The sequence below is a fragment of the Sceloporus occidentalis genome, unplaced genomic scaffold, assembly GCF_023333645.1.
Source record: "Sceloporus occidentalis isolate IW3139 unplaced genomic scaffold, rSceOcc1.0.p SCAF_90, whole genome shotgun sequence".
NCBI classification, from domain to species: domain Eukaryota; kingdom Metazoa; phylum Chordata; class Lepidosauria; order Squamata; family Phrynosomatidae; genus Sceloporus; species Sceloporus occidentalis.
Genome location: NW_028317070.1, coordinates 3,432,705 through 3,493,652, shown reverse-complemented (window position 1 = coordinate 3,493,652; position 60,948 = coordinate 3,432,705). Strand labels below are relative to the sequence as shown.

Here is a 60,948-nt window from a genome sequence, read left to right as displayed (position 1 = left end):
ACAAAATCATTTGCTCCATACAGTGAGAGTGCTTGTGTGATCGACAGAGCTGTGCTTTGCAATAAGGCAGTGTGAAAAGGAATCGGGGTACATGTCTTGGAGATCGGATTAAGATAACGGAGCTAGAAGACGTACAAATGGCTAACATACAGTTGTCCTAAAGCACGTTAAATAAAAACAAACAAAAAAGCACAATATTTTTTAAACCCATGCTATTAATTAAATGTTTTGGTTGGGGGCCTACTTTAAAGAAATGCTATGCTTTGTCGTGTTCCTATTAGGGTAGATCAGGGGCCATAACAACATCCATCTGTTCGGGAATATTGGGAGGCATCTCAGTTGCTGGCAACTATTTTCATCCTTGACATCACATTGTCCCTGCGAAAATGCATGGTGTGTTTTCGTTAATGAATTACACACCAGGCAGTAAATTACTTTGTGCCTCTTGCTTAACCTCTAATACTTGTCGTTTCTCGATGCTAGTCATTTAAATGCAATTCATACCTAGCGCTCAGTCTGCTGTAGATGTGCGAGATGCTTCAGTGACTTCAAGATGGCTGCCACTTAATAAATCTTCTGCTTCTCCCCCTGGCATCTACATTATCGTTCTCGTGCGTGTCTCCCTTCCTACAATGCCTTCTATTGCTTGCATTTCTTCTTACCAAATCTTTTTGATCTCTAATGAAATATGCAACCGAGATATGTTGACCTCTTGTTAATTACTATTTTCTACAAGGGTTGCGTGCAGAAGCCACAAAGATAAGAACAATTTCTTAACAATGCTTGTCATCTAGGTTGGAACGGCAAGTTTTGTTCAGGAAAGAAAACCAAATCAAATGAGAATTCCTCATGTTTTATTCTTAATACCCCCGTGGCACGACGTCGCATACTATGGATTTAAGCAATAACCTGCCTATGTTAACAATTTTCTGTGAATTCTCAATCATAGCTGACATTTACTCTATTCTGTAATATCACCCAGTCCTATCATCTGGTACTTATTGTCATATATTAGAAATTATTGCGAGCCGTTAATCAAATGACACTTTCATAGAGAACTCTGTAAGCTTCAAGTCATTTCAGGTTACAACAGTTTGTCTTTATTTTTCATATCTACATTCAATTTATGCTAGGACTTTGTCTTCGGGGATCGCTTTGGTTACAAGAGAACAATTATCAAAACCCATGTATACAGCTTTATAAATTGTCGGTTTAGGAGTGTTATTGGTATTATCATATGGGATCGTCTTCCTAGCTTCTGTGTGTTTAGGGATTCTCCCCATAAAACCTAAACTGAATACACCTTGTTTTACTATGATAGTAACTTTCTTTCTTTATTTTCAGGTGTCTTGGGATTTTTCCAGTAATCAAGAATGCCTCTGGTCAAAAGAAACATTGAGCCTAGGCACCTATGCCACACTGTCCTGCCCAGGGCTATCAAGAATGAACTGGAATGTGTCACAAATATTTCTTTAGCAAACATAATCAGACAACTAAGTAGCCTCAGTAAGTATTGATCTCCGTGCAAGGTCTTAAGATGCTTGCCCATTTCTTTCATGGTTGTGGTAGGTTCAACCATCGTGTACAACATAACGGAAATGGTACAAAAGCTAAATGTTAAAAGTCCATGAGAGCAATTATCTAACAGATATAATAGCTTTGCTTTCAACGGAGGTTTAAAAGCCTTCAACTAATTCTTTTGTTTTATTTAAGGAGTAAACAAAAAAAAGATGTTAAAAAAAAACAAACCAGTCTGGATGTTTTTACCATTTTTTGTTTAATGGTTCAGCAGTTTTTTACCTGTAAAAACCTAAATACAGCTAATAGAATACATTTCTAAGGACATTTAATCTCTCTGAAGGGCCCCATTACAATTATAGAACCAAATAATGTGTAGAGGACAGTCAGGATTCTAATTACTTATGCGCTGGAAGAGACATTAGTGTAGAAATTAATGCATAATGAAAGCTAATAGTATGAAAGTTAGCAAAGACTCTTGATGCAGTCTTTATGCTTATCATTATGAACAAAGCAATAAAGGTAGTTGTAAAATGTGAACAAAAAGCAGACAACAGATATGTCAAGAATATAATAGACCTTACTTAAATATCGTAAATCCAACTAGTACAAAAATCAAGTTGTGTTCAATATCCTGCGAACATAAGGTCACTTCTAATAAAGTCAAACTGGCGTGTACAGAGGTCCCAAAGCAGAAACAAAAATTACCTTTACCTTAAATAAACAGCATCTGGCAGTTCATGGCCGGTCCAACTTGAAGACTGGACGGAGAACTGGTTCTTGTAGCGGTAGATGAGCCAACAGTTGAGTGGCTGAAGCCATGTCAGACCCTAGGCTATTTTATAAACTAACCTGCATTGCAAGTCTTCCAACACTACAGCCCTTGAAGGGAACTGGATGCCCAACTCGGCTCCATGTTAATTTCTCCAAATTACTGTATACACAAGCTGTCAGAGAGGAGGAGAAGCTGTTTATTTAGAATAATGTGTCCAGTGCTGGAGAACCTGGCTTCAGAAAAATAAATCATTTAGTTACGAAGGGTCGCTAAAAAGCTTCCATGGTTTTACTAACAAGGCATTCTAGAAAAGTCTAGAATGTGTCATTCCAGGGACATCATAACGGAATTCAGGGGAGCTTAGGGCGTGCATACAGCTATCCCGTAGTATTAATATTCAAAAGGGGCTGGCTAGGTGGGCCAATTAGTTATTTTGTGCCATCACTGTATGTACCCAGACACACGTGCCATATTTAACTTAAGTGGTGCTGCCGATTAAGTACTAATGTTGATTTAAAACCACAAATATTGCTTTGGGAAAGACAAAATATCCAAATCTAGTAGCTCAGCTAACTAACTGCTACGTGTTTGCAAAAAGCATCTGAAATATTACTCTAAATCGCCTCTTACCGAAGGGATCTATAAACAACTTGTTTGGGGAATGAAGGTGCTAGAATGAATAGAACAATTGTTTGCACATCAGGCATAAAAGTAGCAGGGCAATTAACGCTGCAGGAGACCCAATAACACCGTGTGGTTTCCAGAAACTAAATGTGCATTTTTTTTATTGTTTGTATATCTTTTTTTAATGTTAGTTTGTTCTGTCGAATAAAACAGCATGCCTCATTCGCTGTCTGTATTGGAAACGGCTTAAAGCAGCTGTGCTTAGAGGATGCTTCCGGTAAAAATAATGCCCAGACGCACGGCCTCTGGAGGGTGAGCTACAGCTTTACGCTGTGCAATAATCCTGCCGTGAACCATGTGTGGGTCTCTCACCTGTTTTGTGTTGCAGATAATTCTCTGCAGCTGAAGCAATGGATAACTTCACTGCACTTCTAGGCTAGGCAGATGTCAGTTGAAGGGTGGCTACCATTATTAAGCCACTCTCGTGTTACTGGACAAAAGTTTCATTAAATGAATAATTAATATTGCCCCAAACGTCATTGCCTATCTTCAAAGTTCTCAGTACTTTAATATGCTTTAAGATTTGACATTGCTTTGTTTGTTATACTAAGCATGCATGACTTATCACTTTGCAGCAGAGTCTTTAACAGCTTCAAGCGAACGAGCTTCGAGTTGACCAGGGCAGCTCTAGGCAGCGAGGTAGAAATGCGACAAACTGGTTTGTTGAAAAGGTGGCATATTGTGACAATGCAGCACAGGCCATTCTACTCCTGATGCGCTGTGTACCTGATACCATCCACCTGTCAGCGCTGGGTGCGGCTGAAATAGGAGAATCCGCTAAATAGAAGTGGTGTCCATGTAGTGCAGAAAAAGACTAGGACAAAGGCAGTTTAAAGAGCTTCATTCCAAACGAACAGGAACTGCAGACACAATTTTATAAAAATGACACCTTTTTATTTCAACATGAATTGCAGCAAACATGTTGTAGTTAAATAACTTGCTGTCTTGATAAGAAAAACACTATATTCTCCGAATAAACGCTCAGCACTCCAAATTACGTAGATAGGCTTTCGTCAAGTACCTGACGTACGGAGTGCAGTATGTGTGTATATATATATATATATATATATATATATATATATATATAATGCAAATGTATTTATCTTATCCTTTGGGCATGCACAGTACCCATTAATGGTGCATTATAGGTTGGCGTGGGACCAGAAACCAAGCAATTTTATTGGAGATTGCTACTCTACTTTTACACAGTTGCAATGTTTCTCTTTTAGGTAAATATGCAGAAGATGTATTTGGGGAATTATTTAACGAGGCACACAGTTTTTCATTCAGAGTGAATTCATTACAAGAGCGCGTGGACCGATTGTCGGTTAGCGTAACCCAGCTTGATCCAAAAGAAGAAGAACGTAAGTGCCTAATATGCTTTTTTTCTGTCCAAAATAAAATATATTTTTAGCAACCTAACTTTTAGTACAACAAAAAAAAAAATTGCTGCCTAGACAAATCTCTTGAGAAACCAACACAGCTGGAAAGTTGTTGTCTATTGTCAGCTCTTGAAGTAGGTCACCTTAGGTTCCACATTCCGTTGTACATTAATTAAACAGTGGGTATAAGTGTTGTGTCCTGAAAATCTGTTTAATATAGTGCCTCTTTTATGTTTCCCAGATCCCTCAATCTCAATTGTCAATGTTAGGTCACTTTTTGTTTGTTTTGTTTTAGTAAATTAAACTTGTTTTCAGTACAAAATTAATTCTACTATTTTGGTCAAAAATCCTCATATCAAATGTGAAGTAAAAAATTATCTTTAAGCGGAATGTTTTTTTTTTCCCCTTAAAAAGCCTACTTGTTTTGTTTTTTTCACGTATGCACTAGAAAGAGTTACGGTTCACTTTGTAAAACTCAGTGGCCACACGCTATTTGAAATGTTTTGTGTTTTGGATTTGAGTATATATAATACCGTATTTCCCCAAGTATAAGACGCACCGTAATTTTGGGGCCCAAAATGTAAAAAAAATATATTACATAAAGTTATTGTACTGGCTGCCTGAGCATAAGAGTGTGATTGATGTTAGCTGCTAGCAATTGTTAGCAATCACACTCCTATCATGCTCAGGAAGCCAGTACATGCACATCACTTTCAGCCTCCCTGTGCCCCCTACACACGGATCCATGCTAACACACACACACACACACATTAATTAATTTACTCCCCCACCCTTACCTGAACTCAGGGCCGGCCCAAGGCAAAATGCCGCCTGGGGCGAATTTTTAAATGCCGCCCCCCCCCTTATCTACCCTTCCTCTCCCTCCGTCCCTGCCGCCCCCCCCCCATTATCTACCCTTCCTCTCCCTCCGTCCCCCCCTTGTACTTACCTTTCAGCAGTCCTGCGGCGAGTCTCCCTGTTCTTCCGGTGCTCAGCATTACAAGCCGGCACCGAGACCGAACAGGGAGACTGGCCGCAGAGGAGAGAGAGAGGGGCGCCGAGCGGGTACTGACAGCTTGGTAAGCGAAAACCACTCGGCGCCCCTTTCTCTCTTTCGCTTTTAAAAAAAAAAAAAGGGCTTGGGGCGGCAAAGTTCCGCCCCTTCAAAAGTGCCGCCTGGAGCGGTTGCCCCACTTGGCTCCATTGTCGGGCCGGCCCTGCCTGAACTGCAGATCTTCCGGTGCCGCTCGCAGACTTCCGTGGGGGCCGCTGTTTCCCTCTGCGTTGCTTGAACAGGAACGGAGCGGAGTCAAGTGATGTGATGTGCATTCACGTGACTCCACTGGGTTCCTATGTCACCTCAACAGATCAAGAGACACTGCTGAGGAACACAGAGGTAAGCAGCAGGTCCCCTTTCCGGTAAAATAAAATAAAATAAAATCTACCACCACTGTATAAGATGCACCCAGTTTTTAGACCTCAAATTTTTCTAAAAAAAGGTGCGTCTTATACATGGGGAAATATGGTACTTTATACATTTCTTAGAGGATGGCCCTCATGACGGCTTAAACTGGTGTTTGAACGGTTTACTCATAAAGGGAAAGTTGGGAGTTGAGTAATAGTTACTTCACTATTTATAATGAAGGGCCAACACTGGCATGTTCCTTCAGGAAAAAGAGCTTAATGGCCCTGCATAATGTGTAATTCAATGTGTAGAGAGACTTTCTCACTGATTTAACTATACATTAGACAAGGCTAGCCAAGCTCGTTCAGCAGCTGAAGCTCACTGCGTTTGGGCCTTCATAAGGTATAGTAAAGTTGAAACCGCAACCCTCCTGTCAGTTCTCTCTTTAGTGAATAAAGCCCTGCATTTTTCTTAACCAGCATGTATTGGGGGAAATTGTGTCACACTGGTTTGTCTTCAGGTAAGATATATATGATGGCGAGATTCATATGATGATGCCCTTTGTCTGATCAGGCATATGCCCCCCCGTCATTTTCTCTTCTTATTTGGTATTATTGCAATTCGCAAGAAACTTCAATAAAATGTAACTTACCAACAAATACAAAAACAAGCAAGCCCCTGAATGATATCTTTAACTACCCAGTCTGTACATGTTTTTTAAAATGCCTCACGAAAGAAGAATGCCTGTTTAAGTACTTTGCAATGTGCATTCTTTACCTGCAATAATTAAATAAGACTTACCAGAGCTTCGGCGTACCGCCCCAAGCAGCCAATCACAGGCAAGAACCTTGAACCCCTTGAACTCTTATGCTGGAGATGGCTACTGTTCAGTATGCCCACGACTGCCCAGGAAATGCATCCGACAAACACATGAAGATAGCTTGAGGCTCAGGGGAAAAGAAACAAACTCATTATTAAAAGTGATACTCCTCATATATTTTGTCATGTATAAATATATATATATGGGATTTGTTTTTTTGATAATGCATTTATATTTTAGGCTGAATTTTAGGCACTAGGACTGCTATAGGAAGTAAAATCAGATGACACTTCGTATAACAGCTTTTATAATCCTATTAATGTGAAGGAAATTGTAGTGTGTTGAAAAAAGGAGTATCTCCAGGTTATTGAAGATGCCGTTCGGCTTATACAATCACTGTACTCTCTAGTAAACATAAGCAGATAATTTTTTATATAATTTCTTTTAAAACTTTAATACCATCAAAACGGCACCAAAAACATTTATGGTGCTTTTTAAGTTCTATGACAACTAGCTATTAGTGCCTGCTTTTGGGTAACATGGCAGTTAAGTGATCCCAACAAATATATCAGTGATTCTTGTTTTAAGCATAGTACTGCAGACTATAATACAATAGAATAATGGAAAAGAATGAAGTCCTGCTGAAGTATATTAGAACTATGCGTAGCTTTGTGTGATTGGAAGGGAATAAACAACTCTTGCTAAAACAATTACCTATCTGCTGGAGATTATCTTTCTGTTGATATTCCCAGCAGCACTTATCATGACTTTCTCTGGCTGTACTCACCATGTAGAGTCAGGCTTTTGTAGAGGAGTGCTTTTTTGTCTTAGGTATTTGGGTTTACCTCTTCAGTAGGTGCGACCCTGTTATGCTATTGTTTAGCAGCCATCCGCTCATGTTGCTCTTTCGTCTGATGTAGAAGAGCAACTTGCAGGGAGGCTTTTTATTTCAAGTGTAGCGGCTGTGGAGCTCATTACTGCCATCACTGTCTTAGAGTTGCCTCAGGAGGTCACAGAGAAAGAGACTGATTGATTTTTTTACCTTTCATGCCAAAGTCAAGGGGCTATCTCCTTTTGAGAAGTAGAAGGCCTCCATTTGGCAGTTCTTCAACCTATTTGCCATGTTAGCAAAGGCCACCAGAAAGTCCAGCATCCTAATGGAAGATGCTGCTCAATTTTCTGACCTCATGGAAACGAAAGCTGAGGGCACCGCAAGTGTGTTCAACTGTTGGGCATGCCTTCAGAAGGGAACAATTCAACCATGGATGTCTTTAGAGACAAGCCGGCACATCAGGTATTTAAAATTTGTGGCTGGCTGGAGAGTATTATTGACTTTTGCACTATATAAGAAGGATGTACTGGTTTTGTTAGAGCTTATAGAGGAGCACAAAATACTCAAGTGCTGAAAGTCTTGGTGGCCTCGATCTTTCCCTGGTGGAGGTCATCTATTAGAAGTCTACATTAAGGGCTTGTTGATTCTCCAAACTGATTACTCAAATCAGCATCAGATCAAATTGGCAAACAGCACTCTATTACCTCCAAGATCTGTTCAGATCTGCAGAGAAAGGACCAAGGACAAGTATACTGGTATACAGGCTTCTCTCTTTTCTTGCCCAACGCGCTTTCTGGGAGGCACATTTTTATAGGTTTGTTCATGCCGAATCTGGGGGCGTTCATATATCTTTGGTCAGTGGCTCTGGCAGATACACATGAAAAGAGATACACTGGCAAAATATTCTGTTCTTTACTGCATCAAACATTAGAGAAATGTCCCATGTATTATTAGAGATAGATGTTAGGCTTCTTCTTTAAACCATCACCACTTACATGGTCATTGCTTTATTGCTTTGTACAATAGATCTCTTCCTTTTTCGGTGAAAAAAATTCAAGGGATGTTTAGTTGCTGTGAAATAAAAAATCACTAATTTAATAACATTCTGGAAAACAGCAGCTGTTGTGTCTGTGGAACAACTGCTGGGAAAACTGTTAAGGAGCAGCTGTCTGAGTTAATGTCTAATCTCTCATTTGATTCCCTGGTCTTTTAAAACAATGCCAGTGTTAGCTTTACTTCATCATAGCAGATGAGGACTTCTAGATTTGGGTGTAACAATGGCTGAATTGTTTAAAGAAAGCCTTTTATGAAAGGTCACCAGTAGCTGATATGATAGTGAAATTTCTGAATCTGCCAAATTTCATTTGTTGCATGTAATACAATATCTACAGAGATATTTCCCACGTAAATATATCTGCTTTAATTTTAATTTTGTTTCAGCTGAACCTTTCCCTAGTTATCTTTTGTAATGATGAAGTATTTGGTTTGTGAAATGTATGTGTGCCTTGCTCAAAAGTCTCAGCACTATAAAGTAGATGGGCACTGCCCCACCATCCTGCTGTTGAAGGCAGCGATGGTCATGGGATAATTTGAGGATCTCTCCGGACTGCCCACTGAACTGTAAAATTGATCAAGGCCAAGCATGACTCCCATGTGGCCATCTTGCAATGAGCACCACAGTATGACATAATATATCTGCGTTCTGCTTTAATACTGCAGGGTGGCTGTACACGTGAGGTAGGTTTATGGACCTCTACTCTTAACTATATACCTCCCAACATGTCACCACATACCTCATACCCTCTCCAGACACCTGAAATGTTGGGCGGTATGGATAGGTATTGTACAAAATAGTAAAGGAAATAAAAATAAGCACCCGCGCTATATGAAAGACCATTTAAGCATTTAGGATTCAGTTCCCTTATTTAGGGTCCACTATCCTGTTTTGTATCTCCAGAATTCAACTTTGCATCAATGGGCTATTACCTAGTATAGATTTTTCTGTTTTATTATTATTTTTATTGAATTATATAGTACTACAAAAGACCTGACATTCCAAATATTGACCACACAGGTCAATTAAAGGAAATAGCTGGCATTACTGCCCTTTTAATCATCTTAATCAAATATTTCATTAGGATCAATATCCATAGGGCTGCTGAATGCCCAGGAATCACCCAGAAATAATGATAATTTAATCTTGCAGAAATCTGATGCAAAATACGAGCACTGATAGTATTGAAGTTGATGTTGCTATAGTAACAGAAAAGCTTTAAAGTTTATGTGATTAAACATTTTAAAGAATAAGAAATTACCTATTGAGGAAGCAATAAAACAAAACTAAACATGCCAGAACACTCAGTAGTTTGCTTGTATACAACAGCACCCTTTAAACTACACACACGAGCTGCGATAAGGCTCACTGTGAATGTACCGGGGTGACCGGCTGTCTACAAAGCTGTGCGAAGGCTGATATGCTTTCACACAAAGCTGGGCCTCTGCAGTAGATGTTCCGATACCGACACAAGAGAAGCCTTTTGAAATTACATCTGCTATTTTCCAGAAGGTAAATTAGCTAGTTTGTTTACTCAACCTAGTTTCTTAAGTATCAGATTATGGAAATATATGTTCATTCTTGCTGCTGTTTTTTGTATGTTCGCTTTTATTATTATTTATTTTTTTATTTGAAAAAACCCATACAATGCAACTTGGATTAGAATGTGGACCCTATGCCGTGACCCCGTTAATACGCTCATCTCCATGCATCAATAGCTCTAGCAGTGGTGCTGAGTTAATTTGACAGTTTAGAGGGCAGTTTCAAAGTGCCCAACCCCAAAACTACCTTTTTAGCTGTCACATTAATTCAGCTTCACTTCATCGCTGGTAGGTAGAAGCTTTTGGTTTTGTAATAGGAGATTATGCCTACATTGTTGTTGGTTCTGTTTAGTTCAGTCTGTTGGCAATACACTAAAGGAGCCTCCTGAATACCCCCCTGCTTTTTTGGGGGGTTTGTGGGCCTCAAGACACATCCCATAGTGTAGAATCTACAGTTTAGTACACTAAATAACCCTATGAAACGGTGTATTAGGACCAATGTTCCCTCAAATTTTTCCAGAGCCAAAATTTTGTGCGCACAATATGCTTCTGCAAATGTTAAATTTAAATTGTTATTCTATATTTTTGGTACAGCTCGCTCATGGTTAATAACACTACATTATAGTGTGATAATGTAGTATAAGTTACACAACAGTATTACTTACTGTAATGTTTTTTTAAAGGTGAAATTATCACTTATGAGCGAATCACGAGCGGAGGCTCCAGGCCGCATACAGGATAAAAAAAAAAATTGGGAAAAACTGTTGTCCGCAGGGGCGTACCTAGAGTATTTGGCACCTGGGGCGGATCCTGTACGTGGGACCCCCACACACACACTTTAAAATTGCATAGCTTCTATCATTAGGCAAACATTGACAGGGGTACAGCATAACTGTTATCATTATTTACTAAGGCAGACATTGACGGTGGTACAACATAACACCTATCACTATATACTGAGGCAGACATTGACAGTGGTACAGCATAACTGCTATCACTATATACTGAGGCAAACATTGACAGTGGTACAGCATAACTGCTATCACTATATACTGAGGCAAACATTGACGGTGGTACAGCATAACTGCTATCATTATATACTGAGGCAAACACTGACAGTGGTACAGCAGAACATCTATCACTATATACTGAGGCACGCACTGACGGTGGTACAGCATAACACCTATCACTATATACAGAGGCACACATTGACCGTGGTACAACATAACACCTATCACTATACAATGAGCCAGACATTGACAATAATGCAGCATAACCCCAATCACTATATACTAAGCCAAACATTGATGTGGTGTAGGCCTACCACTTTAGTGTCTGGCCTAGTATCTATATATATATACTATATATATATATATATATATATAAATATACACTATATCTATATAGTGGTGCACCGAAATGAAAATTCTGGACCTGAAAATTTAGCATTCACTTGACTGAAACCGAAAATGACCCCCCCTTGAAAAACAAAAACAAAAAAAACACTTTTATTAAAAGTAACACACCAAAATTAGACAAAAAAATCAATAACAATATATATATATATATATATATATATATATATATATATATATATATATATATATATATGATTAACAGCAATCACACTCCTATCATGCCCAGGTTCTAGCATGTACTGATTGCTTGGGCTTGATTAGCAATCATATATATATTAATATTGTTATCAATTTTTTCTGTCCAATTTTGGTGTGTTACTTACTTTTTAATAAATTTAACACACCAAAATTGAAAAAAAAATAAATATAATTGCTAACAGCAATCCTATCATGCTCAGGCAGCCAGTACATGCTGGAACCTGAGCATGATAGGAATATGATTACAGCCTCCCTATGCCATGCTATCCCCCCCACACACTTACACATCCATGCTATCACACACACACGCTCATTCACAAACATTCAGTTTAAACTACAGCATAACACCCATCACTCTCATACACTTACTAATTCACTCTCACAGAATGTTTTCCTCCTCTTCGTTCTTCCTCTTCTGTGTCCTCTCCTTCCTTTGCAGTGGAGGCTGTGGGCGTGACTTCAGTGCTGTGCACCGGGATATGACATCAAATCCGACGCACAGCATCAGTTGCCGCGCGCATCGAAAGTGAGCAGGATCGGAGGTCTGCATTAACAGACCTCCAGTTCCCTTGCTTTTTTTAAAGACAGTTAGAGGGAGATCCTTGATCTCCCCAACCGAGCTTGCTCCTCTAGCGGCGGACATTACTGTCCATTTCTGGAGGGGTGCCGTGCGCACAACCAGTAGTGGACCGTCCCCCTTCAGTACGCTACTGGTTGTGCGCACAATTTTTGTTCGTGTGCGCTCCCTCTGAAAGCTATGTGTGCGCGCACAAGCGCACAGCTTAGAGGGAACACTGATTAGGACCACAGTTTATGTGTATACTATGAGATCAGATATCTTAACTTCCTTTCCTCCGAAACTGTGCAAAGTTTGCTCCCCTTTTATTAAGTTACTGCTCCTCTTTGATCAAAACTTATGGTACCGTTTATAAGGGTATACATAATGCTATAGACCTACGCTTTCCTGGGATTATAGGAATCTGTGATTTTGAAGCCAAATATCTTGTAACAAGGCAAAAGCTTTAAGTATTTTTAATAAAGTAATTGCAGCATGTACAGACTGTACTCTCCGAAGTGACAAAAAAGCACAAACTCCCATAATTACATGAATCAATATGTCACCTCTCCGGGTTGCCTTATTTTTCATTGCACGGTAATTTTATAGTGTTAGGGTTTCATGTAGGAGCTTGCACGTCTAGGCCGGTGTTTGACAAATGACATGCATATGGCCACCTGCTTGATGCATGCTGCTACGCATTACATGCTTACACTTTTGCATTGCGGCTGTGTGTGTATCCAACATGTGGCTGCACACTAAGCAGCTACCGGTACTGGATCATTCTCTCCTCCTTTAATGGGGTTTGAGTGTTGGGCATGAGTGAATAGCACACGCTTTGGCCACTGTACCATGTTACCAGCCATCTCCTGCATGTGATCAGCATCAAAGAGCATAAAACATATCTACCAGCAGCAAGCTATGTCATTATAACCTCCAATCCAGACACCACATGATTAACAAATCCTATAATAAGGCAGTTCCATTCAGCAAAGATAGTTATGTTGGTTTGCACTGTGAAACCTGCAGCCTCTGTCGTATGTTTGAACGCTTAAGATCCTTCTGGGCGACTATGCCTTTACATTTTATCACTTGTAGTGTTTACTGTGGAGGAAATGAACCCTTCTGGTAACCTTATTGATATCTTATTCATTGTGAGGTATTAATAACAGGGACACTGAGTGAGATGCTGTCCCTTTGTTATCAGATCTTTCCACTTGGACACAGCATCCTTTACACTATGTGAACAATTGGCTTATTTAATGCATGCAAGAAAAGTCACATCTTAAAAGCAAGTCTATACTATCTGGAAACTCATGCACACCGTTTTATAACCAATACTGTAATACCGTTTGCTACAGAACAGTTAAGAAACAACTATTGGAATCGTCCTTCTCCAATGTGCAAGCTGTAGGATTATATCTACTTATTATCAGCGATGGTACATTTGCTCATGGGGTCATTACAAGTGGAAAGGGGCAAATACACTGAGCAGAGAAAGAATTTCTTCTTAACCAATGGAGAAAATTTAAATATTAATTTTGGAAAAAAAGAAAAAGCCTGAATAACCCTATAGGAAAAAAGTTTTACTAGTAAATATTAATTCACATGTAAACTATTTTTTCATATTTAATAAAAACTATGATTGAGCAAAATTATGTTTTTGTTTTAATTTCCTTTTATTTGCCACTCTGCCCCAGTTATACACATCTGCCCCCCAGATATGCCTTATACCCCCTATATGCCACCCTAATAAGCCACTCTGCTCCAAGATATCCCTTTTAATCCCCTATTTGCCACTCTGCCCCTAGAAATGCCTTATACACCCATATATATGCCACTCTGCCTCCCTGACATGCCTTTTAACCTCCTATTTGCCACTCTCCCCCCAGATATGCTTTATACACCCCTATATTCCACTCTGCCTCCCTGTTATGCCTTTTAACCCCTATATGCCACTCTACCTCCAGAAAACCCTTATACCCCACCCATGCCACTCCCCTCCCCTGACTTACCAGCAGTGGCGACTCTAGAAACAATATATAGGGGGGGGGCTCACAAGATACCACAGTCAAACTGGGGGGGCATTCATAATTTCCAAAAGTAATGTGCTATGGAATTATATTTTTGTTATTGGGCTAAAATAATACTTGATCATTCAACATGGGAAGCCTGAAGCCACAATTGAGTGTGACTAATCCTTGAAATAAATATTATAACACAATAAATAACTTTTCCACTAAATGATTTCAGGGCCTTGAACGTTTTGTCCCCTGAAGTCACTACAACTTCAGGAGGACATTTTATCTCTGGATAAATATAAATTAAATAATTCCTACTGTAAATTAAGTGCCAGGAAACAGATGACCAAACACACACACCAACACAGGCTCTGTCAAACCAACACCCAGACACACACACCACAGGACAGGCTCTGCCACACAGACACCCACACACATCAGGACAGGCTCTGCCACACCCACATCCAAACACACACACCCCAGGACAGGCTCTGACACCCAAACACACACCCTAGGACAGGCTCTGCCACACTGACAACTGAACACGCACACCAGGACAGGCTCTGCCACACCAACACCCAAACACACACCAGGACAGGCTCTGCCACACCAACACCTATACACACACACCCGAGGACAGGCTCTGCTACACTGATAACCAAAAACACACAAACAGCAGGACACAATCTACGTCACAGACGTCTACATCAGTATGGATTTTTCACACTGCATTGTCGTTTATACCCCCCTTAGTGTTTTTGCCCCTTGTGTATTGATGCCCCTGCTGCCCATATATATTATTAGCCCCAGTTGCCGATAGCAGGTATAGATCAACACATTAACACACAAACCAAGCTTTGCATGTATAGATCAACTGAAAATCACTTGTGATCTCAGCACTGAAGGTATATATCAAATAAACAGAATCAGACATACAAATCCTGTATTTGCAGGTATACAATAGTATATGAAATGTAGCATTGCAGGTATAGATCAAATAAATACATGGAAACAGCATTGCAGGTATTAATCAACTGAATAAGACATACAAACACTGTATTTGCAGGTATACATAAATAATGTATGGAAATATATAGATATGGATCTACAGAATAACGCAAAAACCCAGCTTTGCAGGTATAGATCAATTGGAATTCACATAAAAACACGTCATTAAAAGGTATATTTAAAAACCCCTAAATTACAGGCATAGATCACAGGTTGCACACCCCAAAGCCAGCCCTGGCGTCTACACTGCCCACACAGCAATCACACTCCTATCATACCCAGGCAACCAGTAAATGCTGGTACCTAGGCATGATGGGACTGTGATTGCTGTTAGCAATCACACTCCTATCATGCCAGGTCAGCCAGTACATGCTGGTACAGGGTGGCTGTAAGTGATGTGTAGACCCCATACTGCTGGAAGCATCAATACACAAGGGGGGGGGCAGCTAGCTAGGTTTCAGCATGTACTGGCTGACTTGGCATAATAGGAGTGTGATTGCTAACAGCAATCAAAGTCCCATCATGCCTAGGTTCCAGCACTTACACATCCAACCAGTAAATGCTGGAACCTAGGTATGATGGGACTGTGATTGCTGTTAGCAATCACACTCCTATCATGCCAAGTCAGCCAGTACATGCTGGTACAGGGTGGCTGTAAGTGATGTGCAGACCCCATACTGATGGCAGCATCAATACACAAGGGGGGCAGCTAGCTAGGTTTCAGCATGTACTGGCTGACTTGGCATGATAGGAGTGTGATTGCTAACAGCAATCACAGTCCCATCATGCCTAGGTTCCAGCACTTACACATCCATGCTATCACACACACTCATTCATTCATATACTCATTCATTCACAGATTAATTCCCTCAATCACGCATACTCATTCAAACACCCTCCCCACCCCCTTACCTGCACTGCAGCTCCTCGATGCCGCTCACAGACTTCAGCAGAGGGCGCGGCCTCTCTCTGCGTTCTCTGGTACTGCACAGAGGAAGCAGGACTGGAGCAGAGTCATGTGATGTCACGTGAACTCTGCTAGGTTCCGCTTCCTCTATGCAGTACAGAAGACCCTCCCACAGGTAAGTAGCAGGGCTCGAGGTGCGGCCTGCGTAAGATCGGTTGCCCTGGCTGCCGATCTTACGCGGGCCGCACCCTCTCTCTCCTCCGCATTAAAAAAATAAAATAATAATTTTAAAAAAAAGACGGGATTTAAAGTCGCATTGCGAAGGTCATGTGATGCCGGTGCTCCGTCATAGAAGCCCCAGAGGAAGTGCCGGCAGCAGCCGAGGTTGTCTGCGCGCATCGCACAGACGCTCACCGGCTGCCAGAGAGGAGGATCCAGGTTCCCTGCAATGCTGTGGGGGATCTGGATCTTAGTCTTGTAGTCAGACCTCTATTTGAGGTCTGATTATAAGACTACCTCGAATATAAGACGAGGGATATTTTTCATAGCATTTGCTCTGAAAAAACCTCGTCTTATAATCAAGCAAATATGGGTTAGTCATTTAACATAAATATCATAATGTTCTGATTATCCAAATGTTAACCATGTTTGAAAGTTTCTTCTGTTAGTAATTGACCTTGGGAGTTCTATGTACGAATGTGTGTCTTACTGTACGCCACATTTTTAAAAGGCAGGTGATAATGCATATTCAGGTTATTTCCTAAGTAGTTGGTAATTCTCACTTTCAGTGTTAAGTTTCAAAACCAGTTCAATGTATCCCTCAAAGCAGGAATTTTTAGTTATTCGAGCATGCACGGAGTCCCCTGAGAGTCTCAATGGAAGAAAAAGTATGAATGTTATCTGTCATTTATGTACAAAGACTGATTCAGTGCAATGACACTAGTCCTTTGAGTACAACTTCTTTCTCTCTCCAGCTTTCATTTATAGATTAGATGTTTGCTAATCATGCTTCAAATTTATGTCTTTGTCTTGCGTGGGAGTGTATTTTCATTTTAAACCTGCAAATACTTTAAGGTTTAATTATTTCATATAGAAACCGCTTTATTTCTGATTTGGTAGCAGGCTTTACATTACAAAGCAAATCATCATCTGCAGTTTATAATTTTTAATTAATAAACACTACAATCAATCTGATTTCTAAGATTAAAGCACCAGTCATGTCCTGCCTCTGTTTGCATTCCAGTGAAGCAACTGGCAAAGCCACTTGGCTCTGCCTATCTCGGAGCAAGGTTGAATTGGGAGCGCACGGGCCTGCTTGTAAAGTGAATGTGACTGATGTTTCTGAGTTGATCCGCTGGAGGGGGGGGCTATAACAGATTCCACAATGCTTTCCACCCGATTTTGGAGTTGTACTGTGGAAATCTTTGCCCATTTATCCAGTAGAGCATTTGTGAGGTCAGGCAATTCATCTCGATGGGATTGAGGTCAGGGCTCTGTGCGGGCCAGTCAAGTTCTTCCACACCATACTCATCCTACCATGTCTTTATGGACCTTGCTTTGTGCACTGGGCACAGTCATGTTGGAATAGAAGATGGCCTTCCACAAGGTTGGAAGCATAGCATTGTCCAAAATGTCTTTGTATGCTGTAGCATTCACATTACCATTCACTGGAACTAAGGGGCTGAAAAACAGCCCCAGACCATTATCCTTCTTACACTAAACTTTACAGTAGGCACGATACACTCCACTAGGTAGTGTTCTTCTGGAATCTGACAAACACACAGTTATCCATCAGGCTTGCAGATAGTGAAATGTGATTCATCATTCCAGGGAACACGTTTCAAAAAACTGTTTTTTTTTTGTTTTTTTGTTTTACACACAACGAGCTGAGTGTGAGTTTGCGTGGCCTACAGCTTAATTTGTGAGCTGTTGTTACTCCTAGATGGTTCCACTTCCCTTACAGTGGACCAGGAGAAACTGAAAAGGCAGTGAGCTCATTCTACTGCCAATGTCTACCTGTTAACAATCGGGGCAGCTGAAACACTTAAACTCAATAATTAGGAGGGATGTTAACATACTTTTGGTCATATAGTGTGTGTGTATATATATGTATATTTACACAAACACTTACTGACCTGACCACTCATTTTTTGTTCCTCCAACCCTCAGCTGGGGATCTTTTGTTGCGTGCATTTCAAATAAACTGTGTATAGAATTAATATATATTGATTTTCTTCTAGACCTTTTCAAGTCTTTTGCAAACACAAGTAATCATTGCCACTTGTTTGCATAGGGTTGGTTCCAAATCAATGCGAGTGTCTATGTAAGCAAAAGTATTTATTTGGAATAATTAACAGCAATAGAAACTATTTATTTTTGCTGTAGTTTTCGTAAGCACAAAAAACAGCATATTGGAAGTTATTTGAAATGAGCCCTTAAGTTTAGCAAGTACTCTTCTTTTGCACAGCTTGAAAAGGGAAAGGGATATAGAGAGTACAATTAAACATTTCTATTTGTGTCACAATAGAAACGGTGGAGATTTACTAAGATAAATACTCTACACTGTTTGTCTACTCTTTATATTCAGTAAATCAGCCTTAGTGGTATAACCAGAGTAGAATAATATTTAGTGCCCCCCCCCACAAGTACCACCCCCACCCATCTACCATGTATATCCGGTTGTAAGACTAATTCCACCCATGTAAAGACTATAGTATTTGTTGATTTCCTAACGCAACAGAAAAAAAGTAACTAGTGCCGAATTTATGAATGTCTTTTCTTTATAAACATTCATAGAGCCAAATAGCGTAGCTGTTCTCCTGTTTTCTTCTTTTTTCTCTACTTAACACTGAATGATGAAAATTGATCACCATTAAATGACGAAAAGGAGTGACATCCTTTAGTCAAATGAGTAACAAATATTAAGTGTTTACATTTTGCTTGTAAACACAGTTATCAAATAGTTGAAGTAGGCTGTGGCTGCCTATTTTCTTCTATTTTCTATTTTTTTAGATATTTTCTTTTAATTTTTTTTTTATACATGTGTGTGTGTCTGTGTGTATATATATATATATATATATATATATATATATATATATTCTGATATTTATTTAGATTACCATTACATTTTAGATGTTTATGTTATTATATAATTATGTTATTATATTTACCGGCTTGGCAATAGCGTTTACACACTCATGTTGATGATTATACATTCTGTTCCAGCGTCCTCGCGCTACACTCTTCCCATTCAAGTGACAATCTGTCAACTCAACACAGATCACGGGCACTAATTTAAGAAAATTGTGGCACCCCCTGCTTTCTGTGCCTGGGGCAGCCTCACCACTCGCCCCCCTATAGATAGGTTACTGATCAGCCTTGGCCTTGGCCGTTCTGATACATATCCCTGGGGTTGTGTTCCATAAACTGCCTATTTTCACAGCAAGTGTGGATATCCCCGGTTACCTGAAGCTAGATTTCTAGGTAGGGTGCTGTCACAACTTCATTAACTAAGAAATGGGGAGCTGGAACTACCAAGGCAGTTTCTCATGAAAGCCTCATTAGTGAATACATCTCCGTGTTTTTGCACGGCTGTTTTACATACTGGCAAAGTCAAAATATAGGTCTTTAAGATCAATCTGATTTTCAGGTATACTTTAACCATTATGCCCTTGGATGGTGAAAATGTGTGAAACACACTGTGAAGATATGTTAAACATAGTTGGACACTTGGCTTTTGGCTAGTCATGCATGTTGTACATGCCATCATTTACAGAATTATATATTTCACATATGGCTGAGATGGTGAAATATATTTAAGACGAGACCTCGGAATTAATAAGGTTTGAGCCTTTACAGCAGGACAGTGTGCAGACTGGATGTTCCGAATAGTTCCATTGTTTTGTGGATTTCCTGCTATGACTTAGAGCAGCATCCTGCTCAGGAACTGCGAACGAATAACAGAAAATATATATTGTGATGTTCCTTGAGTGTGCTTACAGACAAAAAGTACTGTTTTTTAAATGCTTTTGGTCATCTAGTTCTCTTCTATTGAAATAAACTTCCCTCCTGTACTTTGTTAAATCCCTTTAAGTATAAAAATGTTTCTATCGCATCTCCTCTTTCTCTTCTTTGCTCCAAGTTATATCTTGATGACTTTTGCCCAAACCATTTGAATAGACTAAAATCTTTGTCGTTACTTATACAATATGTATTTATTTATAGTTTAATTGAATCCTATATTGGTTTATGGATCTATGTATAGCTAGGGCTGAGTCAGCTTGTTGGTCATAAGGAAAATCCAATATATGGTCAGGTCAAGCTAGCCCAGCTATAAATCTTTGTACTTGCGTACTGTTTCATTTTGGCTTGCTTTCTTTTGGAATGGTCCTGTTACTAATTTCGATGCCCTTTGTGTTAATGTTTCAGTTTCGCTTCAAGACATCACTATGAGGAAAGCCTTTCGAAGCTCGACAACCCAGGATCAGCAGCTGTTTGACCGCAGATCTTTACCAATTCCTCTCCAAGAAACATATAACCTATGTGAACATCCTCCACCTCTCAATATTCTGACTCCCTACAGGTCAGTATTCATCAGTAGGCCATCTGCTTACATTAAATGAATTATGGCTTTCCATCACTTTTGTATATAGCTTCAGTTCCTAGTTCAGATGACAAACAAAGCCCTTGAAATTGTATTTGAACAAATAATATGGATAGGTAACATCAATAGTCAAGGAACTCCTAATGCGCCTGAAACTGATTTCTCAGTGATAAATTAGCTACTGAGAAGACTGTTTTATAACTACACCATAGAAATCAGGATTGCAGGGGGAACTAGCATATAATAAAAGCAACTAACAAAAGATTAGTAGTTGTAAAATATTTGAGCTGCTCCCAATTCCATTCTGTCATGTGGATCCAAAGATATTTAGTTCTGCTAGCTGTGCACCTCTCTCTCTGGTAACTTCCAAACAGAGGCACCAGCATTGCCAAAGAGAACACCTCCTGCCTGTGTCTGTAGTATTTCTATGTATGCGTTCTCTTTGTTTCCTCGCTATTCCCTCAAACCTCTCCCTGCCCACCTTATATAGCGATACCCTCTTCAGCTCTTCAAACTTTGAGTCTTCCTATTCCATACTGGCAACAAACATACCTAGTAGGCAGTGGCTTCTCAAGAGACCCAGGGTTCCTGGGTGGGCCACAGCTGGTGCTTTTAGAGGACATGGGAGCAGAAAGTTGTGAAAGCAAACACTGTTGTGTTTGCTTTCAGAAAATACAGGGTAGGTCATGGCATCATAACTCATGTTCTTACCCTATCTAGGCAGGGCCGGACTGGGACTGAAAAGCAGCCCTGGAAAAATTTGGAGACCAGCCCCATATAGTTTATCTCACGGTGAAGCTCTTATACCCACACGCACCCCTTATACATACCCGCGTCACACTATGTGCAATTCTTTTTATCTCATTATGTGTATTAAAATGCCAGAAAGCAAAAGTGTTAAAAGGCCCTAATAAATTAAATACATTACACATAATAGGATCAAAACATTTACTACTGCGAACGTTGTTAGATGAAAGAGTTCCATTTTATTTAGTGGAACAAAACACTGATCACATTATTCTTCACGATATTCTGGTAAGAAACTTTTATTTCTTTATTAATTCATGTAGACTATTTTTTTCCATATTTAATAAAAGCTATGATTGAGACATATTTGGTTTTTATTTCCTTTCATTTGACAACCTACCCCCGAGTTATGCACCTCTGCCCCCAGGCTTGCCACTCTGCCCCCCTGATATGCCTTCTAACCCCCTATATGCCACTCTGCCTCCAGAAATGCCTTATACCCCCTATATGCCACTCTGTCCCATAATATGCCTTCTAACCCCCTATATGCCACTCTGCCATATAGGGGGTTAAAAGGCATATCATGGGGCACTCTGCCTCCAGAAAAGCCTTATGCCCCACTATATGCCACTCTGCCTCCCTGATATGCTTTATACCCTCTCTTTATACCCTCACTCTGCATCCAGAAATGCCTTATACCCCTATATGCCACTCTGTCCCATGATATGCCTTCTAACCCCCTATATGCCACTCTGCCATATAGGGGGTTAAAAGGCATATCATGGGACAGAGTGGCATATAGGGGGGTATAAGGCATTTCTGGAGGCAGAGTGGCATAAAGGGGGTTAAAAGGCATATCATGGGGCACTCTGCCTACAGAAAAGCCTTATGCCCCCTATATGCCACTCTGCCTCCCCAATATGCTTTATACGCTCCTATATGCCCCTCTGCCCCATGACATCCCTTTTAACTCCCTTTATGCCACTCTGCCTCCAGATATGCCGTTGACCCCCTATATGTCACTCTGCATCCAAAAATGCCTTATACCCCTATATGCCACTCTGGCATATAGGGGGTTAAAAGGCATATCATGGGACAGAGTGGCATATAGGGGGGTATAAGGCATTTCTGGAGGCAGAGTTGCATAAAGGGGGTTAAAAGGCATATCATGGGGCACTCTGCCTCCAGAAAAGCCTTATACCCCCCTATATGCCACTCTGCCTCCCTGATATGCCTCAACCCTCCTATATGCCACTCTGTCCCATGATATGCCTTCTAACCCCCTATATGCCACTCTGCCATATAGGAGGTTAAAAGGCATATCATGGGACATTTTTGTTTACTTTATATGGCAAGCTGATCCAGCTTGCCATATTAAATAAAAAATAATATATGCCACTCTGTCCCATGATATGCCTTCTAACCCCCTATATGCCACTCTGCCATATAGGGGGTTAAAAGGCATATCATGGGACAGAGTGGCATATAGGGGGTATAAGGCCTTTCTGGAGGCAGAGTGGCATGAAGGGGGTTAAAAGGCATATCATGGGGCACTCTGCCTCCAGAAAAGCCTTATGCCCCCTATATGCCACTCTGCCTCCCCGATATGCTTTATACCCTCCTATATGCTCCTCTGCCCCATGATATACCTTTTAACCCCCTTTATCCCACTCTGCCTCCAGATATGCCTTTTGACCCCCTATATGTCACTCTGCATCCAGAAATGCCTTATACCCCTATATGCAACTCTGGCATATATGGGGTTAAAAGGCATATCATGGGACAGAGTGGCATATAGGGGGGTATAAGGCATTTCTGGAGGCAGAGTGGCATATAGGGGGACACACTTACATACACACACAAAAAACATTATACAGTACAAAAAATACATTATTTTACTCACCTTCTACTTCTCTTGACTTCCTGGTAGCTGCACACTGTTCTCCTCTATGCTGACAGGATGTCACTGACCTGACATCCGGTGCTGCAGCAGTCTGAGTGCGAGGGGGCGGAGCTTCCACCTCACGCTGCTCCCATCACTATGCGGCCATCAGACTGCTGGGAATGTAATCTAAACGGCCGGTGCGTGCTGATGCCGCCGGCCGGAGCTACTTTAACACTTTTTTTTTTATTTATATGGTAAGCTTTCACCCCTCACACTGCTCCCATCACTAGACGGCCATCGCACACGGCTGCTGGGTGCTGATGCCGGCCGGCCGCATCAGCACCCAGCGGCCGCTTTGGTTAGATTTCGGGAAGCCTGGGGGGCAATTGCCCCCCTGCCCAGCCCGCCCCTGGCACCGAGGGAGGCGTTCATTGCCATTTGCAGCCGCTCAGCAGCTGTCTTCATGGTAAGTCTGCCGGCCGCCCAGCCCACGGACCTTCCGGCCCACCGGGAAATTTCCCGGTATCCCGGTGGGCCAGTCCGGCCCTGTATCTAGGATGTTTGTCAGGTTGGGCTGCAGTGAGTGCACAGATGATATATATTTAAGAAACAAGATAAAAATCCAGAGAAAGTAAAAGCCATCCACATGCAGTGCTGTGAAAAAGTATTTGTCTGTTTCCCTATTTCTTCTATTTTTGCATAATTGGCATACTTAAATGTTTTCAATCATTAAACTAATTTTAATATTAAGGACATAAACACAAAATGCTGTTTATAAATGGATAATTTCATATATAGAAGGAAAAAAACATTCAACCCTTGAAAAAGTAATTGCCCCCATTAGTTACTAAATCAACCAATTAGCCAAAATTAATTGATTATTGGGTTCAATTTCACTAATTGATTACCGCCAGCCCTGTTGATTCTAAACACCAATTAAATAGAACCTGTCTTGAAAAGAAAAGTAGGCTAAAAAGTCTCAAAAAGCAACACATGATGTCATGATCTCAAAGAAATTCAAGGACAGATGGGAAACAAAGTCAATGACATTTATCACCCTGGAAAGGGTTGCTAATCGATTTCTGCAGTGGAACTCCAGTGAACCATGTTAACAACCATTAGCTACAAATGGTGAAAACTTGGAACGACGATGAACCTTGCCAGGAGAGGTCGGCCTACCAGAATTCATTCAAGAGTTCATCAACAACTCATCCAGGACAAAAGAACCCAGACTAACATGTAAAGAACTGCAGGCCTCACTTGCCTCTGTAAAGGCCAGTATTTATGATTCTACAACAGTAAATCTAGCACAGCATTCCACAATAAGAACATCATACCAACAGTAAAACACGGTAGTAGAATGATGGTCTGGGACTACTTTGCTGCTTCAGGACCTGGCCATTTTCCATAACTGATAGAACCATCTGCTCTCTACCAGAAAATTCAGAATTTGAATGTCTGACCATCAGTTTGACCGAAAGCTCAAGCAAAGCTGGGTTATGCAGCAGGACAAAGATCTGAAGCACACAAGTCCATCTCTGAATGGCTCAAAAGAGGCAAAATGGAGTGGCCTAACTCACTTACAAGTCAAAGTCATGACTTGAATCCGATTGAGATGCTGTGATAAAACCTTAAAAAGGCAACTCACGCTGTTCTTATATCAAAATTAGTTGGATGGTCTGTAACATGTAAGTATGACAAATATGCGAAAATACAAGAAATAGACAAATACTGTTTTTCAGAGCTATGCACCCAATCCAAGGATTGACTGTTCAGCTAAAATAAGCTTCATTCCATAGTAATTTATTGACAGTGAGGGGGTACAGACAGAAAGGGAGCTGCAGAATGTGACCTGCAGCTTAAGGAAACCCCTTTAGTTCTTCCATCTGATGCAGGATATAATGCTTATCCATGTGTGATAGGCTGTTCAAAGCCTTATGCCCACTCACCCTCCCCCCCAAACTCTCAAGTTTGTTTTGCCTTTTTTGCTTCCTAATTTCACGGTCAGTAATACTTTATTACAGTAAAGTAAGACTATATATGTTTTTCTTTCAAATTATAAAACTGCTGTGTAGAGCACATGGTGTGCAACAGATGTCACAAGTTTATGCCTATTATTTAAGCAAACCAATTAAATAAAAAAAAAATGTACTGTTCTCTGAACATTCTGTTCAAGTGAGAAATTTAATTGCCATTACAGGGAACCTTTTCATACTGATATTTAGTTTGCATCTTAATTCTTTAAATACACAGTTGATGCTGTGGCTTTCAGTTGCTTGCGCAATGTGAACTGAATTCTGAATGAGCTGGTTCCTGTCCCATATGGCCTGATTCACCATGCTGATAATAGGGCTTTCCCCTATAGTTAGCATTAAAGTAGTACTTTAGTAAGGCTTGTTATTGTTTTCCAATGATGTTTTTGTTTTCTGATCATGTTTTTGTTCTCGTATATTGAAAGTTTCAGTTTCAGTAAGGTTTTAATAAAGTATTGACTAATACATTAAGTATTTGGCAAATGCATAGCAATGACAATTCATTTCATAAAGAATTGATAAACTAGTGAAAACATAAATCAAATTGAATATGCTTATAAATACATTAAATTATTGGTAAATCACATTAATAATTAACCCCTTGAGGACAGTTGATGTGCCTGACACAACATGGGGTTAAACGAGCGTACAAAGCAATCAATGATTGCTTTCTTTGCTCAGCTGGTGTTGCTGCAATTCCTCAACATTGAAGTATTCAGCAACACCCAAAAAAAATGTAGGGGCCCCTTTAGACCCAGCGGCTAAAAAAAAGTGGTTAGGAGGGGATCAACGATTGCATTTAGCAACACAAAAAAGTCAGGAGTTTGATCACTTCTAGGAGCATTTCAATATGTCACTTGATAGACATGCTGCCCAACAAGATGGTGTGGCGCCCATTGAATATAAGAGTTCATAGATGAACTCTGAGCTCCCCCTGAAGGTTGACTATATATATATATAAATGTAATAACATTTTAAAATAAAAAAGACTCCAGTGAGGTTACTCTGACGTCATAAAGAGAACCATCCGGTTCAAAGAAAATACGTCCAAAAAAGTGTAAAACAGAAAAAAACCCAAACTTTATAAAACACCAGTATTTGAAATGCCCTGGGGTGTCCAGTTTTCAAAAATATATGGTTTGATCGAGTAAATTGAATTGGCCAGTTTCAAAGATGTCCCAAATAGGGAATGGGCACAAACAGACCAGATGCCAAAATGTAAAAAAAAAATAGTCACCAGCTGAGCGCTGGGAAATTACATCATATCCCCATGCTCAGACTCAGTAGTGTGCAGGGGTATGTGGCCAGGAGTAAGGGATTTGAAGGTTGCTGACATTTAGGTTCACCGGCACTGGTGATGTACAATTTCACAGATCAGTGCCCCTCAAAACCCTAGGGGCCAGGAAGTAATTTCAGGTTGCCATGGCTGGGGTTTGTCAAACCCTGTATACGCTTACTCTAACACAATACACACACATACTCTAGCATTATATATATACACACATACACATGCTGACTCTTAACAGTACAGCACACACACTCCCCCACCCTTGTCTAATGACTGAGGTTTGTCGAGCTCCATAAGCAGTAGCTGGGGAATATAAGGTAATGTTTTAGGTAGTATGGGCATTATAGGTCTTTTTAGCATACCCCTGAAATGTTGAGGTGGGGCATTTGCTGTTTGCAGTACATATGCCTTTGCCCCCCTTCTCCACATGGCATCCTTCTTTTCTTATGGTTCAGAATGAATACTTTTAAATAAATCAGTTACATGAATAGCGTAATCAACTCTAATCAATACATCATAGTCACCTATGAAATAGGGGCTCCATTTCTTACCCACTCTCTTTGAAATTTTGCAATGTATGTCTTTGGCTTATATTAATAGGTTTTAGTAAGATTTAAATGTATGTTTCTTATCTTAGGTAGAGATCAAGTAGAATGAATGTAAATGTAAACCAATTTGCTGGCATCTATGTTGGAGGATACACGTGTTAACCACCATTGTGTGCAGTCAGGCATTGAGCTGCGTATAGAGCAATATATATATATATATACAGTGGATGCTGTTGAAAGTAGGTCATATAACCCCTTCGCGACCTTTGCCGGTTCAGGACCGTCATAACAAGAAGGTCACTAAATGACCTTTGACGGTCCTGAACCGTCAAAAAATTAAATAAGCTTAGAAAGTGATCAAGGATCACTTTCTTCGCTTAAACGGCCTTGCTGCAATGCCTCGATGTCGAGGCATTCAGCAAGGCCGAGATCGGCATCGGGGGCCATGTCTGGCCCCTCCCCGGGGCGTCAACAGCCGCCATACATTGTATGGCGGCGGACGCCCGTTTTAAAAGCGTTTAGGAGGCGATCAAATGGTGTCGCTGGAATGCCTCGATCAGGAGGCATCCAGCGACACCAAACACTTACCTCTGGGTGGGCTGTGACCGCTCCGGAGAGCGGTCACAGCCGCCGCTGCCGGTGATCTTCGCCATCAAGCAAGATGGCGGCGGCCCGGGAAATAAAACAATAAAGACGAAAAAGTTCGCTAGAGGGAACTCCAGACCCTCTAGAGAACTGGCTCCACTTGCTGGTTGAATACAGGTACTGCATTCAACCATGCAAGTCAATGGAGCCCAGCTTTCTAATCACTATGTGATTAGTAAAATATTCAAAAAAAATAAAAATAAATAAAAAATGGAAAAAAAAATTAAAAAAAAAATGTGCTAACATTTAAAAATAATTATGCAGTGATGTCACTAGATGAACCATCCAGTACCAGCAAAATGTGTAAAAAAAAATATAAAAAAAGTATTAAAAAAATAAAATTAAATTAAAAAATAAAGTTTATTATTTTGAGCAAGTGCTAAAAATTCTCAAAAATCTCAACAAAGAGTTAAAATAAAAGCACTTCAAATACCCAAGGGGTGTCTAATATATAAAAAAAATGGCTGATGGGGTAAATTGGAGTGGCCTAGCTCAAATATAGGGCATAGGTACAGACTGACCAAAATGGAGAAAAAAAGCGCACTTCCCAAATGTGGCATTTTAAATCTGAAACAACCCGACAAACCCATGCATGTCGGGTATCACTGCACTCAGGAGATGTTCCTGAACACACATTGGCGTGTTGTTTGACAGTGGCATATACCAGGACCTGTATATCTATAACTAAAGTACAATTTGTGTGAAAAAATAAAATAAAAAATTACTATTACAAAGTTTGACAAAGTGTAGTTCTATAATTGGTGCATGGAAAGGGTTAAAATAACAGCATTTGGAATACCCTGGGGTGTCTAGTTTTCAAAAATATATGGTTTGAATGGGTTAAATTGAGTTAACCGGCTTCAAAGATATTCCAAAGAGGAGAGGGAGGCACAATGACCAAATGACCACCTGAATTACGCATGCCCCAAAAGTAGCCTTTTACCAGCCAAACAATCTGACAAACCCATGCATGTGGGGTATCGCTGTACTCAGGAGATGTTGCTGAACACACATTGGGGTGTTGTTTGACAGTGGCATATACCAGCACCTGTATATCTATAACTAAAGTACAATTTGTGTGGAAAAAAAAATAAAAAAAATTACTATTACAAAGTTTGACAAAGTGTAGTTGTATAATTGGTGCATGGAAAGGGTTAAAATAACAGCATTTGGAATACCCTGGGGTGTCTAGTTTTCAAAAATATATGGTTTGAATGGGTTAAATTGAGTTAACCGGCTTCAAAGATGTTCCAAAGAGGAGATGGAGGCAGACTGACCAGATTTGTTAAAAAAGATTTGGAAATCATAAAACGCTGCTTGTACTTATTGCCCTATAACTTACAAAAAACAGCAAAAAAACATAAAAACATTGGGTATTTCTAAACTCAGGACAAGTAGTAGAATCTATTTAGCTAGTTTTTTTACTTGCTTTTTTAGGTGAGTAAAAGATTTTTCAAATAAAAGTCATAAAATGTGTTTTTTTTTCAATTTTTCACCATGTTTTTTTTATTTTTTTTATAGTAAATAAGATGATACGATCAAAATAATGGTATCTGAAGAAAGCCCATCTTGTCCTGAAAAAAACAATATATAACTTATGTGGGTACACTAAATGGGTGAGGAGAAAATTACAGCTGAACACAAGCACCACAAAAGTGTCAAAACAGCCTCGGTCCCACAGGGTACAAAACGAAAAATGAGCCCGGTCCTTAAGGGGATAATATAGAAAATGCTGTATTCGATCGAGAGTTCCTACTGTATTGCCGGTATTTTGAAAAAAACAGTGGGTCATATTACAAGTGCTTTTAATCCCAGAGATAAAAGGCTTGCAACCATATGCCCAATAAATTGTTACAGGGTTTTACCTAATTAGTCTTTTACACCTACAACACAGAGAAATTTTAATGATGTCTGTGCAAGTCCCATTGTTAACGTTTAACTTTCCAGAAATTATTTTTATGGATTTTTAATCACCATAGTGGGAAAAAATGTACAACTGTGTTTAAGCAGTCTTTTCCTGTTAATTATGATCACCCAGTAAGTACCCTATTTCAATGTGTTACGTACCTTACTACACGTATCCCATACTGGCCAAATAATTATAGTGATACATGCATAATCTGCAGATGTTATGAATAATTATGTGTGTTTAACATGAACAGTTACGTTTAATACTCTGATTTTTTTTGTGTTTACAGAGATGATGGCAAAGAAGGTCTGAAATTTTACACTAATCCATCCTATTTCTTTGACTTATGGAAAGAAAAGATGCTGCAGGATACAGAGGACAAGCGGAAAGAGAAGCGAAAGCAGAAAGTATGGCATATAAAAAATCTTTTTAAAAATCTATTTGCTTGTAATGGAATTTCGGGGGCGGGGGCTTAAACTTATTTCATCAAATGTGTTTATGCATCACTGTCTTCATGTTACAGAACATGCATCATTTTGACTTCCATTGACCACTCTAGTTCTTTTAATTATTTCAACACTAATTGCTATGCACCAGCATCATATTTTGTACTTTAAGTATTTTAAGCCATGCTTTCCTTGCAGCAAAAGAATCTAGATCGACCACATGAGCCAGAAAAGGTGCCTCGAGCGCCACATGATAGACGCCGTGAATGGCAGAAGTTGGCTCAGGGTCTAGAGCTGGCGGACGATGATATTGAGATTCTTCATAAACCAATGGAAATATCTAATGGCCCTGCTTCACACTATGAAACAAGGTATGTTCATATTTTGTTTCTGTAATAATTCACTTTGTCAGTTTTTATACATACATACCCAAATGTAGTTTTGTTTTACCTCTGTATTCTAAAAAACAGCTTACAGTTTTATTTGCTATTTTGATCTCCACATTCTTTTTTATGGAATTTAGATTAAGTGCCAAAATGCAAACCTGCAAGTACTCCAGTATTGATTCAAAGTGTCCCTGTTTGAGCTCGTTCTCTCACATTGCCTCTATGGAGAACACAGATAAGACCACTAGTTCATAAGAAACGTTTAATTGGATTTTAAAGAGTACATGGGGTGGCCACAAGGTAATAAACAAGACAGGAGATTTTATATTTTGAAGAGCGTGTAGCTGATTTGAATTTATTTATTTTAGAAAAGAGGTTCTTAAGTGTTGTCATCAGAGTTTACAGATTTACGTGAGGATCATATAAATTGTTTTTTTGTTTGCCTTAATCTGAATCAATTAATTGGATAGAATGAACTCGACAAATTGTGTGTGTTTTTCTTTCCTTTTTAAACATACTGTATCTTAGTGTGTGTAATTCCCAGCCTAAATGCATATAGAGCTTAAGCCTGCTTCAATTTAAGATCACCCATATAAACGTACTGAACATTTATATTGATCAACTTATCACCATTCGTAAAACCGCTATATTTGCTTTGCCTAGGCCTCAAGCATATGGAGAAACTGTCGATGGACCCTTCTCACTTGCAGCACTACCCTACAGTCAGATGAACGATCTCCTAAACAGGGTCGAAGATCGGGTGTTGGTGAGACCACATGAACCTCCTCCACCTCCACCAATGCATGCAGCAGGAGATGGAAAAGCCATGCCGCCAATGATTAGGTACCCTTGTTGTTGATCTATAATGCAGCCATATGTCGTTCTGAAGCTATGAATACACAAGTATTTTGAATTCTGATGCAAAAGACTACCGGCAGTTTTGCATTGTGTTTTGTAAGGTAATTGCATATGTATCTGAATAGTGGTTGACACTGCAGTTTTACTCAAGAGACTTGGATAACTGGAACTGTCCGTGTTATAAAAGCAGAGCGGTACATTAGATTTCATTTGGCAAGAATTGTTTTCTAATTTCATCACCTGGAGTTGCTTAATGCAAAACACATCCAATTATAAAGCATTAAAACAGCAAAGTCCTTGAACACAATACCATTCAATGTTTATAGAGATCACTTCACCTAATGAAGCTTCATTTTTCTTTGCTTGTAGCTCTACATCCAGTGTTGCATTGGATAATTACCTTCCAGATTTTATCACTAATTTTCACTATTAATGTGATTAAATGACTGCAGTTTCGGGTAGCGTTAAGTGTCTGATCATCAAATCTGTTTAATATTTTAGTGCCACATCAGGGCTGAATGACAACAGGCCACAGTCTCCTGCCACTGGTAGAACACAGATGTTTGTGAGCCCCTCTCCTCCACCCCCTCCTCCCCCTCTACCTCCTCCTCCTCCGCCCCTTCCATCTGCGCTTTCTGCATCATCACTGCGATCATCTATATCCTCCACTCCTCCTCCACCTGTTCCCCCACCGCCTCCGCCACCTACTGCTAATCTGCAGACTACTGTTATGCCACCACCTCCAACTCCCCTCCAGATAGCACCTGGTGTCCTCCACCCTGCTCCACCTCCTGTAGCACCTCCTCTTGCACAGCCGTCACCTCCTATATCACGTGCTGCTCAAGTGAATGAAAATGTGCCAGTTTACCCACTTCCTCAGATGGAGGCCCAGGGGCTTCCCCCACCACCACCTCCTCCTCCTCTACCCCCACCTGGAAAGCGACCTTCTTCCCCTGTTGCTGTCCTACCTCTGTCTCATCCTCCTACCGGTCTGCATCCTCTTGCTTCTGTTGTGCCCGGTTCACATGCACCTTTACTGCCCCCATCCCCACCATCTCAGGTGGTTGCTGAGAGTAAGAGACATCCATCAACTCTTCCGGTCATCAGTGATGCTAGAAGCGTACTTCTGGAAGCAATACGAAAAGGTTGGTTGATTGATGACAAGTTATTTGGTTTGTTTACACGCTATAGGTAAACTAAATCCCGAAAATGCAGAAATTGAACTTTAGTTTAACATTATTATTTTTCTGTAAAGTTCTTCTTTGAACCTAGCTCAAAATTACCATAATACGACTTCTTGGTGCAGAGAGTTTTTGCAAAAGCGTTGCAATAAATCTAAATAATCTGCATTATTATTATCCTTTATTTATATAGCGCCAACAGTTTACGCAGCGCTTAATACAATACATAAATTCAAGGGATATGACAAGACAAGAATTGACAGACTAAGACAAACCGATACATTTGGTGGAGAGAGCCCTGCTCGCAAGCTTACAATCTAGAGGGAAATGGGGTGACAAACATAAGGCATAGAGAAAGGGTGAGAGGTATTGTGGGGGTTGTATCGATGACAAGGAAGTTCTAGCAGCTAAGATGGTATGCTTCTCTGAAGAAGTGGGTTTTTAGATGTTTCTTGAAAGTTGGGAGGGAGGGAGAATGCTGAAGGTTCCTTGGGAGTAGATTCCAGAGATATGGGGCAGCTCGAGTGAAATCTTGTAGACGGGAAAAGGAAGAGGTGATGAGTGAGGAGGAGAGCCTTAGCCCATGGGAGGAACGTAGGGATCGAGTAGGAGAGTATTTGCTAATGAGGTCAGAAATGTAAGGAGGCGCAGTATTATGGATGGCCTTATATGTCAGTACCAGGATCTTAAATTTAATTCTAAAGGTAATTGGGAGCCAGTGGAGGGTTTCACAGAGGGGGGAAGCAGAAGAGGAGCGACGTGCAAGGAAGATGAGCCTAGCAGCGGCATTTAGGATAGACTGTAAAGGAGAGAGTCGAGACAGTGGAGTGCCAACCAGAAGAGTGTTGCAGTAGTCAAGACGGGAAATGATAAGGGAATGAACGAGTGTTTTTGTGGATTCTTGGGTGAGGAATGGGCGGATACGAGAGATGTTTTTTTGGTGCAAGCGGCAGGATTTGGCGAGGGACTGAATGTGAGGGATGAAGGAGAGGTTTGAGTCAAGGATGACCCCAAGGCATCGGGCCTGGTTAGTAGGAGAGATAGTCGTGTTGTTAATGGTGATAGAGAATTCAGGTAGTGGAGTGGAGATGGAGGGAGGGAAGATAATGAGTTCAGTTTTAGAAAGATTAAGTTTCAGGTAGTGTTGTGACATCCATGAAGAAATAGCAGACAAGCAATTGGTAATACGGGACAGGAGAGATGGAGAGAGATCAGGAGAAGACAGGTAGATTTGGGTATCATCTGCATATAGGTGATACTGGAGGCCAAATGAGTTGATTAGTGTGCCAAGAGAGGAAGTATAAAGAGAGAACAGCAGAGGGCCAAGGACTGAACCTTGGGGGACACCAACCGAAAGTGGAAGGGGTGATGATGTCTTGCCAGAGAAGTTGACAGAGAAGGAACGGTTAGACAGATATGAGGAGATCCAGGAGAGAGCTGTATCTCGAATGCCTATAGAAGCAAGTGAGTGTAGAAGAAGGTGGTGATCAACAGTATCGAAAGCAGCAGAGAGATCCAGTAGAATTAGAATAGAGAAGTGACCTTTTGCTTTGGCAGAGAGCAAGTCATTGGAGACTTTTGTTAGAGCTGTTTCAGTAGAGTGAAGGGGTTTGAAACCAGACTGTAGAGGGTCAAGGAGGGAATTAGAGGAGAGGAAGTTAATGAGGCGGTTGTACACAATCCGTTCAAGCAGCTTAGAGATAAAAGGAAGCAGAGAGATAGGGCGGTAGTTAGTCAAACAGACGGGATCTGAGGAAGGATTCTTTAGAATTGGTGTGATTAGCGCATGCTTGAAGGTAGATGGTACAGTTCCAGATGATAGAGAAAGATTAAATAGGTGGGTAAGTGATGGACCAAGGGATGGATATAGAGACTTTGTGAGGTGTGAAGGGATGGGGTCGAGGGGACAGGTTGTTGGGTGAGAGGAAGAAAGAAGAGTGGCTATCTCTTCTTCGGTTGTAGGGGAAAAGGCAGTTAGTATAGTAGGAGTGGAGAGAGTGGTGTTGAGTGGTGTAGGAGGGAGTTGTAAGGAAGAGAGGTCTTTTCTAATAGTCTCGATCTTCTCTTTGAAGTGGGTAGCAAGATCTTGGGCAGTGAGAGAGGTTTGTGGTGTGGGTGTGGAGGGACAGAGAAGGGAGTTGAAAGTAGAAAAAAGGCGTCGTGGGTTGGAAGAAAGAGAGGATATGAGAGTGGAGAAGTAGAGCTGTTTGGTGAGAGAGAGGGCAGAGTTGTAGGTGTGGAGCATGAATTTATAGTGAGCTAACTTCTCATGTTCTCATATTACAAACATTTGAACACGTATGCAGCTATAGATATGTAATATGACATACATTTTATTATTATACGGGTACTTTGTTCCAAGCCTTTTTGAGCTTTACCCTGCTCGAAAATGAGTGTAACCGCAACTTCTATGTTAAATAAAAACAATGCATAGAAAAGTTGTAAACTGACAAAAAATTATTTTTTAATTGTAAACATTAAAAAGTCCAATGCAAGTTGAAAGGTTTAATTTCTCAAGCTTTAAAGCTTTCATCGTCTTTTTAAGAAAAATGTAATACACGATCATATTCAAAAAGTATTATTCTTCTGTTTACTTTTACATATATAGTGAAGCTCAAGCTGTAAAGGTTCTGCTTCAAGAAAAAAGTATAACCTTATTCGAACAGAAAACATGTTTTTCTGTCCACTTTTACATGCTGCCCCAGTGTTGGGACAGGCCATGTGGATTTTTATTGTATTATCATGCCAAATCCACACATTTGGCATGTACTTTTCACAATACATAGCACTACATATATGATAAGAACATGGTCTGATATTAAGATATTTATAATAAGATATGATATTATTAGTATATATAAACAGTCTATAGCAAATGTCATTTCTCTGGGTATTAGAGTCCAGTTCACAGAAATTTCAATCTCCTCAGATAATGACGCTTGATGTATTTGTAAAGTTGGCATATTAAAAAAGTCTATTGACCTTTTATAGTAGATACATTTCAAATATTATTGGTAGACATTTGTGTTACTTTTAATAGAAAGGAAAAATGCCCTCGATTTCCTGCATCATTAACCGATTAATACGATTGGTGCTGCTGTTCCGACAACTTTGTTCTTGTATACCTCCAATTTTAGGTATTCAGCTCCGTAAAGTTGAAGAACAACGGGAGCAGGAAGCGAAACATGAACGCATCGAAAATGACGTGGCTACCATTCTGTCCAGGCGCATTGCTGTGGAATACAGCGACTCTGAAGATGATTCAGAGTTTGATGAGGTGGAATGGCTGGAGTAGAACACACACATTGTTACACACTAAAAACTGGAATGCTGATGTAAATTGTGGTGCTTGTTCTTTGAAAATGTTTGGTCATTTATAGTGTTTTGTATCTCTAATAAATGTTGGAATGTCAGAGGGAGCTGCTTTGCCCACCCTACTGGCACATAAAGGGTTATTTTTGCCGTTCAAGAAATCATGGTTTTTGTATGTTTAGTTTACAGTTAAACTAGATATCTTAATATTATACGGTGGGTTTTTTTCCCATTCTGTTTTGGGAAGACTGCAATTTTGTTTTAATGGACCACTAAGTATTAAGAATGGGCAGCTGTCAAGTTAGAATAGAGAGTTAATTGAAAAAAAATACATATGTAAATATATATTTTTTCCTTTTTTTTTTTTTACGTATCCTTCTTGTGCACTTTGTGAATTTTAAATTAATGGTGACCAGAGACTGAAATTCCAAGGGCAGCTGTATTTACTAAAATGAGCCTTATTTCATATATCATGTAATATGTTCTGACAACATTAAATCTAGCTATCATCAAAATGTCGCTGATTGAAGTAAGGTCTATACACTGAGAAGATAGTTTGAAGTTTAGAAAACTACGACAAAAGAAATACTACTTGTTGTTTTTATTACAATGGCCTTATTTGAATGCTGAGGTTTTTTTCTTTTAATGTACATGTTGTACGGTACTATTTTGCCTGTATACTGAAAAAAATTAAACGTGAAAACGTACTTTAAACATTATGTGTAACTTATGTAACTGTTTAAAGAACAGTTTGATTTAATAAAATCGTCATTTTAAATTGAGTTTGTTCTTATATTCATTGACGGTGTTCTGATGGACGTATTGTGAATTTCACTGGTTTGTTTTTTTTTAACTCTACAACAGGGGTTCACAATTAATAATCTAATGGCCTCTAAAAAATGTTCGATAAGATTCTATCAGCGTTATGTATATGGTTTTAGGCGGCAAGGCTGCCTACCAATTAACAATTAGGTTGGTCTTTGACAGTTGATTTTTTTTTTGAGTTAGATTGCTCCCTCCGTTCAGACCTTAGACACTTGTTTCTTTTTGTTAAAAAAAGAATGTCCTTTTCAAAATATGAGGCCAATGAATGTGTTGCTTCCCTTCACAACTGCTTTATGTCTGTGAAACTGATTTCAAGTTCTGTAATTCAGAGAATCCCAAGTGGAGAAATAGCCTTGATGGTATGAAGACATGCGAGTAACATTGTCAGTAATATGCATGACTGCTCAAAACAGCAAAAACCTCACTAGTTGTAACTTGCTTGTGTATTTGTGATGTGACAACGTTGTATGAATATTATACAAACCTTATTTTCTTTTGGCTGTTCTCTTCCTAGCTATCAATATGTAAGGTAGAAACAAGCTATTGACATCTTTTAAAGTCATACTGGTACCTAATAGGAATGCTGGCGATGATTTTGACGGTCTGGTGAAGAGGGTATGGGGACATATTTGCCAATCCTTGGGGTTTATAATCTTAAAAAAGTTAAGATGCTACAGCTGCACCTAGTGGACAATTTGTACATTACAATGTACTTGTTTATCTTGGTGAAAATGCGAAGCAATATTCATTTATTATGCAAGGATTCTTAAGTCTTTTAGAATTATGTTAAAAAAATAATTAACTTAGAAAACACACCAAACATCATTCAAAAAGAAACATGTCTTGGATTCAAATAAAAACTGGAATTAAAATGGAATTTTATTTGGATTTCATTTCAAATAGTCCAAATCGGTAAAGTGAAATGAAGGAAATAATTTTTTTTTTAAATCCCCCCTTCCCTAAAAAAGTGATGCGTACATATGTATTTACCCCCGCTTTGCCCCTAAATAAGATCTGGTGCAACCAATTACCTTCAGAAGTCACATAGTTAAATAAAGTCCATCTGTGTGCAATCTAAGTATCACATGATCTCATTATATATACACCTGTTATGAAAGGCCCCAAAGTCTGCAACGCCACTAAGCAAGGGGCACCACCAAGCAAGCGGCACCATGAAAATCTCTTCAAACAGGTCAGGAAAATGAACTCTCAACAGATCATCTGTCAGTCAATAGATACTATCTATGTACTCTTAAGCAGCACCTGCAGTAGGCTGGATGCACTCTGATTCATTTCTTTGTTGTGTGTACATAATGGTCATTTCAGTAGCACCCCAAATTTTGTATCTACGATATAACATTTTTTATTGTTTTTCTTATTTACAGGTGACGCAGTACATTATTACAGCAAAAAGGTGACGTTAGTATTATATCCAGTCAACTGTACAAACAATACCCCAAAGGTTCAATGCGCAGGTTTCCAAATAGAGACTCTAACAGTTAGAATAGAACATCATGATAGTGCTGAAGTCTATGAGGACTAGAGGTATTAAAGACATTGAGATACCAGCGTTTCCCTGCTGTGGACATGGGCGTAGGAACCCCTAAAAATCTGGGAGGGGACAGCATTTTCCCCATCAGATCCCCACTTTCTCCCCATCTCTCACACTATCTACCCCTCCCACAGGTAAGTAGCAGGGCTCAAGGTGCGGACCGCGTAAGATAGGTTGCCCTGGCTGCCGATCTTACGTGAGCCGCACCTCGAGGTCTCGCGGGCCGCATTTGCGGTGTTTCTATTGGGGGGGTTCATACGGCCCTTGGGGGGATTTCTTCATTATCGGCCCCCCCCGCATAAGTTACTGGGGGGGATATGTCCCCCCCGGTTCCTACGCCCATGGCCGTGGACCCCCAAGATGCCCTTCGATGTGCCCCACGATGCTTTTGTTTGGTAATAATCATAATGTCTTGGTGGAGTCACAGAGGTGCGTCACCCTGACTTAAAACGTTTATAAATATCATTAAACCACAATTGAACCTAGGTTGTTTCTATGTTAAAAGTCTGGTATCCAGTGTGTGCTTCATGTATCACGCATACGGTATATAATACCCCTGCGGCCCCTTCCCTCTATGGCTTGATTACGACTTTTCCCTTGCACTAGTTGCAGGTCATACCATTCAGTGGATTGGAAGGCTGCTAATATAAGTCCCCTAACTGGTCTGTCCAATGTATTTATATGACCCTTCTAAGATAAATTTTCTGACCTTTTCCTCTTTTTGCGTGATAGAGTAAACCCAATGCACTTCCGCCCTCATCCATTTTTGTAGAATAATTTTGTTTTGATTGAGCCCTAAAATTGCCACGTCAGGGATGAGTTGCAAATTGCAGATATCCCCCTTTGTGAGAAATGCTTGAGGCAGAAAAGTGTTATATGTGGACACTACCACGATATTAGCATTCTGCTGCCCACATTTGGGACAATTGCTGTCTGGACGTAGACCCCATTTACGAAGTCGCACAGGGGAGATTTATGCCTGTTGCGCAATACTGTAAGTCATCTCCGCGTTTGCTGCCATCGCCAACTCTTGTTTTATAATTAAGAAAGCATTCCATATATTTGTCAGGTCAGGGGAACTGGGCAGCACTATGTTTCAGACCTGTTGTTTCAATCAGGGGGCTGTTGGCAACTAGAGGATCTGGTAAAGTCTACCTTGAGCGTGATCCACCTGCGTCTCATTGTGTATGAAAGTGACAAGGTCATTTTTCCAGTCCAGCTGTGCGAAGTGTTGGATTACTGACCTCACATAATTTTCAGTCTGTAAATAGGCGAACCATGGCATGGCAACGTTCAGATATGACTCCACGCCCTGGGAACTCTTCTTGACGGCTCAACCAGCATAATTGATCAAGCGTGTTATTTAGGCCTAAGCTCCTGGGCCTCCCTGTCTTCAAATATATGATCTGAGGTGCAGTATAACATAGTTATTTGAGGAGTATGTTTATGCAAGTATGTAATAATTTTCTGCCATAGAATTTGAGTATCAGGGGCCGCGTCACCTACCTGGATACATCGCAGTAATTTGTAAAGGTAATTAACTTGAGACAATACCATAAAAACCTCTTCTGTGTCCCGGGTGCACAGCAGAGTAAGTATCAACCTAAGGACACCCACCATTTTTTGTATTTAAATAGTTGTGTGTGGGGGGGGGTTGCTTTCCTTTTTGTGTTTGTTGTGCATATTTCAATGTCTTGAAACACCACACAAGTGCCTCATTATATTCAGATAGCTATGTTAGGATGAGACTCGCCAAAATTAGGGTAATTTGACAGTGCTGGGCTAACAATAAATGGCCGTATAATGTGATGGAATCCCCAATATTTACTCTTTAGATGCTTTTAAATAACCTTTGCAGTGTGTGCTTGCTTGGCATGCACAGAAACCCTTCTTTTGTTGAAGACACTATCTATCTGCAGAAGACTAATTTACAGACACCAGTTAAATAAATAACAGGGTGTGAAAAGCAGTTAACCCAGAACTGCCTGAACAGATTGGGAGGACCCTTTAGGACTGTTTGCTCAGCAACTTACACCAACATTGTTCATTTAATATGATTTGGCTATGTATTCAGAACTATAAGCATAGAGTACCCTTTTAAAGGTGCCGGTCCATTAAGACAAAACATGCCCTCTAGTATGCTAAGCAAATACACCTTAGTAGATCTGTCATGTTCTTTTTAATCACATCAAAATAACACATACACTTTTAAGAAGCCTCTTCAATATCTTTGCCAACAACCAGTGCTTGTTTTTCATTATTCGACAATTATATCAGTGCTTGGCAAATGAGCTTGGGGTCTAGGAGCCAGCCAAAAAATATAGTAGCCAGGATTTGTCACCATTTTCCAAATCTCTATTAATACAATGCACAAATAAGTAAAAATGTCCCTAAGACTACTGGAAAACAACATATTCTACAAATAGATGGTGGCATTTAAACAGGATGTATAGGAACATAGCTTGGGGGTGCATGCATTCAAATAATGGTTAAAATCTGTAATCTCAATAAAACAATAATCAAACAAGAATAATTACAAAAAATGTCCTTGTATCATCTTTGTTCAGCAATAGCAATACATTAGGCTGGCACTAATCAATCTAACTTACTGTGAAGATAATTAAGGTTTATCCCTATAAAAGATATACCATAGCTTTCAAGTGAAACTGCAAATCCAATTATCCTCAGACGGTTAATTGCTTGCCAAAGATGTGATGCAAAAATAAGAGCACTGTAGATGCTAATTGCTGGATAACCTTGGCTTATCGCTTGTCCATAACTTTTATTGCAAGAACATGCAGCATCCTAGACTAGTTTTCACAAAACGTAACAACTTTTACAACTAAATTAAAGGTTCTGTTCGTGTAACAAATGTTTAGAAATGTGCATAACACAATATATTGTAAAATTCGGAGGAGCATACCTGGGAACTTTTAGGCTTAAGCTACCAGAAGTCTACCCTTGTGAGACGTGACCAGGAATACGCGCTGACCTCAGCTGACCCCGCCACACGAAGGATTTGTGTGCTTCAGAGAAGCAGCGCCTCTTTCGGAGTCTCCGGGTGAAACCTGGAGACTTCCCAAGTATGTGGAGCACACTGAAGGGAATGGTGTCATCCTATGCTAATCTCAGGTTCAACATGAAAAAACATACTATTAATTTTCATCCTTCATGTGTGTCCATGTGCATTTTCTCACATCTTCATATTACACAGCCAGCCACCTCACGGTGCTCAGTTTTAATATATTGCAAGGTGGCCACGCCAAACGCCAGGGAAGGGTTCATACATTCAGCAGTACTATGAAAGATGTTTTTAATGTTGTGTTTAGTGACAAAAGTGATGATTGGAAGTGCTCGAGCAGTTATGACAAATATTTTCCAGTAAAAAGTCTTTATGCAACCTTCTATGGGTATGAATTATAAAGCTCTGCTTTATCTACTAATTAAACCCATTTTTTATTTTCTGACACCTACAAAAACACTGTAAATTTTGCGCTTTTGCTGTTTTTTCAACCCTACTTAGTTTCAAAACTAATTTCTTTAATTCTCTGAATTGTCATTTAGTGTATCCATACAAATTATGTTATATTAAAATATAGAGTTTTACAAGTGCTGATTATTTATAAGCAATTAGATAGAAAAACCATTTTTTGTAATTTTGTTCAGTATTTCCACAGTGTAAGTGTCGCTTCTAAAATAAAACCCCATTTAAGTTTAGCAACATCCCAGAGTAGAATAATACCCAACTTCCTTGGATTTTGAGGTTTATGAGGGCCAAACAACCCCTTACACACTATACAGTTTCTATAATACATTTTAATTTAGGTTGGAGGGCTTCACATAAAAAAAAAAAAATGTATAATTCTACTTGGAGTGCTCGGGATATTTTGTACCAATTTATTACTTTAAAAAAAATATTTACTATAAATATGTATTTTTATGTTTTTAGCCTTCTTCCTTTTTTGCACTGTTGTATATTATGGTACAGTGCGATGTGACTAGAGATCCTCTTGGGGACTTTGTAGATCCCAATTATCTCTCTTGTAACTATACCCTATATAACTATACCCTGCTGATGCAGGAAAGGTATGTCCAATATGTTTTCTATGCTTTCAAATACTTTCAATGTAACCAGTATATTAACAAGTACTGATACCAGGTCCGCTATCAGAAATCTTGGGGCCCAGTACATCCCATTGTCCCACCTATTGCCCCACCCATGTTACACCCATCCCATCATCTTAAAATTCACGCTTAAGCATACTTTATGATAGCAAGAGAGAACCTAGGGTCAGTGGTGCCTGGGTGCAGTATCTCTTTGGCCCCCTCACCAGCAACTAACACACATACATACTAACACACAAACTTTGAATACCCATTCACTCTAACATCACTTAACTTAAACACAAACACACTCACACGTTTTTTCTCCTGCTCCTCCTCACAATATCCTAGGCTCACCCCCGAAAGTCCTACATCATACACTGACACCCACACACACACATGCTAACACTCATGCTAACACCATACACTAACATAGCATTGCTATAGTCTTTGACTATAAATACAGTGAATATATGCAGTTACATGTTAACATTGACAAAACCCAATTTTATATCTTTTTGTTCCAACAAACCTCCTTTGTCAATCATGTGATATTTTGGGTGACTTTCCCTGCTTAAAAACCACATTGAGCTGATTCTTTATGGCATTGACAATTAAGTCCTGATTGTACAAAGTAATCCTTTTCTACATAGATTTTTATTAGAGTGTCTGACTGGTTGATTAAGACTGAGCCATTCTATCATTTACCACGCACAGTATGATAAGGAGTTAGGGCGGCTAACATGCAGCTGTCCAAAAACATGACATTATTTAAAAATGAAAACATCACAGTATATTTGAAAAAATATTTTTAATCTGATACTAGTAAGAAAAATGATTTTTTTAAGGTGCCCAGCGTGGCCCCTAATACAAATGTTTCTGATCTTGGGCCCTCTCTGATAAGCAATAAAGGGCCTATACACCTCAGTATGAAGTGTCAGCCTCTATTCCCCACTTTCTTTGTAACACTACAAGATGTGTATGATAACCCTGATGTTGAATGGTAGCTTGCTGGGGGCAGGCACAGTGGACACAAAAAGAAACTGAATGCATTCAACTGATAATATGATAAAAAGAGATATCATGTGATCAAAAATAGATATATGAAAGTAAAACCCAATGAAATAAAGGCATTTTTCATTTATCAAGGGGGCATTTGGATTAGAATCTCTATAATAAGACAGACTTGGGTAACTAAGTGAGTAACGTGAGGTGGGGCCAGGGAAAGGGCAGAGAGTCATTACTGCTGGAGGATTCACAGTGAGAGCGGCTTACCTGTCTACCAACAGAAACTGGCCTGAGGGTGAGTGTGGTCTGGGGGATGGGCACACAGATGGGACCCTGGGGGTCATAGGTTACAGAGTCCTGAGCCCAGACATTATGTGGGGCCATTGTACAGATGGTGCTATAGAGAAACAGCAAGCTGCGCTATACCTCAGCACACAGAAAAACCGCTCTGCCCCATACTGGAACTCCTGACCTGTACCTGAGTTGCCCAACCCTTACCAATCCTTATCCCTCTCCTGCACCATACCAGAGCTTCACCCCTCCCTATACAGGAATGATCTCCACCTCTCCCACATAACTGCACTGCCCTATATGGGATTGTTACCTCTGCTCTATACCTCACCCTGCGCTTTATAAATGCATTTGCTCCTATAATCCTATATATAGGCACATGAGCACTCATTCCGGAGAATGATGCATCTAAATACAGGCTAATGAGCCCTTATACATGGACACTTTATACACACGTGTGTGTGAAGAATTTTCAGTTTATATTTGGTTGGAGCCCATTAACTGAATATTAAACACCAATACAGGTCAATTTTAAAATGAGTCCCTGCGAATCCCTTTTTATGAATAATATAGTAAGGGAGCTTTACATTTTACACTTATATCAACAAAGGGCATTTTAGTCCAATAATACTACTAATTTTAAGTGTGTTAATATGTTCCACTAAGGATAGAATAGGGCAAATAAATTAGATATCTCTAATGTACATTTCAAGCAGCATTTTTCTCAGAAAGCAATTTCTGTGCTTTCTTTATCTGTCGCAGTGTGATGTATTTTGTAGCTAACCTAATTTAACATTAAATGTAATCCGCGCCGGCGAATATAAGTTTTCAATCATAAAATGGTAGAGTTTCTCTCAAAACCTAATGATTCTAGCATTTGCTCACTATTAAATAAATGTCCAAAACCTATCCTCAACAAATATTATACAGTTCCACATATTCCACATGATGAGCTTATCTGTTTTCTTTTTATGAACTTCGTAGTAGTAGCAGTGCTGTATCTGCCTCAAGGCAGACAAGGCAACTGTCTTGGGTGGCACATTTCAGGACGGCAGCAAAAACGCTGCCCCAAAAGCCCATCGAACGCCCCCTGCAAGTCAGTGGTGTCAGAAGGGGGGGGCAGAGGGGGTCATGCTGTGTCCCACCGTGTGGACCCCCAACTGAAACGCCGTAATTTATTTTTTTGCAGCCGCGAGGGAGGAGAGAGAGGGGCGCCAAGCGGGGGGAGAGGGTAGATAGTGAGATAAGAGGGCGGTAGATAATGAGAAAAGGGGGGATATAGTGAGAAAAGGGGGAGAAAGGAGGGTGGTACAGATATTTAAATAAATAAAAAGTGAGAATGAGTATAAGTTAATATGTGGATGAATTGTCTGAATGAGTGAGTATAAATTAATGTGTGGATGAATTGTCTGAATGAATGAGAGTATAAATTAATGTGTGGATGAATTGTCTGAATGAGTGAGAGTATAAATTAATGTTTGGATGAATTGTCTGAATGAGTGAGTGTATTAATGTGTGGAAGAATTGAGTGAATGAGTGAGAGAATCAATGAATTTGTGAGAATGCATTAATGAATATGTGTAAACAGGGGAGGGCTGGCAGCCCAAGGCCTGGGGGGCAAGTCTAGTCAACTGGCCCATTGCGCCACCAAAGCGGCTGCGAGCGACATTGAAAGCAGCTGTCGTGCGGCAGTCACTCCACCGGCGCTTAATGAAATCAAAGCAGCCGGCGTGCACGCACCGCACCGCCCAATGGCTGTGCCTAAACTCTTCATCCCACCCCTTTTAAGATGTGGGACAAAGAGCTGAGGCACAGCCATTGGGTCTGACTGCCACATGATGCAGGGGCGTACCGAGAGTATTTGGCACCTGTGGCATATACTGTATGTGGCACCCCCCACACACACTTTAAAACTGCATAGTTTCTATGGTTAGGCAAGCATTGACAGGGGTACAGCATAACTATTATATACTGAGGCACACATTGACGTCAATGCGTGTCTATCACTATACATTGAGCCAGACACTGACAATACTGCACTACAACCCCTATCACTATATACTAAGCCAAACATTGATGTAGTGTAGGCCTACCACGTCAGTGACTGGCTTAGTATATAGTAGGGATGCACCGAAATGAAAATTCAGCATTCACTTGGCCAAAACAAAAAAAACCCTTTAAAATACTTTATTAAAAGTAACTCACCAAAAAAAATCAACAACAATATTAATTAATTTATATATATATATATATATATATATTGCAAACAGCAATCACAATCCTATCATGCCCAGGTTCTAGCATGTGCTGACTGACTTAGGATGATAGGAGTGTGATTGCTGTTTGCATTATATATATATATATATATATATATATATAATTATTCTGTCCAATAAAAGTGTTGTTAACACACCAAAGTTGGACCAAAGTTGGATAACAGCAATCACACTCCTATCATGCCTAGGCAGCCAGTATATGCTGGAATCTGGGCAGGAAAGGAATGTGATTACAGCCTCCCTATGCCATGCTATCACCCAACACTTACACATCCATGCTATCTGAAACCCTCATTCACAAACATTCAGCATAACACCCATCACTCTCACACACTATCCACTCTCCCTGAATCTTGTCCTACCTTTCTTCTGTCACTGTCACTTTTCCTCCTCCTCTTCGTTCTTCCTTTCTTCTGTGTCCTGTCCTTCCGGTGCGGAAGATGGGGGGCGTGGCTTCAAATCCCGGCGCACAGCCACAGTTGCCACGCCGGCACCCCTCAGATGAGCGGCAGCCGGGGCGGGCCGCCCCCCGCCAGGCACGCTACCGGCACAACAGGCGCATTCAATCCAGCCGCAAACTAAGCGTCTGCCGGCCATCCGGCCGGCCCACCAGCCCGGATTCAGGGCGGCCTGGGGGGCAGTTGCCCCCCTGCCCCCCAGCCCAGCCCGCCCCTGTGTGTAAATGATTTGTGTGAGAGTGAGAGAATAAATTATTGTGTGAATGAATTATGTGAATTAGTCAGTGACTGAAAAAGTGTTTGTGTGTATCAAAGATGGCAGAAACAGGATGTTTAGGCCTTGGAGACCAAGATGGCACAGGCAGGGTCTTTATGGGACAAAGATGGCACAGGTAGCAGGTTTATGGGACAAAGATGTCATACGCTGGGCTGTTTGGGGACAAAGTGGACTCATGCTGGGCTGTTTGGGGACAAAGATGGCATGTCCTATGTATATAATTTGCGTGCTAGTCAGGTTTTATTTGGGCAGTGTGGATGCCAGGGCTGGCCTGGGGTGTAAAACCTGTGATCTATGCCTCTAATTTAGGGGGTATTATCTATACATTTAATATTGTTTTTATGCGAATTCCAATTGATATATATTTTTTTGTTATTCTGTTGATCCATATCTGCCATGCTATGTTTCCATACATTATTTATATATACCTGTAAATACAGGGTTTGTATATCTTATTGAGTTGATCAATACCTGCAGTGCTGCTTCCATGTGTTGTTTATTTGATCCATACCCTTAGTGCTGAGTTGACATGTAATTTCCAGTTGATGTATACCTGCAGTGTTGGGTTTGTGTGTTCTGTTGATCTATACCTGCTATGCTATGTTTCCATACAGGGCCGGCCCGACAATGGAGCTGAGTGGGGCAACCGCTCCAGGCGGCCCTTTTTTTTTTTTAAAAGCGAAACAGAGAGAAAGGAGCGCCGAGTGGTTTTCGCTTACCAAGCTGTCAGTACCCACTCGGCACCCCTCTCTCTCTCCTCTGCGGCGAGTCTCCCTGTTCGGTCTCGGTGCCGGCTTGTAATGCTGAGCAGGGTAGATAATGGGGGGGGGCGGCAGGGACGGAGGGAGAGAAAGGGTAGATACGGGGGGGACGGTATTTTAAAATTCGCCCCAGGCGGCATTTTGCCTTGGGCCGGCCCTGTTTCCATACATCCTTATTGTATACCTGCAAATACAGGGTTTTTGAGTAAGTAAAAGAGAGGTGTGGCTTAGTGAATGAGAGGACAAACGGGACTCTGGGGATGATTGCGGGGGAGAGGACCTCTGAATGTCACAGTAGGGTCAGAAATAGGGAAGACTGTACTGACTCTCACAGTCTTCCCCTAATCTGCAGTCAGTGTGGCAAATATTGTTTTGGTGCGGGAGCGGAGGGAGTGATTGCATGCTAGGGTGTGTGGAGCGCGGCCCAAGGAAATGCTTTCCTGGGGTCCAATTTTTTTCAATATAAAATGTATTGGCCACAGGGTCCAATATTTATATATATTGGCAGCAGGATCTAATATTTATATATTGGCAGCAGGGTCTAATAATAATATATATTGGCTGCAGGGGCTAATATTAATATATACTGGCAGCAAGGGCTAATATTAATATAAATTGGCAGCAGGGGCTAATAATATATATGGGCAGCAGGGGCTAATATTAATATATATCGGCAGCAGGGGCTAATATTAAAGAATGAAAAATAACTGCCAGTTCAGCTGTTATTTTGAAATTATATTTCAACCACGGACTTTACTTTCTTGTGGGCGGTGCCACAGGATCCGATTGAAACTCACTGCGTTTGCCTCCGGATTGTCTCCCACGTGCAGACAACGAGGTGTCACGTCGCTGTCTGCCTTGAATGGTTGAATTTACAATTTTCATTATTTTATTTAGAGATAAGTAGGCACACTTTTAATATACAGAGAGGATCAGGTGGAGTTTACAGTAGAAGCAGCCGGTCTTAATCAGGAAGGGGTGTGGTCTTGACAGGAAGGGGTGGGCCAATTTTAGATTAGGGGAGTGCCCGAGTTTAGTCTTGCCTAGGGCAGCACAAAACCTAAATACACCACTGAGTAGTAGTAGTATTACCTTGTGGTTTTGATGGCAGGCTTGGAATTGCTCAAAACTGGAAGAGGTGGGCAATACATTAAAGTTGTGGAAAGGTTTATTCATGAGGCAATGTTTCCAGATGGTACTAGTTTCATCCAGAAAAGGAGAGGGGGAGATAAATTGTACTTTGTGGATTTATTACTAAGATTTTTTATTATAATTAACATAATTACAAAAGTGGCTGACATTGTTCTGATAATATGGAAAACATGTTACGTTTTATCAAAGAGTAATTGAGCCTGTTTGTGTGGTCCATGGACAAAAACCTTGTATCTGGTAGATGAGCGGGGGTTACATGCCTCACATATCTTCATAAATCCTTCTGCTGTCCTTGAGATATTATTACCTCATAACCATAAGATGGCACAATAAAGTAAATATTCTATTGTGATGTAATTTGCTATCTTACATATTGAAAACTGCTGCTTATCTGTCTAGTCAAGAATTAGAATAACTGTGGAAGATGTTTTCCAATCTTGTGCTTTTCCAGGTTATGGCACCATGACCAATAAACCAGTGGAGGCAACTGCTACTAACCGGTAAAGGGAAAATGCCTGTGCTGTTGGAACACATTGGACTGATTGGAAAATGTCCTAATATTAAAAACACTATACAGAGATTTAATGGAGTTCACTACCTACGTTTACAGAGAGCACTTGGATAATCATCCATACTGTGTTGCCCATTATAAGAGATCCTAAAGAATAAATTAGTTCTCATGACCTGACCACTTTGGCCGCATCAAGCTGTGGTCTGAGTACTGCTTACAGCATGTGGGAAGTGTGTCACCAGCAGCCCTTTGACAAAGAAAGATTATTTTCCTAATCTGTAGCCTAGAGTATGAATAAGTATGCTTTGGGACTTCTGCTTACTTCAGGACTATAATTTATGTCCTGATACAGACTAATGTCCACTCTGCTGACAGCAGCTTCTTTCCAAGGGATGACATCTGCCAGTATGATTCTGGGACCCTTCTTCAGCTCACACCTAAATGATCTACTTCTTGACATTTTATGGCAGTGTTCATAGTTATGGCACCTGGTTGTGTAACATTAACTAATCCAGAGGATGTACACCACTGAATTTTGTTCTTATAACAATAGACTATAATATTAGGGGTTAAGTGTTTCTGTGACCACACAAAAGTAGAGGAAAGTAGGGATTGTAACCTTTATGTGTTCCCCTTACATGTTTTTATGTACTACCTTTCTGACAAGGCAAGACCAAGGAAACAGTAAGGAATTAGGAATTATATTAGGTTAAAAACGTCAGGCTACATGGGCCAAACAGTTCATATTTACCATTAAGTTGTGATTCCATGTTTTTAGGGAATGGGACAGAGAATTCAGAAAAGCTTGACAATGCTCATGTAAAATGAATTCCCATGAACAGTGATGAATTAATTTACCTATTGGTAAAAATTAAAGGAAAAATGAAATGAGTCATATGGCATTTACACAATCACTTTTCTCATCACAGTTGCTTCAATTCAGTAATGGTCTAAGGCAGGTGAGTTTCTTCCAGTAGCAAGTTGCATGAAATTAGCAAATTTACCACTGCCAACTTGACTACGCATTCAACTTGACTTAAATCAACTCCAGTTTAAAAACAGCAACTCAAGGATTAATTTAAAAAAAAAGTTGCTGGGCATTTGCTTAATGGATGAGGGGCCAGGGGCTCAGTGAGGTTAATGGGGTTGGGGGTAAAGGGGGTGCCCACTACACCTGATCTTGATTAATAAAAAAAAAATACTTAACAACACTGCTGTGTTGTGACTATAAACTCTCTGCTTCTTTAATCTCTACAAAATTATATTCAGATAACTCTTTTTAACCTTTTTACCACTAGGTGTCACTATTGTTCAATACTATACATGTTTCTTACACAAAAAAGTTACAGTAGAGACATAACTCTGCATATTAATATTTAGTGCATATCAAAATTCTCATCAAACATTAATCGTAAATTCTGTGTAATTTCATAAATACTTTCTCGCACAGTGCACACAATAACACGCACATTTTATTCTTGCCATTCAGGGACACACTATGAAACGGATGCGATTACACACACAGGCTTAATATATATGTATGATTCACATATGCACACACTGTCATATACACATTAACCCCTTAAGGACAATGGGCATTGAAAACAATGCATTTTGAGCCCGTACATGTACTGGCTTTGTCATTAAGGGGTTAAATTAAAATGCATTTTATATTATATATATATTTATCTCACATACATACTGATTTACATATATACACCATCACATTCACATAAATACATTTTATATTATATATATATATATCTCACATACACACTGATTCACATGTACATTCTGTTACATACACATAAAATGCATTTTATATTATTTTATATTAATTATTACAAAGCCTTGGGAACCATATTAATTTTGGATCTAATAATATATTTATGTTATAATATACATACAATCATTGCAGACATGAGCAGTTTCAGATAACTAAGCCCTCTATAACCAGACATGAGCAGATTCAAAGAATTAACCCTTCTGTTACCAGACATGAGCAGATTTAGAGAATTAACCCCTTTGTTACCAGAAGTTACGCACACACACACAAACAGACAAACACAATCACATACACACAGTCACACAAACAGACATACATATCTGGTTCTGGCTGCAGCTTACACAGACCTTGTGTGAAGGAGGGACACAGCCTATCAGGAGTAGCTTCTGAACTCTCAGCCAATCAGGAGGGTTGAAAAATCTTTCCTGATTGGCTAAGACCTCCTTCACTCAGAATTCCGGGAAGATGCATTGTCCTGGATTGATGCTGCCCAGGACTAAAGTCCCATTGCAGGACTGTCCTAGGCAATGTTCCCTCTAATTTTTCTTGGGTGGTGTGTGCAGAAAATTTCTGTTGCGCAAAATTTTTCCCAGAGCCAAAATTTTGTGCGCACAATATGCTTCTACAGTCCATATGAAGTGAAGTTGGTGGAGCTGAAAAAAAATCACATTGCAAGGGGGTGGAGCTATATATTTCCAACCCTTTTGACTCCATGGTCTATTTTAAAGGTGAAATTCTCACTGCAAAAGTTAATTATGAGCGAATCACGAGCGGGGGCTCCGGGCTGCATAAAGGATCTATATATATATAATTATTTTTTTTATTGGGAAAAACTGCAAAGCTTTTGTCGTTAGCAACCATTGACAGAGGTACGGCATAACACCTATCACTATATACTGATGCACACATTGACTGGGGTATAGCCAGAGGCGTATCTACTGAAAATAGCACCTATGGCAAGCACTGAAATTGCGCCCCTGTCCAAATATCTAAAACCCATTTACTAGCCCCTGCTGCCCATATATATATAAATATTAGTCCCTGCTGCCGATAGCGGGTATAGATCAACACACAAACCCAGATCAATTGAAATTCACTTGTGATCTCAGCACTGAAGGTATATCTCAAATAAACAGAATCAGACATACAAGTCCTGTATTTGCAGGTATACAATAAATATATGAAACGTAGCATCGCAGGTATAGATCAACTGAATAAGACATATTAACCCTGTATTTGCAGGTACACATAAATAATGTATGGAAACATAGCATAGCAGATATGGATCTACAGAATAACACAAAAACCCAGCTTTGCAGGTAAAGATCAATTAGAATTCACATAAAAACACGGCATTAAAGGTATATTTAAAACCCCCTAAATTACAGGCATAGCTCACAGGTTGCACAGCCCAAAGCCAGCCCTGGCGTCCACACTGCCCACATAGAACCTGACCAGCACCCAGATTACACACATAAGATTTGCAATCTTTGTCCCCAAATAGCCCAGCACAAGTCAACTTTGTCCCCAAACAGTCCGGCCAGTGCCATCTTTGTCCCATATACACCCTGCCTGTGCCATCTTGGTCCCCAAGGCTCAAACCTCCTGCTAGTGCCATCTTTGCCCTTCCACAATTATACATCTATGATACACAAACACTCAGTGCATCCACACATTAACTCATGCTCTCCCTCATTCAGACAATTCATCCACACATTAACTCATGCTCTCCCTCATTCACTCAATGCATCAACACATTAACTCATGCTCTCCCTCATTCACTCAATGCATCCACACATTAACTCATGCTCTCCCTCATTCACTTAATGCATCAACACATTAACTCATGCTCTCACTCATTCAGACAATACATTCACATATTAACTCATGCTCTCCCTCATTCAGACAACTCATCCACACATTAACTCATGCTCTCCCTCATTCAGACAATACATTCACATATTAACTCTTGCTCTCTCTCATTCACTCAATGCATCCACACACTTATGCACACTCTTTACTTATATCTACCCCCTCTCCCTCCCCTATCACTTTCTACCCCCCTCTCCCTCCCCTATCACTTTCTACCCCCCCCCCACCTTGAAGTCCAGCGACGGGAGCACGATGCTGCTGTCTTCCTGCACCGCTCGCTGGTGCCCGCTGCTTCACTGCTGAGCGCCGTAATATGACGTCATATTTCGGCGACCAGCAGTGAAGCAGCGGGCACCAGCGAGCGGCTTTTAAACGCTGTCTTCTTTTTTTTGATGCGGGGAGAACGAGGGGCGCCGAGCGGTTGCTAGGCGCCCCTCTCTCTCCTCCGCATCAGTGTTTAAAAGCCGTTCGCTGGTGCCGGCATTTCATGCTGAGCGCCGCAATATGCCGGCATATTGCGGCGCTCTGCATGAAATGCCGGCACCGGGACGGGGGTAGAGGGCTCGTGGAGGAGAATGAGGGGCGCCGAGCGGTTTCTAGGCACCCCTCTCTCTCCTCCGCATCAAAAAACCCCCCCAAAAAAACGGCATTTAAAAGCCGCTCACCGGCGCCCCCCTTGAGATGGCGCCCATGGCACGTGCCATGGCTGCCATACCCTATATACGCCTCTGGGTACAGCATAACACCTATCACTTTATACTGAGGCAGACATTGACAGTGTTGCAGCATAACTGCTATCATTATATACTGAGGCAAATATTCACAGTGGTGCAGCATAACTGTTATTATATACTGAGGCACTCATTGCCGGTGGTACAGCATACAGCCAGACATTGGCAATAATGTAGCATAACCCCTATCACTATATACTAAGCCAAACATTGATGTGGTGTAGGCCTACCCCTTCAGTGTCTGGCTTAGTATATATATATATACACCGAAATGAAAATTCTGGACCGAAACCGAAAATTCAGCATTCACTTGACCGAAACTGAAAATGATCCCCCCTTTAAAAAAAAAATAACCCAGTTTATTAATAATAACACACCAAAATTGGACAAAAAAACAACAACAATATTATATTATATTATATATATATACATATATATATATATATATATATATATATATATATATATATAATAGCTAACAGCAATCACATTCATATCATGCCCAGGCAGCCAGTACATGCTGGAACCTGGGCATCATATTATTATTATTATTATCCTTTATTTATATAGCGCCAACAGTTTACGCAGCGCTTAATACAATACATAAATTCAAGGGATATGACAAGACAAGAATTGACAGACTAAGACAAACCGATACATTTGGTGGAGAGAGCCCTGCTTGCAAGCTTACAATCTAGAGGATGTGATTACAGCCTCCCTATGCCATGCTATCCCCCCACACTTACACATCCATGCTATCACACACACACACTCATTCACAAACATTCAGCATAAACTACAGCATAACACCATCACTCTCACACACTTACTAATCCACTCTTAATGTTTTCCTACCTTTCCTCTGTTAGTTACTTTTCCTCCTCCTCTTCGTTCTTCCTCTTGACTCTTCTTCTTCTTCTGTGTCCTGTCCTTCCGGTGCAGTGAAGGCGGTGGGCGTGGCTTCAGTGCTGTGCGCCGGGATATGACATCAAATCCCGACGCACAGCAGCAGTTGCCGCGCGCATCGCAAGGGAGCAGGATCGGAGGCCTGCATTAACAGACCTCCCTTGATTGATTTTAAGCCGGTTGGAGGGAGATCCTTGATCTCCCCAACCGAGCTTGCTCCTCCAGCGGCGGACATTCCCTGCCCATTTCTTCCTTAAACGGGGAGGTATCCGGCAACGTTAGCGGGAATACCCACCAACATCTGTGGGAAGGCCCTCTTATGTTGGAGGGACCGTTCATTTATGTCAGTTGGACTGCACACGACGTCAGCAGGTAGTTCTGGCCACACCCCACAAAGGTAGGCTTAGTGTAGCTGGAGGCCAAAAGTCCCTAAATATGTTAATATGTACATAAGGGCATATCCCACACCCAGATTGGACCCACAGTGGTCTTCTTTCAGAGTATCAGGTCTCCTCTTGATTCTTCCTTTTTCATTTTCTCTTCCATTTATCTCAGCTGTCCCTTTATCTCTCCATTTTTCTCAACTGTTTATCTCGCCTTTTTCTTCCTCTCTCTTCTCTCTCTTTACCTCTCCTTTATATCTCTTCTGACACACTGACACATCAATGCTCACACACATACACATCCATGATCACACACGCACAAACTCATCCATGCTAACACATAGACCTACACATCTATGCTCACACACGCACACATCCATGCTCACACACAGACATATCCATTCTAACACACATACCTACACATCCATGCTCACACACACTTACACATACACATATACATACATACCGTACATACATGCTCACAAACACTTATATACTTTCCCTTCTGCCCTCCCTTACTCCCTCACTCCTTCTTTCACTTGCCCCCCATAGCTCAGCTGCAAGCAGCTTCACTTTAGCAGCAGGGTCTCAAGCCCTCACGTTACATGACCATGTGCTGTTCCTGCTTCATTGGGCCAGTACAAAATTGTTCACAAAGGGTTGGTCCTGCCTGGACCGGCTCAGACCAGCCCTTTGTGAACAAGTTTGGACCGGCCCAGGGGTCCTGCGTGTAGCACCTGAATACGCATACGAACACTACTGGTGCTGAGCACCAAGATATGGTGTTATATGCCAGATCTCAGCATTAGTTTAAGGTTTCTTTACAGGGAGATCTATGATCTGTCCATAGCCCTGTATGAAGACTCTGGGATATGCTCAAAAGTTATGTCAAAAGATATGTCAAAAGTTACATTTTATAGCTGTGGCAGCTTATCAACAGGTGTGTCAAATTTGAAATCTCTATTCTGGGCTATGAAGATGAGATTTGGGGCTCTCTTTCTCTCCCCCTTTTCATAGTTTCTCCCCTATATCATGATCTCTCCTTTCAATCATTATCTCTCCCCTTTCTGCCATTTCACTCTTTTCTCATTACCCCCTTTATCTGTTTCCTTTCTATTTATCCCTCCTCTTCTCTTTGATGCTTCCTCTTATCTAATCCCTTTCCATTGACCTCCCCTCTTCTCTTTGATCCTTCCCATTCTCCTTATCTCTTTCATTTACCTTTATGTCAGCTCTCGACGTTTATCTTTATCTCTCCACTTTTTCTTTAACTCTGTTCTCTCTCTCCTTTATCTATCCCCTTTGATCCCCCTTCTCATCTCACCTCCTCTTCCTATCTCTTCCCCTTCTGTTTATATTTCCCCTTTCTTTTTATGTCTTTGTTCTCTTTATTTTCCCCCTTTTCACCTTTGTCTTTATCTCTTTTCTTTTATCTCTCCCTTTTCTTTATCTCTCTTTTCTCCCCTTTCCCACTATCACCCTTCTTCTATCTCTTTATTTTCCCCTTTTGTTCCCATCTCTCCTCAATATCATTATCTCTCTTGTTTCTCCCTATATCTCCGCTATTCATTATTATATTTGGCATTTCTGTATACATTTCTGCATATCTCCTCCTCTTTCTATGTCCATTTTCTCTCTATCTCTCCCTTTTTCTCTTTTATTTCTCTTATTGTTCTTATTGTTATGTCTCCTCTTTTTCTTCCATTTATCTTTATCTCTCCCTTTTCTCTGTATCTCCATCATTTCTCATTATGTATCAAAGCCCTCCTCTTTATCTCAATCTCTCTTCTATCTCTTTATCTGTCCTCGATCTCATTATCTCTGTCCCTATCTCTCACCTATTCATTATTATATTTGGCATCCTTGCATCTTTCCCTTGCCTCTCACAGTAACTCACAAATGGACTGGCACACATGTTTACACTCAATCCCACATTTGCACAGACTTACACACTCACGCCAACACACATGCACCCATACTTATGGACACACACTTAAACATACACATGCATGCTCACACAAATACACATCCATGCTCACAAACACACATTCACATACCCTATCTCATAGACATACTTGGCCATGCTCACACACAAACACACATCCATGCTCTCAAACACACATACATGCTGTCACGACCACCACCACACTGGCACTTACCGCGGAAGTTTTTCTACCCAAAGTACTGCTGAAGGAGAAGCCCCCGGCAGCAGCACCCCAGGATTTAGATGATCCCAACAGTAAGGAGGCCAGATAGAGGTAGGTAATATTGGAACGGAGTTGGATCAACAAGGTACTGGATAAGCATTGAAGGATCTGGTAAAGGATCCCGCAGGGTGGAGACGATGCCAAAACGATAGTCAGGAAAGCCAGGTCGGTGCACCAAAATCAGGTAGTCATACAAGCCGGGGTCAAAATCCAGAGAGAGTAGTCAGACAAGCCAAATTGGTAGCCAAATCGGAGAAGGTGCATACAGCAAAGGCCACAACAGGGTAACTGGGGAGAGGATTTTCGGGTTTTTAAATCCGGCGCCAGACCTAAGCCCCGCCCACAGGATGACATCACTGCTGCAGCTTCTACCGGCCATCAAGACCGTGCCTACAGCTATGCGGTGACGACACGCCCCCTTCTTCAAGACAGGAACCATGGATGCTGCCACGGGGTAGACCGACCCCCAGAGAAGCCCTCGCCTCTCCGACCTCCGCGAACGGCCACCCGATCGCCAACCTCGGAGGCACGAGACACCGGGACCTGGGACCGTGACACATGCTTACACACTTACACAGACATGCTCACATACTTGCACATACATGCTTACACACAAACACACAAACATACATGCATATAGGGCTGCAACTAACGATTATTTTAATAATCGATTAGTTGGCCGATTATTTTTTCGATTAATCGATTAATCGGATAAAAAAATTTAATTTTTTTTCAATTTAAAATAATGTAATAAAAAACGTACAATTTACACTTTCATCTCTTTATCACAATGGCCTCTCTCTATTCACCTTCTTATTTTACTGACATAATAATAAAAGCTACAAGAACCCAAACACAGTGTTTCTCAAACTAGGTTTTAATACAAAGTTATTAGTAAATATTAATTCATATGTTAACTATTTTTCATATTTAATAAAAACTATGAGAAAAAAGCCTTGTTTAAATTTTTTTTTATTTACCAAACTGCCCCGGGTATTGCACATCTGACCCCCAGCTTGCCACTCTGCCCCCATATATGCCTTATACCTCTTATATGCCAGTGATATGCAACTGAGCCCCCTGATATACCTTTTACCCCCAGATATGTTTTATGCCCCCCTGATATGCCTAATATCGATATGCCTTATACCCCCTATATGCCCTGAAATTCAGAATACCCCCCATACACCACTATAACTCACCCATACACCACTCTGGCTCCTCCCCCTCCCATACACCACTCTGGCTCCCCCCCCCCATACTCCACTCTGCCTCCTCCCCCTCCCATACATCACTTTGCCTCCTCCCCCTCCCATATACCACTTTGCCCCCTCCCATACTCCACTCTGCCTCCCCCCTCCCATACATCACTTTGCCTCCTCCCCCCTCCCATACTCCACTCTGCCTCCTCCCCCTCCCATACATCACTTTGCCTCCTCCCCCCTCCCATACTCCACTCTGCCTCCTCCCCCCTCCCATACTCCACTCTGCCTCCTGTCAGCCACGGAGGTTCACAAGACACCAGGGAGCCGGGTAGAGAGGCAGAGTGCCGAATGGTAGGGGGAGGAGCCAGAGTGGTGTATGGGAGGGTGGCTCCCATACACCCCTCTGACTCCTCCCCCCTCCCATACACCGCTCTGCCTCTCTACCCGGCTCCGTTACTGACAGGAACTTTCACTGCAGCTTCATAGAAGCCTCAGCGTAAGTGAAGGTGAGTAACGGAGGCTGTCTGTGCGATGCAAAACCCCACCGGCTGACAGAGAGGATGATCCTCTGTCAGCCGGTGGGGGTCTAAACGATGCGCACAGACAGCCTCCGTTACTGCCCTTCACTTACGCTGAGGCTTCTATGAAGTCAGTAACGGAGCCGGGTAGAGAGGCAGAGTGATGTATGGGAGGGGGAGGAGTCAGAGGGGTGTATGGGAGGGGGAGAGAGACGGAAGTGAGAGACTGGCCGACAGTGAGGGGAATCCAGGTCCCCTGCAGCGTTGCGGGGGATCTGGATTCTAGTGTTATAATCCGATCTCTGTTTGAGGTCGGATTATAATTTTTATAATCGATAAAAATCGATTCGATTAATCGATAATGAAAATCATTGACAACGATTTTCATTATCGATTATTATCGATTTTATCGATTAGTTGTTTCAGCCCTACATGCATACATACATACATACATGCTCAAAAACTATTTCCTTCTGTCATTACTCGTCCACTTTAGCTTAGCTTCCACATTTTTTTCTTTACTGCTCCATCTGCTTGGATCTATTCACTGACAAGTTGATTGGTCGCTAACAACATCCACTAACATACACTAAAGTTATCACCACATGCTGGCACACACTTAAGCTAACACTAACACATACCCTAACACCATACAGTAACACATATAATTAACAACACTCACTCGCAACATGCTAACATCATGCGCTTACATACACACTAGAACCACATACTAGCACATGCACGCTCTAACATCATACAGTAACACATAATCACACTAACACCTTACAGTAACACAGAGCCGGCCTTAGGTGTTCTGGCGCCCTGTGCGAACTACTCCTCTGGCGCCCCCCCATCCCCAAAAAAGAAAGGAAATTTTTTTTTATCACTATCTACCACCTCTGCACCTTCTGACTCCTTCCCCCCTCTGCCCCTTCTGACTGCCTTCCCCCCTCTGCCCCTTCTCACTATCTACCACCTCTGCCCCTTCTCACTGCCTCCTCCCCCTCTGCCCCTTCTCACTGCCCCCCCCTGCCCCTTCTCACTGCCCCCCCGCCCCTTCTCACTGCCTTCCCCTCCCCCTCACCCTACTTCCCATTATCCTTACTTACCTTGTTGAGTCCTGTGGTGGGAGCGGGAGGCGTCCGTCTTCCCGTTCTGCCACGGTGCGCGCTTCACAGCTGAGCGTGAAACGCCGGCACCGCAACGGAGTCACGGAGAGTGAGTGGCGCTGAGTGGTTGCTGAAAACTTCATGAGCTCCTGCCCGGTACTTAAATTAAAACATCGGGGGGTTTTTTGTTTCAACTTTATTTAACATCCTCCATGGAGGATGTTAAATAAAGTAAAAAAAAACTAAACAAAAAAAACCGATGTTTTAATTTAAGTCCTGGGCAGGCGCCCCTGTTGCCATGGCGCCCTGTGCGGCCGCACAGGTCGCACACCCCTAAGGCCGGCCCTGCTAACACACACATGCTAACACCATCTTCTGACACAAACTCATGCTACACCATGCGTGCACACATACTGACTCCATACACATACCCTACAGTAATGCACACTCTCACTCTAATACCATACACTTACACATACATACATACATACAGGGCCGGCCCAAGGCAAAATGCCGCCTGGGGCGAATTTCAAAATGCCGCCCTCCCCTTTTTTACCCTTCCTCTCCCTCCGTCTCTGCCGCCCCCCATTATCTACCCCCCCCATATTATCTACCCTTCCTCCCCCCCCTTGTACTTACCTTTCAGCAGTCCTGCGGCGAATCTCCCTGTTCAGTCTCGGTGCCGGCTTGTAATGCTGAGCGCCGGAAATCTTCCGGCACTCAGCATTACAAGCCGGCACCGAGACCGAACAGGAAGACTCGCCGCAGAGGAGAGAGAGAGAGGGGCGCCGAGCGGGTACTGACAGCTTGGTAAGCGAAAACCACTCGGCGCCCCTTTCTCTCTCTTTCGCTTTAGAAAGAAAGAAAAAAAAAAAGGGCTTGGGGCGGCGAAGTGCCGCCCCTTCAAAAGTGCCACCTGGAGTGGCTGCCCCACTCGGCTCCATTGTCGGGCCGGCCCTGCATACATACACTCTCCCTCTCCTATCCTCAGTGCAACTCACACAGCTTTCGCTCTCCTTACCACACAGTGAGGTGCCTTCACTGAAGCTCACACTC

The 60,948-nt window shown here is 41.1% G+C and overlaps 1 protein-coding gene across 2 annotated transcripts; it reads left to right on the top strand.

Annotated features, from left to right (window-relative positions):
- Window positions 1–1,373: 1,373 nt before the first annotated feature.
- Window positions 1,374–35,943, top strand: LOC149284619 (actin-binding protein WASF1-like). 2 transcript variants are annotated; one of them, XM_089496439.1, is made up of 10 exons: window positions 1,374–1,506; window positions 4,207–4,341; window positions 19,962–19,999; window positions 20,046–20,094; window positions 20,548–20,701; window positions 30,067–30,184; window positions 30,422–30,594; window positions 31,273–31,452; window positions 31,969–32,612; window positions 35,786–35,943. In XM_089496439.1, the coding sequence occupies exons 1-10, from the start codon at window positions 1,374–1,376 to the stop codon at window positions 35,941–35,943; spliced, it is 1,782 nt and encodes a 593-aa protein (XP_089352565.1). The 2 variants fall into 2 exon arrangements, with proteins under 2 accessions (XP_089352565.1, XP_089352566.1); XM_089496440.1 differs by lacking the exons at window positions 19,962–19,999; window positions 20,046–20,094.
- The last annotated feature ends 25,005 nt before the right edge of the window (window positions 35,944–60,948 follow it).

Excerpts from the sequence above, each read along its gene's own strand:
- LOC149284619 (XM_089496439.1), top strand. The coding sequence starts at position 1,374 with ATGCCTCTGGTCAAAAGAAACATTGAGCCTAGGCACCTATGCCACACT. Across the intron at positions 30,185-30,421 it reads AAGAGAAGCGAAAGCAGAAA|CAAAAGAATCTAGATCGACC; the intron begins GTATGGCATATA and ends CTTTCCTTGCAG. Across the intron at positions 30,595-31,272 it reads GCTTCACACTATGAAACAAG|GCCTCAAGCATATGGAGAAA; the intron begins GTATGTTCATAT and ends TGCTTTGCCTAG.